Consider the following 72,089-nt stretch of genomic DNA (forward strand, 5'->3'; position numbering starts at 1 on the left):
CACCTAATTAAAACTAACAAATTTTATGATTGATTTTTATGTCTTTCATTATTTAAAAGAAAGTAGAAAAAAAACTAAGTAAAAATTAAAATCTACCAATTTTATGTGAACCAGGGGGATTTAATCAGAATAGTGGTGCTGAGAGCAAAGGGGCGCATGGCTCAGCCAGGAGTGGCCCAAGGTTGTGTTTTTTATTCAGACTTATTCTAACAGCCAAAAATGGCGTCATGGGCCAAAGGGGGTGATGAATAGCAGCAATTTGGTGTATGAAGGCCCAAGGGATTTATCCAAATTTTATTATTGTGCAGAATTCATTTTCAAATAAAAGAAAACATCAATTGATAATTAATAATAAAAACAAGAAAAGGGGAATAAGGTTTCGTTTAGGGGTGACGCATCAGCTTCTCAGGCTTCGTCTTCTTCCCTCTCAAATGCACAAAACGGCGCCAAGAATCTCGATCTCCGGCTCCGATCAAAAAACCTTAACGGCGCCACCCTAAACCACAACCACACCTCCTTAATCTAACCACACTAAACCCCAAATATGAACTCCGATTCGCGTCATGAGTCGAGCTCAGATTACGACGAAGATAGAGCCAAGATACTTCAAGACAACAGAAAATAAGAGATATTCATGGATATATTGAGATTCGTGACTACTTACCTGAGTGAATACCAATCGCGAAATGAAGAGATTCGTGCAAGATGAACGCCCAAACAACGAGCAAGTTACACTCAGGTTACAATGCGAATCCTTCAACTCCTTGCAATTCTCCTTCTTCTATCTTCTTCTTCTTTTTGATTTCTGCGTTTCTGAGTCTTGCCTCGCATCGCTTTGTTGTTGCAGATGACGAACATATGGAAGCGATGAAATTTGTTGCTCGTGATTGAAGAGTGCGAGGATGATGAAGGAGCAGAGAGACAGTATGGAGAATGGAAGAGTGTGAAGATTGAAGGTGGTTGATGAAAGTGTGATGAAGATTAAGAGAAGGTGATTGAAGCGGAGAGAATGGAAGTGGATTCTGGAGTGGGTGGAGGATGGTGATGGATTGAAGAGAGTGGAGAAGATGATGAAGTTGCAGAGAGTGAGGATTGGAAGAAAGTGTCGAGAGAAGACGATGATGATGATGGTTATGAAGGTGTGTGTAGAGAGAATGGAGAGAAGGTTCTGAATGATGGTGATTCTGATTAATAGAAGCTGAAGGTTAGTTCAGTTCTGATTTTCTTTCTGTTATTTTCAGTTGTAGAATCGGTTAGAAACGGTTAGAAGGTTAGTTTTAATTCTGTTATGAAGCGGTTAGAGGTTGTTGGAATTCAGTTGGGGGCTGGTTATTACAATTCTGTTTAGTTAGTTACATGGTGAAAATGAGCTAGTTTTCAAGGGCTGAATTTCTGTTATTGACAGTTAGAGAGTGGCTAGGTTAGTTAGAAGGATAGTTAAAGGTTAAGGTGGTTAAGTGTTTAGGAAGTCTTTATTCTAATTTTCTGCCTTGAAAAAAGTGTAATTTCTGACTTGGTTTCATATTGCAGGGCCTGTTTTATGAAGTGAGTTAGGATGATCGGATTCAGAAGGAAAACTTGATGAATTACACCTGCCGCGATTATGAACCGAGTTGACTTGTGTTATGGATTTATCTCAACTGATTCCGTTTTGTCCCGGGTCTTGCAGCAGCTTTTCTCTGATCCTGACTCCACATTAATGAGTAAACCCGATATGTGTTCTCGAGAGCCGGGAGAGCATTATGCAGGTATATTCATGGCTATCTCTGAACTAGAATGCCTCAAATTCTTCACTCAGTGTTTATGCTCTACTTGTGCTCTGTTCTGGACTGTGTTGTATGACTTGTAGGTTGTAAGCTAAGGATTTTTCTATTAGGACTTGTTAACTTTGCATCAGTAGGTTAGTATTGGCATGGAATTGGTATAGTATAGCTGAATGTATATGAAAATATGATGCTGACTAGTGGATTTTGTGTGAAATGAATGAATACGAGTGAATGTTAGAAATTGGATATTACTATTGTCAACAGGTGGGTTTGATGCATATGGTTGTTTTGGTTTTACAGGATGATTGAAAGAAGTTTGGACTGATATTTGCTTGGCTTTATGCAGGTTGGCATCAAGTTTGGAGCAAGGTCTATCAAAGTGAAATGCACCATTGCTCGAACAATACGAAACGCCTATCAACATGGCACCAATGATACAGCTTTGAAGAAATGGAGAAAGAGAAGGATAGGTTTTAGAAAGTGTTGTATTTTTCGGCGTAATTTTTCTTTGTAATTGGATTTTTGTAATCTTATTTGAATGAATGTAATATGAATTGTGTGACAGGAATATGGATTTTTGAACGAATGTTTGGAAAGTGATGGGCATTGTATTTTGATAAATTGTAGAGTTCTTGAAAGGAAATTGTTTGAATGGAACACTTCGAACCTTTGAAGAGAATTCTCCTGCTAACTTGAATTTGAAGTCTTCATTTTCTTTGTAGATGTCTTGCATAGAATCTCAAGATCATGGTGTGAATGCACCAAGATAATTGTCAAAACAAAAGACTTTGGACACTTTTTATATGTAGACTTTGGTACAGCTTCTTGAATTCTAACCAACCAAATCAATTTCTCTTTGACACTCGAATAACAAACCCAACGCTGACAAAAATCCAAATAGGGAAATAAACCCTAGGTCAAGGAATGCATGGAAATACTCTGATTAAGTGCCAAGCACTTTGTTGTTTTAGATGAGGAATGAGTCCTTGATAACCACACTTCACACCCTATTTCCACACTTTATTATTCACAGAAGGAAGCAGATGAATCAAAAGAATTAGACTGCATTTGTTGTAGAAATCTGAAACCACTATGCAACTCTAATCTTTTCAAGATCTTTGATCCTGTGCCAAATTTATTGATTAAAAATGAATGCATGAGTGTTAGATGACCTAATGAAGTATGTACATGAATGCAAAACCTGAGCCAGTTAAAAATAAATATGTGGGCAAATTTTGGGGTGCAACAGCTGCCCCTATTTAATCGTCTTAAACCTGAAGGTGAGATTGGCGTTAGCCTTTCGAACATTCGAGGTAGAAGAAGATTAAATACCAAAGTACCAGAAAATTTGTGCTCCAGGTGGCGGATGTTTGTATCATTTCTTTTTTTCTTTTTGGATGCCTCCACTTAACAAGCTTCAGCAAGTAACTGTAATATTCCCGTGGGATTTCCTCGAAGGAAAGAAAAAACCTTGTGATGCCTATAATAGGCAGGTGCAAAAGATTAGTTTGCCAGAACACTTTTTGGGGAGTATACGACAAACGTCCACAACTCGAAGGTTAGGACACTCACGACTAAAAGTCGGAAACTCAGAATTCACAACTCAAAGATTGAAAGACTCACGACTCGAGGTCGGATACCCCAAAACTCACAACTCAACGGTTGGAATCTCAGAACTCTCAAATCAACGGTTGGACAACAAAGGACTCACAACTCGACGGTTGGAATCTTCACGACAAAAAGTCGGAAACTCACGACTCTAGGTCGGAAAACGAAGGACTCACAACTCGATGGCTGGAATCTTCATGACAAAAAGTCAGAAACTCACGACTCGAGGTCGGAAAACAAAGGACTCACAACTCGACGGTTGGAATCTTCACGACAAAAAGTCGGAAACTCACGACTCTAGGTCGGAAAACAAGGGACTCACAACTCGATGGTTGGAATCTCATTAGATCTGAAAGGGTATGCCGATAACCACCGGACTTGAACGGGGAGGACTAAACAATATTAGACCTGACCGAAGGATGCCCATAACCACGGGACTTGAAAGGGATGCCAATAATCATTGGACTTGACTGCAAGAAGACTAGTAATGACCAGACTCTTATTGGAGATGTTATCAAACACTGTATTTGCAAGGAAACATTGACGCTTGCGAGGCATAAGAATTACATGGATCCCTCAGGCCAAAGGCGGGTGTAATTCTACAAAAGTGACAATCACTTGAATTGCCACACACAAAGTATGGTTTATCCAAATGATTGATCTCTGCAAATGGGAAATAACCAATGAAACAATGATCTTGATGAAGAAAGACTTTGTATTCAATCCACACTGGAGAGAGAAGATGAGACTTCTTATGGGGATATATTATATTGTGCCCTTGGAGCGTACACAAACTGGCTTATGCATTGATGCATGTTTGAATTTTTCTTTAGCGTAATGCTCCATTTTCATGGAAATGCTACGCATTTTTGTAGATGCAATGTGAATGCAATGATTACTGTATGCAAGGCGCCAAATAAAGGCAATAGTGTGATAGAGAAGCAAAATCATTGGGGTCCCTTCGGGGAGTATTCCATTGAATTTCATCTTTGACCTCGGGAGAGGTAAACACCAGGGAGAATCCCCTTAGTGTTAAGAATTCTGTGGGGGTGCCAATAAACATTGGACTTTGACTTGCGGGATACACTTCTGATTGTTGACTTGAAGAAAATTTTGACTTCTCACCATGTGCCATAGCTCGAAGAATTTTTAGCTTGAGGAGATTCCCTCAATTCACCATGTTGGGGATGAGAAATATTGATGAGGAACCCTTGTTGGGAGGATTGGGACAACTCGAGGAGAAATAAACTCCTATGCTTGAAAAATGGAACAAAATCTCAGGAGAAATAAACTCCTATGCTTGGGGAGGAATAAAGTCTCAGGAGAAATAAACTCCTATGTTTGGGGGAGAGTAACTTGCTGGGGAATCATTATGATACTTCTTCATTATGTGATGGTCACATTACAAGTGAATGATGATTCCCAAAAGATTGTGCCCCAGGTTGACTGGATTTTGAGAGATTCCTCGATTGGATTGCCTCAGATTAAGTGGATTGGAGAGATCACACTTCGACTTGATTGCCCCTGATTGGTTGAATTTGAGAGGTTAAACCTCGAATTAATTGCCCCAGATAGGCTGAACTCACGAGAGAGATTCCTCGTCGTGATTGCCCCTGATTATATTCATCTTATCAGACTCCTTAAGTTTACTTCCCTTAAGATCCCATAAATCATGGAAGTAACTAACTTTACCATACTCAGAAGAGTATTCAAAACTTTTAGGGTAATCAAACAAATAGAGTATCCACTGCTCCTGCTCAACGGAGTATTCAAACAACTTGCTTTGATCTCTGAAGTGATAGCTTTTTACTTTACGGAATTCTCAAGTCTCTCTTACTTTGACATGATCAAACTCTTTATGGATTCTCATCATGGAAACTTCCTTGATGTTTAAGCAAATGTTTTGTATGCAAAAGAATGTTAATTCTAAGAATGACAATTCTAATACAAAGCCTATGATAGTCTTGAAGTTTAAAACTTTTTATGAAATGAGGTTACAACCTCTTGTGAATGGAATGCAAAGCGGGCATACAATACCAACATACATGTGTTACGCTTCATTGAGAGTCAGTAAACACTATCTCATTGGAGTGCGTTTTCGAAATAAACCCTACTTCAATTAGGACTTTTAAGGGTTGTAACTTGGCCGGGTTCATGGTTTTTTGAAACAAAGGATTTTTAGGCTCAAAATTATTTAGTGCCCACCCCCTTCGTGATGTTCTCCACTCCTAAGTTCAATTAACTCAACATGAGTGCTCATCCCTCACAAGGAATTTTAAGATGGTTGAGGAATCAATGAGGTTTTTTCGGACATGGCAGTCGCTCACCTTTTATTCTTTTGATTCATTATCACACGACTTTGTTCTCGCTTTATTTCATCATCATTTTTTCTTTTTATTGCTATATTCTTTTCTTTCATCATTTTTCTTTTCATTCATTTTTTTTTTTTGAACAAGTCGTGTGACCTCACATTGTCTTTGATTCATTGGAAGTGATTTCGACTGCCTCGTTCCATGGTTGATGAAGGATTACCATTGTGGTATCGTCATCTTTTGTCATCTTGATAGATGAAGGATAACCATCACGATTTTTGATTTTCCTCAACCTTTGGAAGGATAACCATTGTTGTATCCTTGAATGTATATCATTTGGTGAGTTTTGAACACTCGATCAAGTTAAATGAACACTACCCTGCCCCAGGGTTAAAAAAAAGGGTTTTTTCTGATCAGAAAAGAAACACCTACTTCAAGGCTCAAAGGGGTTGACGAGGGTCTATCTCCCTTATATCTCCGGTGTTTGGGGATTTGAAACAATGCCTGTACATCATCAGTAGGGTTTTATTCAAAAACACACAATTAGGGATTTTGCATTTTTTTTCTTTCATCATTCTCCCTCCGCTCGTTGCCTAAGCAAGATATAAGTAAAGTTGGTATCGTAATGCCAAAAACTTTTTTTTTGAGTGAAAACGAATGGATTACTTCAAGAAGAACATAGACAATGTATTATGATTTTCATTCAAAAATTAACAAATTTTTACATGCTAGCAATGCTTAAACAAACAAAGAAAGATTACAAATGAAAATGCAGTAGAGAACCAAATGAATGGCCATTGTTGAGGAGACTTGACTCCGTATGGACTTATTGCTTCAGAAGATCCACTGAGTCAACGGAGAACTTCAATCTTGGCCCTCGGGTATGAAAGTGATAGCCTTGGAATCAATCAGGTCTTGAACCTTGTCTTTGAATGGCTGACAGTCTTCAATCGAATGACCAGGTGCCCCAGCATGGTAGTCGCAACTAACATTAGGGTCAAATCCCACATGATACGGGAAATGAACAGGCTTTGGTTGCTTGGGTTGCTTTGGTTCTACCAAGGAAAGATTGATCAAGTGAGAAAGCAGCTTATCACGAGTCATAGGAATGGGATCGTACACTCTTTTTGGCCTTCTATGCCTCTGTCTACCTTGTGGGTGACGATTGTGTTGATAATTCCGCCTTTGTGGCACATACTGACCTGATTGATCCTTTGGGATAAGCTTCTGTTGAACAAACTGAGTGGGAGGCTGATTGAGAGTTGCAACACAAATTTGTGGGTCATCCTGAACAAGAGTTACTGCTACTGCTTCATGACAAGAGATATGATCAGGAGAATAATCAGGAGATTCCTCTTCATAATCAGAAACTGCATTGGTCTCTTCATTCATTTGCTTATGGAATTCAGAAGGAGTACCAAAAACTTGGACATTACCATTCCTAATACCATGCTCCATTCGTTCTCCGACGAGAACTAATTCTGCAAAATCAGAGGCTTTACATGCAGCCAAACATTGGTAGTACGGACTTTCCATCACATCCTTGAACATATCCATGAGCTCTTTTTCTAAGAGTGGAGGTTGAACTTTAGCAGCTAATTCTCTCCATCTTCGGGCATATTCTCTGAACGATTCGTCAGTTTTCTGAGTCAAAGCTTGGAGTTGCATTCTGGTCGGAGCCATGTTACTGTTGTGCTTGTAACGCTTGACAAAGGCTTCTGCTAGTTCTTTCCAAGTTCGGACATCGGTTCTTTCGAGTTGGTTATACCACTCAAGAGATGTACCACTGAGGCTATCTTGAAAGAAATGCATTAACAACTTGTCATTCTCAGCATAAGGAGCCATTTTGTTGCAAAATGCCTTGACATGAGCTATCGGACACGTGATACCCTTGTACTTCTCGAAGTTGGGAGCTTTGAACTTAGCAGGAATCTTAATACCAGGCACTAGGCACAAACCAACAGCGTCTAAATCAATAGAGCCACGACCTTCCATGGCTTTCAACCTTTCATCCAAGAGGTGGAACCTTTTGTCAAACTCGTCAATCGGGAACCTGAAGGCTTCAAGTTCAGAATTATTCTCATGATGCGAAGTCTCCTTAGCAGGAATTGGAATCTCAACAGTATTTCTAACATTCTGATTTACAAGACCTTCTCCTGGGTTGAGATTAACATTTGCATTTGGCCTCGGAAGAATCTGTCTCAACTCTTCATGTCTAAAAGCAAGGGCTTGAATGGCCTCCATACACTGATTCAGGTTAATCCCCATTTCTGTCCTCATCTGAGTTAAGTCCTCACGAAGTTGTTCCATCATTAGTCTTTGAGCACGTAGCGGTGAGAAGTCAATTTGTTGTTGAAATCAAAATTTCTGAATACAAAGGGCCCCCATAAGCTTCTGATAGAACCATGAAATGCATGATATTATGAATGCATGTTTCATTTATGGAGAATCCTAAAGTCTTTTCACACTTTTTCTCTTTTATTCTCTTTTTTTGCATATAGTATCTTTTCTCTTTTTCTTTTCTGTTTTTTCTACTTTTTTGTTTTTTTTTTCTACTTTTTTCGTTTCCTCTTTTTTTGGAAATAGACTTTAGAATCCCCCATAAATGAAGTGGATAAAGTAATGATGCTATGCAATGCAAAAGCATGGGATCAAGGTCCATATAATCCGAGTAACCACTGTACAATCCTCTGAATAACTGATGTAAAGCCTCGGTAGGTCAAATGTCATGAGATCAAAGGTCCGACACCTTTTTGAATACCAGGAGAACCAATAGTCACCAACAGAATAGAATAGTCACCAACGGTACCTGTCATGTATATCCCGCCCCACTCACAGGTGAATCTAGGTCAAGGTAGGTCAAAAGGTCTCCAGCGTTAGCAACTCTCCTGAAACACCATCATTGTTGCAAATACATGCCAACAACGGTATCCCATTCGAGTCTCAGCTGGTCGTGGGTCTCATGATCGCAATCAACAGAACCTGAAATTCTGTTGGCGTCATGACTATCCACTCTATCCTAGGTATCCTATGTGTTAACTCTGGCCTGGGTATTGGGCCTTTTACCTCATAGAACAACCCACCCAACCTGCAAAACAGAACAGAAGACCCCAAGGAACACAGAATATAATCCATATGCATGATGTGCAAACAGAAATAAACATGATATGCAAGCAGAAAAGTAAACATGTAAACATATATACAAGGTATAGACATAAAAACAAATAAACACCCAGTAAATAAACAAACAAACGCAGGCTAGGATCGACTCACTAAGGATGGACCAGCAACAGGTCTAGCAACGTCCCCAGCAGAGTCGCCAGCTGTCGCTACCGCGAAAAAATGGAATCAGAGTCGCCACTAATATATTCATCCCATAAGGGAAAGGAATACCAGAAAACCTAACTCAGAACAAGAACAAGGTCTTTCGACCAGAGAACAGGGCACGGGAGTCGGTTACGCAAGGGGAAGGTGCTAGCACCCCTCACGCCCATCGTACTCGATGGTATCCACCTATGTTTGTTTCTATCTAAAGGGTGTATACTATGTCTAAACCTAAATGCGAATGCATGCAAAAGAAATACGGGGAAAAGAAGGAATTATTTACAAGTGTGTTCGCTTAGGCCCCGCGACCCAATGCCTACGTATCCTTTTCAGGAATCAGAACGACCGTAGTTCGGCTCCATAGTTTCCATTTGTTTTGTGTTTTTTAGTTGAACAGAGGTTAAGGTCACAATCCACGATGCTCGACCTTTGGAGACTTATACGCCTAATTTTGGAACGGACTTAACTTGTTCTTAAGCGCCTAACAAGGCAAAAGAATGAACTTGGGTTTGTGTTTTTTTTATGTAACTACATGATGAACAAAACCCAATACAAGGTTTCGCACCACTTCGTCACTTTGTTTTAATTCGAGCCTTTATTAAGTGTTTTAAATGTTTTTGGTTGGGTATTTTTTAAGGGAAATTACTTTGCGATTCGAATCACATAAAATGTATAATGATCGAGAAGCAGATTAGGGAATGAATCCCACTCACTTCTATCCCATTATATAATGTTCAAGAAACAGATTAGGGAATGAATCCCACTCATTTCTATCCCATTAACTAATGTTTGAGAAACAGATTAGGGAATGAATCCCACTCATTTCTCTCCCATTAAGTAGTGACCGAGAAACAGATTAGGGAATGAATCCCACTCATTTCTATGCCACTAAGTGATTAAGAAACAGATTAGGGAATGAATCCCACTCATTTCTCTATCACTTTCTAATGTGATTCGCCTCTTTATTTATTAATGTTTTAAAGTTGAAAAGAAAAAAAAAGAATGAACAAGGGGGGACTAACCTATTTTCTAGCCTAATTGTTATTCTAAATCTTATTCTAAAGTCTAATTCTAAAGTTAACATTAAAATGGTATTAACAAAGTAGGCCAAAAATATGGCCAAAAGCTAAGCAACAAAATCACACAACAATTATACAAAAAATAGCATGGAAATGGTACAAAAACAATTCAAGCATTAGTACAAAGTTAACCTAAAAAATACTACTATTTTTATGAGTTTTTGTCAACAAAGATACACTAAAAATCTATTAATCCTAAAACTAGTATTTTTATGCATTTTTTATGGAGAACTCTAAAGTAAAATATTCCTAAAATCACCTAATTAAAACTAACAAATTTTATGATTGATTTTTATGTCTTTCATTATTTAAAAGAAAGTAGAAAAAAAACTAAGTAAAAATTAAAATCTACCAATTTTATGTGAACCAGGGGGATTTAATCAGAATAGTGGTGCTGAGAGCAAAGGGGCGCATGGCTCAGCCAGGAGTGGCCCAAGGTTGTGTTTTTTATTCAGACTTATTCTAACAGCCAAAAATGGCGTCATGGGCCAAAGGGGGTGATGAATAGCAGCAATTTGGTGTATGAAGGCCCAAGGGATTTATCCAAATTTTATTATTGTGCAGAATTCATTTTCAAATAAAAGAAAACATCAATTGATAATTAATAATAAAAACAAGAAAAGGGGAATAGGGTTTCGTTTAGGGGTGACGCATCAGCTTCTCAGGCTTCGTCTTCTTCCCTCTCAAATGCACAAAACGGCGCCGAGAATCTCGATCTCCGGCTCCGATCAAAAAACCTTAACGGCGCCACCCTAAACCACAACCACACCTCCTTAATCTAACCACACTAAACCCCAAATATGAACTCCGATTCGCGTCATGAGTCGAGCTCAGATTACGACGAAGATAGAGCCAAGATACTTCAAGACAACAGAAAATAAGAGATATTCATGGATATATTGAGATTCGTGACTACTTACCTGAGTGAATACCAATCGCGAAATGAAGAGATTCGTGCAAGATGAACGCCCAAACAACGAGCAAGTTACACTCAGGTTACAATGCGAATCCTTCAACTCCTTGCAATTCTCCTTCTTCTATCTTCTTCTTCTTTTTGATTTCTGCGTTTCTGAGTCTTGCCTCGCATCGCTTTGTTGTTGCAGATGACGAACATATGGAAGCGATGAAATTTGTTGCTCGTGATTGAAGAGTGCGAGGATGATGAAGGAGTAGAGAGACAGTATGGAGAATGGAAGAGTGTGAAGATTGAAGGTGGTTGATGAAAGTGTGATGAAGATTAAGAGAAGGTGATTGAAGCGGAGAGAATGGAAGTGGATTCTGGAGTGGGTGGAGGATGGTGATGGATTGAAGAGAGTGGAGAAGATGATGAAGTTGCAGAGAGTGAGGATTGGAAGAAAGTGTCGAGAGAAGACGATGATGATGATGGTTATGAAGGTGTGTGTAGAGAGAATGGAGAGAAGGTTCTGAATGATGGTGATTCTGATTAATAGAAGCTGAAGGTTAGTTCAGTTCTGATTTTCTTTCTGTTATTTTCAGTTGTAGAATCGGTTAGAAACGGTTAGAAGGTTAGTTTTAATTCTGTTATGAAGCGGTTAGAGGTTGTTGGAATTCAGTTGGGGGCTGGTTATTACAATTCTGTTTAGTTAGTTACATGGTGAAAATGAGCTAGTTTTCAAGGGCTGAATTTCTGTTATTGACAGTTAGAGAGTGGCTAGGTTAGTTAGAAGGATAGTTAAAGGTTAAGGTGGTTAAGTGTTTAGGAAGTCTTTATTCTAATTTTCTGCCTTGAAAAAAGTGTAATTTCTGACTTGGTTTCATATTGCAGGGCCTGTTTTATGAAGTGAGTTAGGATGATCGGATTCAGAAGGAAAACTTGATGAATTACACCTGCCGCGATTATGAACCGAGTTGACTTGTGTTATGGATTTATCTCAACTGATTCCGTTTTGTCCCGGGTCTTGCAGCAGCTTTTCTCTGATCCTGACTCCACATTAATGAGTAAACCCGATATGTGTTCTCGAGAGCCGGGAGAGCATTATGCAGGTATATTCATGGCTATCTCTGAACTAGAATGCCTCAAATTCTTCACTCAGTGTTTATGCTCTACTTGTGCTCTGTTCTGGACTGTGTTGTATGACTTGTAGGTTGTAAGCTAAGGATTTTTCTATTAGGACTTGTTAACTTTGCATCAGTAGGTTAGTATTGGCATGGAATTGGTATAGTATAGCTGAATGTATATGAAAATATGATGCTGACTAGTGGATTTTGTGTGAAATGAATGAATACGAGTGAATGTTAGAAATTGGATATTACTATTGTCAACAGGTGGGTTTGATGCATATGGTTGTTTTGGTTTTACAGGATGATTGAAAGAAGTTTGGACTGATATTTGCTTGGCTTTATGCAGGTTGGCATCAAGTTTGGAGCAAGGTCTATCAAAGTGAAATGCACCATTGCTCGAACAATACGAAACGCCTATCAACATGGCACCAATGATACAGCTTTGAAGAAATGGAGAAAGAGAAGGATAGGTTTTAGAAAGTGTTGTATTTTTCGGCGTAATTTTTCTTTGTAATTGGATTTTTGTAATCTTATTTGAATGAATGTAATATGAATTGTGTGACAGGAATATGGATTTTTGAACGAATGTTTGGAAAGTGATGGGCATTGTATTTTGATAAATTGTAGAGTTCTTGAAAGGAAATTGTTTGAATGGAACACTTCGAACCTTTGAAGAGAATTCTCCTGCTAACTTGAATTTGAAGTCTTCATTTTCTTTGTAGATGTCTTGCATAGAATCTCAAGATCATGGTGTGAATGCACCAAGATAATTGTCAAAACAAAAGACTTTGGACACTTTTTATATGTAGACTTTGGTACAGCTTCTTGAATTCTAACCAACCAAATCAATTTCTCTTTGACACTCGAATAACAAACCCAACGCTGACAAAAATCCAAATAGGGAAATAAACCCTAGGTCAAGGAATGCATGGAAATACTCTGATTAAGTGCCAAGCACTTTGTTGTTTTAGATGAGGAATGAGTCCTTGATAACCACACTTCACACCCTATTTCCACACTTTATTATTCACAGAAGGAAGCAGATGAATCAAAAGAATTAGACTGCATTTGTTGTAGAAATCTGAAACCACTATGCAACTCTAATCTTTTCAAGATCTTTGATCCTGTGCCAAATTTATTGATTAAAAATGAATGCATGAGTGTTAGATGACCTAATGAAGTATGTACATGAATGCAAAACCTGAGCCAGTTAAAAATAAATATGTGGGCAAATTTTGGGGTGCAACAGTTACAAGTTAAGCTTTGGACATAAATTGCAAACCCTTTTAATTCTGGAGTCATATCTGCATAGAAATCTCATACTAGAGACTAAGAGAAAGAGAGAGAGAGAGAGAGAGAGAGAGAGAGAGAGAGAGAGAGAGAGAGAGAGAGAGAGAGAGAGAGAGAGACTTTCTAATTCTTGTATAACCAAAACAAAATAAGGATTTTTTTTTAAAAATAAAAATAAAATCTTTTGGGGAATTTGGACCTTTATTGGTTTAAAAAACAAAATTAAAAAAAACTTAAAGACCCGTAAACTCATGATTCTATACGATTTTGTGCGAGTCTACCCAAGTCTACTCGAGTCTATCAAAAAATGATTCTATGTGCGAGCCTACTCGTTTATGCTTCCTAGACTCGTAAACTCGTACGAGTTTACGAGTCTACCCGCGAGTTTGACAACTATGGTTAGGACGACCATGGATCTATGAAGCAGGGGCAGTAACTTCTACACTCCATCAAAAGTTAAAATTTGTAACAAATGGAAAATTGGTAACAATAAGTGGGGAACAAGCCTTGATGGTGAGCCATTTATCCAATTTCTCTTTTATCAGTGCTGATGATGTGGAAGGAACTCAGTTCCAAGGTCTCTCTTTAGAAGACGAATCTTCCAAAAAGAAAGCATCAATCTCTTCTTACAAAGAGGCAGTGAAAGTGGTGAAAGATGGAACTACCACTGGCTGGGGGCAAGTTGTGATCCCTACCAAAAATGAAACCAGAGCAGGACTCGGAAGTTAACCAACATTCTCAAACTGCACCAAGAAGGATGAAACCCTTCGTCCAATCAAAGAAACATTCATTAGTGGAGGATTCCTTAACCCAATTCCTCAAGAGGTTAATGTCCTTATCGAAGAATGCATCGAAGAAGGTCTACCCGATCGTGGAGAAGAATGGAAATGTTATCTCAATGATTCGGGATATATATCTCAGGAAGAACAGTATGCACCGTTCTATCCTCCTTCAGAGAAATCCAAAGGCAAAGAAACTGAGTCTGTTCCTGCAGAAATCTGGGACACCTTGGGACAACCAAGTGGCAAATATGATTACATGGTGAAATATAATGCACCTGAAAGTTCAAAGATTGCGATTGAAGATATCCAACCAACTGGATGGGGAGATTCCTTTGAATATAATAGTCAACCAGAAGAGGCTTATCAGCCCTGTCAATTTTCTCAGCAACCTGAAATTACTGAAGATTTCGGCTTCAATGCATCTGCCAAAGTTTATAATCCTGAAGATGGTTATTATCACATAATTGCCATTTTTGAAGATGAAGGGGAAGATGGCCCCTCAGTTGACTCAGAAAGTGTCTCTGACAATGAGTCTCTTCATCCTGAAGACTGGGAAATACATCCTGAAAATTCTGAAGATTGTGACTCGTCTTATGCTCTTCAAGAAGTAGAAGAAGACCGTTTCAACTCTACAAAGAACAAGGTTGACAAACCAGGACCTTTAAATCCTGCTCGACCAGCGGTCAATGTCAATACTGAAGATAATTCTGAGGGGAATTTTCCTGAATACATAATACACAGAGGAGTTCGTTGCTACTGAAAAGCTGTCGACGTTCCGAATGTTGTTCGCCGCTCAAAGTAATCACCTCGCTGTTATTTTGACCTCCTGCCTTGCCCAAAGCAGAGAGATGTTTTATAGGGCTTTGCTTTTAAATGTTCCGCACAAATAAATTTGTGTATAGGGATTTGTTTTAAAAGTTTCCCTCTTTGTCCTGCCCAAGACAAATGAGTTTGTGTTTAGGGCTTTGTTTCAAAAATGAATCATAAATAAAGTGTCATTTTGAATTCCCTACATTATATGTTTTATTTTTGTTTTTTTCTGGAAATGGTAATCCTAAAAAACCAAAATAAAAAAAAAAACTTTTTCAAAAAAAATCTGCATACACTCTTGCATTCATAAATTTTCTGAAATAAATATAAATCACATGTGCAGATTTACTATTGATAAACCCATTGAATGCAATAACCCTATGCCCTCTCCCAACTTTGAGTTTCCTGTGTTCGAAGCCGAAGAAGAGGAAGAAGAGGAGATCCCGGACGAGATCTGTCGATTACTTAAGCACGAGGAAAGAGCCATTCTGCCTCACAAAGAGCCTTTAGAAAAGATCAACTTGGATTCTGAAGAAGACAAAAAAGAAGTGACCATTGGATCGCTGCTTGATGCTGATATCAAGAGTAAGTTGACAGACCTTCTCAAAGAATATGTTGATGTGTTTGCCTGGTCCTACCAAGACATGCCTGGGTTGGATACCAATATTGTTCAGCATTACTTGCCATTGAAGCCAGAATGTCCGCCAGTTAAGCAGAAATTGCGAAGGACTCACCCTGATATGGCTAACAAGATCAAAGTGGAAGTTCAAAAACAACTCGACGCAGGTTTTCTTGTCACCTCCGAGTATCCTCAATGGTTGGCCAACATAGTGCCAATTCCGAAGAAAGATGGCAAAGTCAGAATGTGTGTTGATGAATTGCTCAAAATCACGCGTTTGAAGTTGTGTCTTCGATACTTTATTTGTTGGATAAATTAAATTCGGTCTTGGAAAGCCAAAAGACAAATTCTCCTAGGGTAGCCAAAAAGGTTTATTCTCATAGGAAATAGTTAACTATTAAATGCTATGTTTTTTTATGTCTATTTATGTTTTCCTTGTCTCTATATAAAGACCTTCTTTGTAACTGAAACTTTACTTTTGCAACAAACCTTTGCAAGTCAATATAAAGAGAGTAGTTTGATCTGTTACCTTCAAATTGGTATCAGAACTCATGGCAAATATGATGAATCAGATGCCATTTCCGCAACTATCGAAATCAAACTATGAGAACTGAAGCATCCAGATGAAGGTGCTGCTTGGATCGTTAGATGTGTGGGAGGTTGTAGAAGAAGGGTTTGAAGAACCAAAAACCACGACGGGAAACGCAGCAGCCCAGAACAAGGCGTTGAAAGAGACACGGTCGAAAGACAAAACGACATTATACATGTTGTTTAGAGCAGTAGACGAATATGGTTTTGAGAAGATTGCTGATTCAACTACTTCGAAGCAAGCGTGGGATACACTAGAAACAACGTTCAGAGGAGCGAATAGAGTCAAGCAAGTTCGTTTGCAAAATCTTCGAGGAGAATTAGAAAGGATGAAGACGAAGGAGATGGAGTCCGTGTCGGACTACATCACACATGTGCAAACAGTTGTAAATCAACTAAAACGAAATGGAGAAGCAATGACCGATGCTCGAGTTTTCGAAAATATTTTAAGATCTTTGACTGAAAAATTAGAAAATATAATATGCGCAATAGAGGAGTCGAAGGATCTTGCGACAATCACTGTCGAAGAATTCGCTGGTTCACTTGAGGCACATGAACAGCGCAAAATACAGAAGAAGGAGGAGACACGTGATAATGCAGAACAAACAAAGGAATCCACTAGAGATGAAAGGGCACTCTTATCTCAAAACTGGCGCGGTCAAGGACATGGCCGTGGAGGTCGAGATGGTGGTCAAAGCTATCAGAACAATAATTTCGAAAGAGGACAGGCAAGTCAACAAAAATGGCGTGGTCGAGGACGTGGTCACAGAGGTGGCATGTCGAACTACTCCAACATCGAATGCTACAAATGCAATAAACATGGACACTTTGCGAAGGACTGCAACTCATATAGTTGCTACAATTGTGGAAAAGGGTGACACCTTGCAAAAGACTGTCGATTCAGGAGGAAAGTCGAAGAGACTACAAACTTCGCTCTAGAAACAGAATCAAACGAAGGATTCCTGTTAATGACCCAAAAGGAGACAAACACAGAAAATGACACTATATGGTATCTTGACTCAAGAGCAAGTAATCATATGTGTGGTCACAAATATCTATTTAAGGAAATAAATAAAATTGAAGATGGTCATGTATCCTTTGGAGATGCGTCAAAAGTAAAGGTTGAAGGCAAAGGAACAATTTGTTATTTGCAGAAAGACAACATACTTGGGAAAATACAAGATGTTTATTATGTACCAGATCTAAAAGCAAATATTTTAAGTCTAGGGAAACTCACGGAGAAGGGATATTCGATATTTATGAAGGATCGAATACTGCATTTGAAGGATAAATCAGGACATCAAATTGCTCAAGTCGAGATGGGAGGAAATCAAATGTACAAGCTGAATCTGAGAAGCGTTCGAGGAAAATGTTTGAAAATTGATACTGAAGACCAAGTAACTCTATGGCATCTACGTTTTGGTCACTTACATCATGCTGGGTTAAAAAGATTAGCGGGAAGAAACATGGTACATGGATTTGCCTAACATGGAGTTTGAAGAAATTTTTTGTGAAGATTGTGTTCTTGGCAAGCAGATGAGAACTTCTTTTCAAAAGAAGGCAGAATATCAAGCTAAGCACATCCTTGAATTAATTCACACCGACATCTGTGGACCAATCACTCCATAATCTTTCAGTGGTAAGAAGTATTTCACTTCCTTCATCGGTGATTTTTCAAGAAAGACATAGGTCTACTTCCTGAAAGAAAAATCTGAAGCATTCGAAACATTCAAAAAGTTTAAGGTAATGGTTGAAAAGTCAACTGATCGACACATCAAAGCTCTTCGTTCTGACAGAGGAGGAGAATATACTTCGACAACTTTCATGAAGTACTTCGAGGAGCAGGGTATAAGGAGATTTTTAACTGCAGCATATTCACCTCAACAAAATGGGGTTGCTGAAAGGAAAAACCGAACAGTCCTTGACATGGTACGATCAATGCTCAAAAGTAAGAACATGTCGAAGGATTTTTGGGCAGAAGCCGTGCAATGTTCAATCTATGTTTAAAATAGATGTCCACATTCAAAGTTGGGAGATCGAACACCGCAAGAAGCATGGAGTGGACAAAAGCCGACTGTATCTCATTTTAAAGTATTTGGTAGTGTTGCTTATGCACGTGTGCTAGATCAACAAAGAACGAAGCTTGAAGACAAGAGTCAGAAGTATATACTAATTGGGTATGATGAGAAAACAAAAGGATACTGGTTATTCGACCCCATAAACAAAAAGGTGATAGTAAGTAGAGATGTTCGAGTGAATGAAGCAAGTAGGTGGGACTGGAACAATTCGACAGAAGATATAGTCAAAACTAGAGAACCCTTAGTCGGTATACCAATAACCCAGAATCAATCGCCAAGGTTTGAAGACTCTGAAAATGAAGATGAATCCTCACAACCCAGAATGAGAAGTTTGCAAGAGTTGTATGATAATACAGAAGAAGTACATCTTGTGTGTCGGCTAACAGATTCCAAAAACATTAGTTTCGAAGAAGCATGGAGAGATGAGAAATGGAAGAATGCCATGAACGAAGAGATTAAAGCTATCGAACATAACAAAACTTGGGAACTAGCAGAGTTACCAAAAGGAAGTCGAACCATTAGTGTGAAGTGGGTGTTCAAGAAAAAGATGAATGCACAAGGTAAAGTTGAAAGGTACAAGGCGCGACTTGTGGAAAAAGGATACAAGCAGAAGGAAGGAATTGATTATGACGAAGTATTTGCACCAGCTGCAAGAATGGAGACAATTCGACTACTATTTTCTCAAGCTGCTCAGTTCAAATGGCCAATATTTCAAATGGATGTCAAATCAGCATTCTTGAATGGTGTGCTCGAAGAAGAAGTCTATGTCGAACAACCACCGGGATACATGAAAGACGAAAGCAAAGGAAAAGTGCTAAGACTCAAGAAAACACTTTATGGATTAAAGCAGGCACCTCGGGCATGGAATACACGCATTGATACTTACTTCAAGAAGAATGGTTTCCAGCAATGTCCCTATGAGCATGCCCTATATGTAAAGAAGAATAAAGGAAATATACTGCTCGTTGCTCTCTATGTTGACGACCTGATTTTCCTGGGAAACAGTGATCAAATGATCGAAGAATTCAAAGGTCAAATGATACGAGAATTTGAGATGACGGACTTAGGTCGGATGAGTTTCTTTCTTGGTCTGGAAGTTCGACAAGAAAAAATTGGAATTTTTGTCTCACAAGAAAAATATGCAAAGGACATTCTGAAGTGGTTCAAAATGGAAGGTTGCAATCCAATCTCGACACCAATGGAGCCAGGAGTCAAGCTTTCAAAATTTGATGGGTGGGAACGTGTCGAAGCAAACAAATTTTGAAGCTTGGTCGGAAGTCTTCGATATCTCACATGCACTAGAACAAATCTTTCTCTAAGTGTTGGAATCTTGAGTCGATTTATGGAAGAACCGGTTCACACACATTGGAAAGATTTGAAGAGAATTCTTCGTTACATCCAAGGAACTATGTCACTTGGAATGTTTTACTAAAAAACAGAAGATTACAAGCTAACAGGTTACTCCAACAGCGATTGGTGTGGAGATATAGATGATCGAAAGAGTACATCAGGATATGTATTTTTTATGGGAAATACTACCTTCACCTGGCTCTCAAGGAAGTAACCAATTGTGACATTGTCGACATGCGAAGCAAAATACGTGGCTGCATCTTGGTGTGTATGCCATGCTATATGGCTTAGAAGACTGTTGTGTGAATTAGAGAAGAAGCAGGAAAATGCAACGATAGTGCAAGTCGACAACAAATCGGCAATCGAACTGGCGAAGAATCCAATGAATCATGAAAGAAGTAAACACATCGACGTATATTTCCATTTCATTTGAGAACATGTGAAAAATGGAAGCGTCGAACTGAAGCATGTGGCAAGCAAGGATCAAGCTGCGGATATTCTTACAAAACCATTGTCGAAGGAGCTATTTGACAGAGGCAAGATGATGCTGGGATTAGTGGATCGAAGGAGCATTTAATTTATGGGGGAGTTTTGTTGGATAAATTAAATGCGGTCTTGAAAAGCCAAAAGACAAATTCTCCTAGGGTAGCCAAAAAGGTTTATTCTCATAGGAAATAGTTAACTATTAAATGCTATGTTTTTTTATGTCTATTTATGTTTTCCTGGTCTCTATATAAAGACCTTCTTTGTAACTGAAACTTTACTTTTGCAACAAACCTTTGCAAGTCAATATAAAGAGAGTAGTTTGATCTGTTACCTTCATTATTGCTCATGCTCCAAATACGCATCAATACCTACAAAATGAATAGAAAACTATCAAACGGTACACAAATACACTGAAACTCGATTATACACTAAATATACACATTTATACAAAAAGTGGAGGATTTATTCGAAGAGTATAATGCAAATAAACGATAAGTGCCACGAAACTACTACTAAAAACACGACTTTTTGGCACTCATCAACAAACGCGCATTTACAAATTTGAAATTGACATCACTTCCGCCCTTATTCCTGTAGCAAATGAATAAGCTTTCTAGATGCATACCAAAACATAATTTTTGAGATAATTTTCATTTTCAATTATGTATGACCAATTTTTGTGTGCAACCATTTTCTGCGACATAACAATACACTCACTCAAGTAAGTATGATTAATCACCTAATATTATACTTTATTTTAAATTCAATTTCTTATTTCATTCTTCTCTGCATTTATTATACATTGTAATAGTTCTTTTACATCTATTTACTCCTTTGAACTGACATATTTAACGTGTTTCCTTTAAATTGCATTTTTTCTTCCTATGTATGCCATTCTTCCAAACATTTAATGGATATGAGTGATGATAACTCTATAGCTACCCATGCTTCTATTACCCGCAAAAGAAGAAGATTAATAATGTTGACCAAAAAGTATAATGCAACTAACTTTAATAAGGAAAATACTCAACCTCATTGCATTCCTCCAATAAACTTTACTACATCTTCATGTACACCACTTTCATCATTAAGATCAGACCTGTATCACACTCCTTATTCTCAAAGACACCGGAGAGACAATAACCCTAAATGACCAATATTGACTTATCCAGAAGGTAATAATCTGTTCAACAAGTTTAATACTACAACCATACAAACGAAGAATAATTTCTTTGTCTCCCTTGTTAGGAATAACATCACTCATAATGATATACTTGAACGCCTACTTCTAATTGTGAAAGTAGTATCAGTCATCACTCTAATTCTAATAGCGTGTCAGTGTCTGTGTCGATGACGGACACCTGCACCGACACTTGCAATTACATTTGATTTATTTATTTTTTCAAATTATTAATAGTGTCGTCGTATCAGTGTCGAAGTCGTTATAAGGGTGTCCGTGCTTCATAGATTCTAAGATCTTACCTGACTCACTCAACATGGTATATTTTATATCCCTCAATTATGATGTATAAACTTCAATTTTTATGCCGACTTATTGTTACTTTTCAATTTTATGCATAACATAATTCTTAGACATAGGCGATGCTATATGGGAATGCCAACATTGTCAAGCACAAATGTGGTATCAAGTGCGCAACAACAAGTCAAGGCACTTAATATTCTAAAGTTTTAGTTACGTTGCAAAGGTGGGAAAGTTGTCATCCCTTTTCTAAAACCGTCACCACATCCACTGTAGGCACTATTTTTTTATAGTACAAATTTTGAATACAAAATTTTTCAAGAAAACATTAGAACTTACAATGCAAAGTTTTCATCCACTTCTTTCAGTATTGAAGCTTATCTCAGATCAGTCTGGAGATAACCGTGTCTACAACGTACCAACGATCTCTAAAATTTCTGCTCTTATTGTTGGTGATATAGATCCAGCTTCATAAAGAGACATCATTATTGAAGCATGTGATGGTCATTGGCAAAGAATTAATGAGTTTCATACAAGTTATCTAGGTTACCAATATCCTTTGATATTTTCATATAATGAGCATGGTTACATGTCAAATATACTACACAATTATGGACATGAAATTGTGGTTACAAAACAAAATCGTCAAACTATAAGAGTGTGTTTGGATGAAGCATTTTAATGAGAAAAAGTAATTTTTGGAGGGAATTGAAAATGATTTGACCAAAATTTATTGTTTGGATGAAAAATATGGAGAATGGTTAAAATGATATAAATTTATGAAGTGTTTTATTCAAGTTAAATTTCAAGAATTTCAAGTGACATCAAAAAAAGTAAAGAATTTGAAATTGCTCTATAACTTGAGTGTTAAGTTGTTTATTATTAATTTTTCTAAATTTGCAAAATGATCCTTATATTTTGTTAAAATTATAAATTTATCCAAAAAAAATTCATAAAATTTCAAATAAGTCCCTAATAATTTTCCAAATTTACAAAATGGTCCCTTAAATTTTCCAAAAATTGCAAATTAGTCCCTATTTTTCATATTTTAAATTTGGCCAAAATGTTTTAAAATGGATGAAAATGACCAAAAAATTTAACAATGAATCATTTTAATATTTCTCCAAACAAAAGGATTTAAAATTGATTGAATTTCAATTGAATCATTTGAATTGCTTAGAATTTTAAATTCCTTGAAAATTCTTAATTGTCTCATCCAAACATAGTGTGTAGGATTCACTACTAAAAATATTACATTTGGTTATAAGATTTTACATCAGGTATAAATAAAACTGATGGGAAAAAGATATGTCAAAGAATTTTACATCAGGTTTTAAAACAAATTGATGTGAAAAAATATTAATTTTGGGATTTTACATCAGACATTTAATGGAGCTGATGGGAAAAATAACTTAAAAAATAAAAAACAACTACACGGTGGCATTGTTGTAAATAAGGGGAAATATTTTATAAAGTCTCTGACATCGGTCCAATTCATAACCGATGGGAAAAGTCTTTTTAATTGGACTTTTCCATCGGCCCAATTCATACCCGATGGGAAAAGTATTTCTGAAAGGGCTTTTCCATCGGCCCATGTGAAAACCGATGGGAAAAGTACCCCACTTTTTCCTAAACCCTAGCCTCCTTTCTCACAAAACATTATTTCTTTTCTGCGTAACTTTCTTCACTCCTCACAGCCTGCGTAACATTTCTTCACCTCCACTGCTGCCACCTCCGCGCGACCTCCCTCAACACCTCCGCGCGCGACCTTCGCCTCCGCCGCGCCGCTACGACCTTCGCCTTGGTTACCCAACTTCAAATATTTCTCACTCGTCCTTGGATTGAAAACAACCCACTGCAGCAGCGGCAAACACCACTCGCACACTTACTCTCCCTATCCTCATCTGCAACTCATTCATTATTCCCTTCCAGTGAGTTATCTCTCTTAAACTTTCCAATTCACATCATAATTCTATGATATTCACGCTTTCATTTTCCTGTATTTGCTCATTTTGTTACGGTTATATGAATTTCGTATTCACCCTATCGTTTCAAAAACACCGAATTTCGTATTTGCTCAGTTTGAGAAATGCAACCTAAAACTTTTTCCGAATTTCGTGTTAACAAGGGTTTAAATTGTTGTTGTGGTTGAGAACATGGTTACAGTTATATTACTATCAATATCGTTGAAAATTCTAGACAAATGTGTCTGAAACCCCCAATACCTTGCATTGGGGTATGAAACGGTGAAATGTTCAATGCTAGAGTGAACGAGAAAGTAAACTTGTGTTAATTTGATTGGGTTAGTGTGAAGATGATGATTTTTTTTTTGTGGTGGTGTTGTTTAATTGTGTATACTGCTGGAAATTCCATGTGTGTTGTTGATTTGTTTCAAGTGTCAGTTAGATGAGTTGTTCACAGTCCAAGTTTACCTACATGACAGTATGGTTTGTGATTGGAAAAAGTGTGATTAAAATAGACTCAATGCTGAAAATTGGTTTGAATATTTGTCTTGATGTTAATTAAGCAACTAATGGGGGTACTGTGTTGAGCTTAATTGGGAAATATTAGCATTGGTGTTTGTTTTGGGAGTCTATTTTAGATTGTGTATAAGCTGAATGTTTTCTCTATTGATGAGCTTGTCATAAGTTGTTATTCTTGCATTAGAAAGTTGATAAAAAAGGCTTGGACAAAATGGTGAAGTTACTTATGGTTGTTGTGATGCTTCTATTCTTGAATTAGAAGTTCTTATGCATAATTGTTGATCCATGAATGTTGAAGTTGTATGACATAAACATGTTTGGTGGATATATTTGAACTCGTTGGAGTGTGGTTAATTTTTGGTTGATTCATGAGAGATTAAAGTATGCTAGTGCTTGAGTTTTACTTCACAAAAATGTTTGAGAAAATATATAAACAAAGTGTGTTTGAGTTCTAATTTTTGTGTGATGTTTAAGTGTGATTTCAAGATGTTTTGGGACTGTTTTAAAACACTAATAAACCAGAATTTTGATTGTTAATTGTTGTGTTCATAGATAAATAAGAATTGCTCGAGGTGTGGTTGATGGATAATTGTTGTAAATTTTCAGTGTTGATTGTTGTTGAATTTTGTTCAAGAAAACTAGTAAAAAATGTGTTGATATGAACTAAGATAGTGCTGGAAGTTTATGGTGTTTTTGTCTATGTTTTGGCACTTTAAAATGCATAGAAATCATGGTTGCATAAGCATATAAATGCTGGTTTTTTCGGTGATGTTTTAGTGTTGATTTGTTGACTTTTTAGTGCTATTTCATTGGTTTAATATTGCTGGAAAATTAGTTCATGTCATGTTTAGGTGAATTGTGCAATGGTGGGTTTGATTTTGTTGGTGGAAATCACTTGGCAATACTTGATGTTTAATTGTTAATGATTCTAATTGTTAAGATGTTGCATAAAAGAGGTGTTGGCCGATGCTTAAGTTACGTATTTGGTTTTGATGTTTGTTAAAAATGTGATAAAACTAATGTGGTTGGGTTTTGTTTCATGATTGTATAATGTTTGTTTTGTGCTAATGCTTGAGCTTATCATATGAAAATGCTTTAAAAAAATATGTGGATTAATGGTGTTAATACTTGTTGTTTTGCTAAAAAATCCTGTTTCAATGCAATTCTTTCACTTGCCAATTGTGTGTTCTTTTGTTTCAATCACCATGAATCATTGTCTTGTGTTTATGTGTGTTTTTATGACTTGTTGGGACTGTTGTAGAGGTGTTAAAGTGCATTATTTTTGTGGCTAGATTGTGTTGTATTTTCACTACTTTTAACTCATAAAAAACTTAGTTTTGTTGAAAGAAATTTGGTCTAGCGTTTGGTGTATTTGTTTAGTGTTGATCCAAGGTGATAGTAGAGTTTGTTTATAGGTTAATTGTTGCTCTTACTTGCTGAAAATTTGCTGCTATATGCTAGTTTGTTTTCTTCTTTCCCAATTTTACAAAACGCACGCGGTACGCCGGTTTCAATTCAAAAATGTCATAACTCTTGAATCGTGTTGAATTTTTGCAAGTGTGAATAATGTTTCTTGAGTGGAATAATATTTTCAGAGCTGATGGTGCATTTTATTTTCGGTTTCGGCCAACTTTTTTTAAACGTATGTTACATTATTTAAAATATATACTAGTATATGTTACTAGTACTCCCTCCCATATACTAGTATTTGAAATCCTGTGTAAAATTACTTTGCTCTCTTTGTTATTTTTTATATAAAAACTATACTTAGAATTGATTCTAAGTATTAATTAAAAGAATAGTTTAGTGAGCCTAAAGTTTTGTCCCTCATAACATATGCTATAACCATTATTTGATATTATATAAAAACTATACTTAGAATTTATTCTAAGTATTAATTAAAAGAATACTTTAGTGAGCCTAAAGTGTTGTCCCTCATAACATATGTTATAACAATTATATATATATATATATATATATATATATATATATATATATATATATATATATTACAAAATGAGTTCATACGAATTTCACCAATGTTTGAGTTGTTCTTAAGTTTACGTTGTAGGTATGGATCGTAGTTGGATGAGAGCTAATCGATTAAGTGATGAGTACGAACATGGGGTGATGGAATTTCTAGAGTTTGCTGAAAGTAATGCTAAAAAAGATATTCCTCCTCCTAAAAGTAATGCTGAAGATAGTCACCCTACGCTATTTTTCTGTCCATGTGTTCGTTGTGCAAATAAAGAACCAAAACTTAGTAAGAAAAAAATCATGGATCATCTAATTTGTGAAGGGATTTGTCAAAACTATACAAAATGGATATGGCACGGGGAAGTGGTAGAAAATTCAAATGTGTCCCAAAGAGATAATGTTAGTGTAGAAATGGATGATCGTCTGGAAGACATGATGTGTGATATTGGACAAGATTCGTTTAAGAGGGCACATGCGTATGATAGTTTATGCAATGACAAGGATACACCTTTGTACCCGGGATGCACAAATTTTACACGTTTGTCAGCCGTGTTAAAATTGTTTAATCTGAAGGCAATTAACGGGTGGACCGACAAAAGTTTTACCGAATTGCTTGAACTATTGACGCAAATGCTTCCAGAAGGTAACGTACTGCCAAGTCGTTATTACGAGGCGAAGAAAATACTGTGTCCGATGGGTTTGGAGTATGAAAAGATACATGCATGTCCTAATGATTGCATATTATACAGAAAAGAGTATGTAAACTATAACCATTGTCCGAAGTGCAAGGCGTCACGCTACAAAAAGAGACATGGTGAATCTAGTGATGATGATGAGGTCAAAAAGGGTCCTCCCGCGAAAGTGGTATGGTACCTACCAATAATTTCAAGGTTCAAGAGATTATTCGCTAATGCAAACGATGCAAAGAATCTTAGATGGCATGCAGAAGAAAGAAAATGTGATGGACAAATCCGCCATGTAGCTGATTCTTTGCAATGGAAGAAAATAGATTCTTTGTTTCCAAATTTTGGCAAAGAGTCGAGAAACCTTAGACTTAGACTTTCTACTGATGGAATGAATCCGTTTGGTAATCTAAATACTAACCATACTTCTTGGCCAGTTCTTCTGATGATTTACAACCTATCTCCTAGGTTGTGCATGAAGCGTAAATATGTGATGTTATCCATGATGATTTCGGGCCCAAAACAACCAGGAAACGACATAGATGTTTATCTAAGTCCACTGATCGATGATTTAAAAGTGTTGTGGGAGGAAGGGGTGGATGTTTTCGATGCGCATTCTGGTGAACAGTTCAATATGCGTGCCATGTTGTTTTGCACCATCAACGATTTTCCGGCATATGGCAATTTGTCTGGGTATAAAGTTAAAGGGCATAAAGCGTGTCCTATATGTGAAAAAGACACATGTTACCATCAGCTTGAAAAAGGAAAGAAGACTGTTTATCTCGGGCATCGAAAATTTCTAAATCGTTATCATCCATATCGTAGATTGCGGAAAGCTTTCAATGGGGAACAAGAGTATGGTGTTGCTCCAAAGCCCTTAACTGGAGAGGAAGTTTATCAACGACAATAGGGCATTACTGCTGTTTTTGGAAAGTACCAAAAGCGGCCTATTGCGAAAAATATATGGAAAAAGAGGTCGGTTTTCTTCGATCTTCCATATTGGTCTAGTCTTGAGGTAAGACATTGTATTGATGTGATGCACGTGGAGAAAAATGTATGTGATAGTGTAATCGGAACACTTCTCAACATTCAAGGCAAGACAAAGGATGGTATTAATGCTCGTCTAGATTTGGGCGTGATGGGTATACGAGAAGAGCTAACTCCACAATATATAGGTACCTACTATGTGTTCAAATTAAGCTATCATTACCTTTTGATGTTAAAATAGCATTTTCATAACTTTAATTGTTGAAATTCTTGATGATAACATTATGTAGGTAACAAGACGTATTTGCCTCCTGCCTGCTACACTTTGTCGAAAAAAGAGAAAACAAGTTTTTGTGAGTGTTTAGAAAGTATCAAAGTGCCGCATGGTTACTCATCAAATGTCAAGAGGCTTGTATCGGTTAAAGATCTCAAATTAGTTGGCTTAAAATCTCATGACTGTCATGTCTTAATGCAACAACTACTACCAGTGGCTATTCGTGGGATATTGCCTAACAATGTTAGGAAGACTATAACTAGGTTGTGAATGAACAACTTGAACAACTTTCATCAAAATTGGAAGCAAAACTTAGAGCTGATTTTGATCAAAAGTGCAAGGCGTTGGAACAATCTTTTATGGAGACACTTAAGTCTATGGGTTTGTCGCAAAGTACTAATAATGCTAAATGCGTTGAAAAAATGGAATTAGTCGAAGCAAGCGGAAAAGGAAGTTGTTCAGCTGCAAAAGGAAGCACCAAAGAGGTTGAAGTTGACGATGTTCAGAGATTGTTACTCATGGTTCTGAAAATGGCTGACAACCACTTGGAAATGGATTTAAGTCATTGTAACTCTGCCATTCATTTTTATATGTCAGCTAAGTGTATCAGAGAGTTGTTGATGGGTTTTCATTGCCTTGACGTGTCTACTCTACAAGTTTGGAGCACGTGAGTACATTTTCTTCTTTTATTACTTTCAATAGGTTATATCTCCATCACTTTGAATCTAATGTTTATTTTAAAATTATTCAGGTATATTCATCGTCTATGTATTGATAATTCCACATCAGAAGTGTATGGAATTATGGATCCTGCTATGTGTATATATAATGATGATGTGCCGAAATCTTTAGTAGATGTTAGGAAATACGTACAAGAAAAGTTGATGTCGCAAAACAAAGTTTGCTACTTACTACCACTTGTTCATGCGTAAGTTTTTATGAAATTCTGTTTTCTATTTTTTAATTTTGATAACATAGATATTTTATTTGACTTTTTGTATTTCCATACACATGTACAGAGAACATTGGCAATTATTTGTCTTGTGTCCAAGAGAGAATACTGTGGTCTTCTTTTGTTCACTTAATTGGGATGTTGATAAAAACACGAAGAAAATTATTTCAACGTAAGTTTATCTTTTATGTGAATTTTGTTATAATATAGTATATATCATATATATATGTGGCTGAATATGTGGCTGAATATGGAGTTTTATTTGAATCAGTGCTTTTGAGGTTCATCAAATTTCAAATGGCAATAGAAAAAAGGCTATTACATGGCTTAAGCCCGATGTAAGTGTGATGTAAATTATAATTCTATATTTAATTTTATGATAATTATTCATTAATTATGTCTTTCATTTTGTAGTCAAGGAAACAACATAACAATACTGATTGTGGATACTATGTGATGAAAAATATGTTGGATATTGTCTCTGCCAATATAACTGAATCTTGGATGCAGGTAATAAAATAACTCTAATTTGTTATTTACTTTGCGTTTTGCAACTTAATAGGAATTTTCAAAGAATAACTCTATATTGTTATTTATGTATTGTAGGTATTTAATGATCCTACAGAATTGACACAAGAAGATTTGTATGATTTGCGACTCCGTTGGGCAAAATGTTTCTTTGAGTTATATAAAGGATAACTTTATGTTTCTCGTGGATGCGTGTTGGTTTCCCAAGTGCGCGAAAGTACTTTATGTTTCTTTGAGATAATTATCTTGTAGTAGAAAATCGTGTGTAAACCTTTCTTATCATTTTGAACACTTGTTTATTCTAGATTAATATTTTTGTATATTTTGACGAACATATATATGCATCTTAGCTATTTGGTCTGTGTGTTGTGAGTAAAAAATATATAGCGACCTCTTTGGTCTGTGTGGTATATGAATCTTATATTGAAAATTAGGTACAGAAAAAATTACAGGTTAAAACAGGAAAATAGGAAAAACAGCCATTATGTGGTAAAAAACATAAGACATTTTACATCGGGCTTTACTAAAACCGATGTAAAAAGCAGTCTATTACATCGGTGTAAAATTATATCCGACGTAAAATGTGGCTTATGTTTTTCAAATAAAAAATTTCAATATTTTTCACATCAGACATTTTCCCTAAACCGATGTGAAAAGCAGTCTATTACATCGGCCACGTTTAGAAACCGATGTAAAAGGTTGCGTATTTTTTTTTTAATAAATTTTTTTATTGTTTTTCACATCAGACCTATGAAATCAACCGATGTGGTATGGTGACTTTCACATCGGGCTCTGACCCGATGTAAAATGTCTCAGACTTTTTACATCGCCTGTGTTTACATCGGGCCTAGAACCGATGTAAAAAGTCTTTTTCGCCCGATGTAAAAACTATTTTCTGTACTAGTGATTGGCAATGCTTCCAATTACACGAGCGGTGCAACAAAGCTAAAACTCTACTATATTCTAGAAGATTATTCCAACTATTATTGGTTGGTGGTACACAATGATGAAATCAGAACATCTTAGTTGGTTGAGAAAGAATCAATTTAAGTTGAGAGTTGGGAAATATCACAAATTAAGCGAACAATCTGGTAGCGGACAAAACAACAATGATGTCAAAATAGGGAAGCAATATGTTTTTCCATCATCTTTCTTTGGCAACAAATGTTATATGGATCAACGTTATTTTGATGGTATGTCAATATCCAGCGCAATTGGTTTTTAAGATATGTTTATAATGTTCACGTGCAACACTAATTGGTCGAAGCAAAACTTAAAGTCGCATGATCGCTCTGATATTGTCTTAAAAGTTTTCAAGATTAAGTTTGATAAACTACTGACTGATTTGACAAAGTGACACGTCCTAGAAAAGGTTTAGGCATGTATGTTGTTGTTCTTCAACAATTTTGTATCAATCAATTACTCTATTTGCAGTCGCATTTTTATCCGCCAGAACATGGTTAACCGAATATTTGTATTTGCATTTTTGAACATTTTCAGATATTTTTATTAAACTTCGTCGCACATAAATCATTTTAATATATTCATTTTATTTTTCTAATCAAACGTGCACCTGACTTTCACTCGTTCCGATCTCTTTATATCTTGTTTTTATTTAAACTAGTGTGTATACACGTGCGAGGCACGAGTTTAAATTTAATATGATTGATTCCGATCAGTATGACTATAAGGAATTTCAAAATAACTATATAATGATTAAGGATATATACTCACGGCCTTGGCACGTCTCCGTGCGAGGCACGTGATAAAAGGATTCAATAGAATTTTAAACATAATAAAAATATTTTCTCTCATTTCAAAGGATTCAATTAAAAATATTTGATAGTTTATTCGTTTTCCAAAAATATTGACTTTTGAGATAGAATTTTCCAAATATTAAAAATAACTTTTATTTATTGACTCAAGTTTTAAAATTAAGAATTGTTTTTTACAAAGATACATAAGACTCATATATTATGAATTTACATTAACAAAAATATCATATGAATATAAAATTCATATATTATACATTTACATTTATTCATATTTCTTATAAATATTTAATACATCATAAAATAAATTAAATATATAATTATCTATTTTTTTTCAGTTGTGATTTCTATACATCATAATTATCTTACATTTTTTGTTAAAACAAATATTATATCAATTTTTAGTATAAATGTTACCATTTTAGAGGACCTATGTACCATTGAATCTCCATATTATTTTTTAAATATTTTCCTTTTTAACTATATTTTATTATAAATAATAATATGTAATAATAATAATAATAATATTAATATGTAATAATGATATGTAATAATAGTTGATTTATGGATAAAAATATATTATTTCATTCACTAAAAGAAAACAAAAAAGAAAAGTGGGTGGATACATTAGGTGGAAAATTGGTGCTTTGCAACTAGGGATGAGAATAGGCCAGGCCGGCCTACAGGGGCCAATAGCCTAGCCTACTTAAGGTCAGGTCAGGCCATACCTATTTGATAAAAAGGCCAGACTTGAGCTTTTTTAAAAGCCTATTTAATAAAATAGGTCGGACCTAGGCTATTAAAAAAGTCTATAAAGTCTTGTAGGCCGACCTATATTTTCATATATATTAAAATTAGTCTAAATAGGTTTGCCTATATATGCATACATATTAGAAAAAGCGTTAAATAGATTGGTCTATATATGCATATATATTAAAAAAAATGCTAAATAGGTTGGTCTAAATGGTCATATATATGCGAGCTATAAGGTTTCTTAAGTAATGTGAATTAATTAAAAACATTAATAAGAAAGAGACTTTTAAATAGGCTTTCAAAATAACTCACCTTACATTATTCCATTAAATAGAATAACAAAATCAAATTAAATGAATAACAGATAAATAAAATAAAATAAAAACAAAACTATCTTACCTACCCGAAAAAGAGTGCCACATTACATTCCTTCAATTAAATACTATATTTGAAATAAAAATGAAAATTAATAGAAAAGCCTAAGTCTCTCATTTTCCATTCTTACTTATTTTTTATAAAACTTTTAATTCTTATTAAATAAAAATCAAATGCAATAAAAAATTCTTATTAAATAAAAATCAAATGCAATAAAAAAGAAGAAAAAAAAACTTCTCTCTTGGAACCAAACATACATTTTTTCCCTATCTCTACAATTAAACTCCATAAAAATCAATTAAATGTAATTATTGTCCATTTATTAAATGTGATTAAAAAATAAAATCTGGAAAATGTAACAAAGATATACATTTCTCACTCCAAAAAAGTGAGTCCCATTTTTTTTTTATCAAAGAAGAATTTTATTCCAAAAAATAACGTAAAATTACAAGCCGATCAGACGATCCAGGCATCTAAGAGACAAAAAGGCCAAAAAGACAAAAAGACACACCAGCTAAACTCTAGTACAATATCTTTTCAGCTTACTATTATTACTAGCTCTCATATGGATTATGACAATCACATCGCTGCTATGTAGAGAGCCCACCTTCTTGTTTTGAAATATGATCTTTGTTCTCAGGATGCTTTTCTTGCTTCCCTTTCCACAAGCCATTTGGATTAACCAATTCAATTATGTGCTCCAACCCCCGGTGTATGTACCACGTTAATCCAATTAAGGATATCAGACCATACTTTTTTTGTGATAGCACACTCAAAAAATAAATGGTTAAAATTCTCAATAAAGCCACAAAAAATACATTTATCATCATTAGCGACACAAAAATGGAGAAGACGATCTTTAGTGGGAAGTCTTTCCAAACAACTCAACCAAAGAATGAATTTAGCTCTTGGTCTGGCAATGTTACTATAGAAGAGTTTCCTCCAGTGCACCTTAGGTCTTTTTTCTCTCAACATATGATAAATTTTCCTCGTAACATATTACCTGTATTTTGGAATCCCTTCCAGACCTCTGACTGCATGAGGATGTCCCGGTGTTTAAACATAGCTCTGAGGATCCAAGAGCAATGGTAACCAGGACAATATAATTCAGGACCAACCTTTTTTAAATAATGGGAATGTATCCAATTTATCCATAACCTATCTTTTTTCTCACACACATTCCATAGAAGTTTCCCAATAATTGCTTTATTCCACTCCAGAAGAGAAATTAAATTCAGACCACCTGTTGAGATAGGATCACTAATATGATCCCAAGCTACCGAAGCTTTTCTAGATTTATTCTTTTTACCAGTCCACAAAAAATTCCTGCAAACACTGTTGATGTGAGTAATAACTTTTTTCGGCAGAGGGAAAATTTGCATCCAATAATTAGCAATAGAGAAAATAACACTTTTCAGAAGTTGTAATTTGCCCGCATAAGATGATAATCTAGTACTCCAATGATTTAACCGAGTAAGCATTTTCTCAATTAAAGGTTGACATTGTGAGACAGTCAGTTTCTTACTAGCAAGAGGGACTCCAAGGTATTTGAAAGGCAAAGATCCTATAGCAAAACCTGTTATCTGCTAGATATGTTGATTAGTGTCCTCGTTCACACCCCCAAAATAAATTTTACTTTTTGGGATGCTCATTCTCAGGCCCGTAGAGTCCGAGAAAACTCTAACTTTATCCATGGTTAGCTTGATAGATTTAACGTCTCCTCTAACAAACATCAAAATGTCATCAGCAAAACATAAATTAACAATCTTGAGTCGTTTAGATTTTGGATGAAAATTAAAGTCTAGGATAAGATGAAGACTTTGCAGAACTCGATGAAAATATTCTATTATAAGAACAAACAAAAGGGGTGAGATGGGATCACCCTGTCTAAGCGTTTAGCTTTAAGGATCTTCGATGGAATACCATTAATAGAGAATCTGTATGATACCGTAGTCACACACGCCCTAATCCACTTGATAAAAATCTGTGGGAAGCCAAGCTCAGTCATAATGTGACGGAGGGTTGTCCACTCAAATGTGTCATACACTTTCTGAACATCCATTTGCACCATACAACTAGGGGATATATTCTTTCTATTATATCCCCTAATTAGTTCCTGCGCCATCACGATGTTATCGTGAATAATTCTACCCGAAACAAACTCCGATTGATTTTCATGGACCATAGTGTCAATTACCTCACCCAATCGAGCAGTGAGAATTTTAGAGATAATCTTATAAATCGTCGTGCAGCAGGCGATAGGCCGCATGTCCTTGATAGTAGATGCTTTCGGAGTTTTTGGAATTAGAGTGACGAGGGAGCAGTTTACTGCCAGGTACATGTTACAAGTATCAAAAAATTTCTAAGATTGCTTCCTTTACATCTTCCTTCACAATTTGCCATGAAGCTTTGAAGAAGAAAGCATTAAAGCCATCGATCCCGGGGGCTTTGTTATCACTAATAATAGTAAGTGCTTCCCAAATTTCCTTATCTTCAATTGGTCAAATGATGCGCTTCGTTGAGTCGGTGCTTAAATTTTTTCCTTTGCGAATGGCTGGCAGGTCGATGCCTGTCATGACCGCTTCTTTTGTACCAACTAGATCAGTATAGAATTCAATTTATTTCTTTTTCAATTATATCTTGAGTATTCAATATTTCTCCAGTCAAGGAAGTTAATGTATGGATCCCTTTGTGATTGTTCTTCTCCTTTACAGATGCATGGAAAAACGAATTATTTCCGCCACCTAATGTAAGCCAAGTTACCTTTGATTTCTGTAATAGGATAGATTCCTCAAGCTGATTTAAACGTGTGACCTGATCAGTACAATGCTTTACATGTTCAATGGCTTGTGCATCAAATAAATTGGAATTAAGATCATTTTGTGCCTGTTCCAAAACCCTTCTTGTCTACTGAGTTTGTTGCTGGATATTTGTGTACTTTTTGTTTAACTTATGTAGAATAGGCTGCAGATTTTTCAACATTGCCCAAAGCTTAAACATTGTTGTTCCTTCCATCTTTTGGTGCCAAATTCTAGTGATCACCTGGACATATGATTCATCTTTTGTAGTGCAATTGATGAATTTAAACATAGTTTTTCTACTGACTTGTTGTTTTACCATAGTCACTTTCAATGGAGCATGGTCTGAAATATTTGGCAATAGCACCTCCACTGTAACATCTAGGAATTGTTGAAACCATTGCATGTTTCCAATCAATCTATCAATTCATGAATATATTGCATTTTTCGTCTGTTTATTAGACCACGTAAAATGCGAACCTGCAGTCCTTGCTTCAAACAGGCCAGTAATTTGCATCATGTTCGCAAGATCTTTATATCCGGCCTCAGTGACATTGTTTCCCCCAATTCTATCTTGACTTGTGAGAACGTTGTTGAAATCTCCAATTACAATCCACGGACTATTTACATTCATGATTAAGGCTCCAATTCTCTTCCATAACAGTTTCCTTTTCTCTAATTGATTAAAAGTATAAATAATAGTAGCAGCATATTGAATAATGTGGTCTAATGTACAAACCTCTACATGAATATATTGACCAGCAATGTTCACCACTCTAATATGCACAGTATCCGGTTTCCATAATAACCACACCTTTCCATTATCGTGATGCATGTAGTTGTCTTCATAATTCCAACATGAGCCAAACTTCCTTCTTATTTTTTTTTTGCATTTATCTTCTTATTTTCCTGTATCACCATTTTTTCCATCTGCTACTGCCTGTGTAACTAAACTTGTTTCACCACTGGGAGCTTCACTTTCAGGTTTTTTAATGGTTTCCACACCTTAGCTTTACATTGCATGGGACCATTTTTCTGGGTAGAACAGTCATGTCCAATCCTTAAGCATGTATGACAATATTTCGGCCGCCATTCGTATTCAATTTTTTGTGACAGTGTCTTTCCATTATGGTTCTTAATAAAAATAGTTTCTCATGGTTTTTGTGTTAAATCAACTTCGATTAGGACTCTTGCGTACGAGATTCTTAACTTTTTGGCTGTGCATTCATCCGTGGCAATAGGTTTTCCAATGGTGCTAGCAATCTTGGACAAATTTTTTTCTCCCCATAAGTGTAACGGTAGATTCGGTAGTGTTACCCATAAAGGGAGAGTTCTAAGCAAATCTTCCTTAATCTCGAAGTCAGGTGTCCAAATATGAAGTAAGGTCCTGAGGTCATGATCTTTTCCTTATCTTCATTGCTATTGAACTTTACTATGAAATATCCCTCGTCGTTGTAATATAATTCCGGTAACGAGGCGAAATTCCATGTGTTTTCCATGAACTTCTTTACAGCATGCATAGATAGATTTTCCCCTAGGGAAAACAAGATAATGAAATTCTCCCAATATGCTAATTCCCCTACAACATCCTCTTCATAGATGATTACTTCCATCTCTCCATTCACGAGAGCCGGCTCTATAAACTCCACCATCATTCCTCGTTCTTCATTCCCGTTCCCCTTAATAATATCCACCCATGGTTTTCGCTCCAATGTAAGGGAAGGTGATCGTTGTCGTTCCTCAACCTCAATTGTTTTCTGTTTTGGTGAATCATCCTTTCTTAACATGGACGGTTTAACATGACTCTCTGGTTTATCAGAATTCATATTGTCCTCAGTTGTTTCCGGCCCATCCATGACGTTGGTAGTATTCTTGCTGTCAGTTTTCTTCTAGCGTGCTGCCACCGGTTTTTTCGGCCGGCCAGCCGCCCGTTTACCTAAGTTCATCGTAACCCTAGCAGAGAAAACCACCCATTTTCTCTCATTAATCCAGTTAATCTACTTTTTTAATTCCAATAAAAGCAATTAAAAGCTAAATCAAATCAATTAAAAAATCATATAAATAAAAATAAATCCTCTATCTATTTGTAACGTGTAAAACAAATATTCTCTTTTATATCCACGGCATACCCATTTCTTCTGTTTATCTGTCTTTTTCTCTTTTCTACAACTCAACAATCAAAACATTAAGTAAAATACCCTCAACGCACATAAACCCTAATCCCAATCTATTATATAATTTCACTGTTACAATTACATAGCTTGATAGATCTGGACTCTCCTTGGTTGAGGATGATGGAGGATTTTGGGAAATGTTTGTCATGAGAATTATAGATGACTTGAAAAAAGGGAATGTATGGTTTTATAGCGCGAGGAATGAGTGAATTTGGGGCAGCTTTGTATTGATTGAAGAAAACCTAAGATAAGATTGAGAAGTTGCCAATAAGATTATTGCAATAATCTCTCAATGGTGCAATCGCTCCTTATTTCACGTGAAAAATAAAAACAAAGTATCATTCATAAAAATTGTTCAGATTCCCTATAGTGAAACCAATAACTAATTCATGTTATATTATATTATATAAATAATTAAGTAAATATACCAAATAATTAAATAAATTAAATAAAAAACAAATAAAGAAATAATAAAAGTTACTATAAATAGAATGGAAAGAAATTGTTATAATGCATACGGGAGTGACACTTGGCAAACTCTAAACAATGTTTCGGTTAGTTCATTTTCATTTAATCCTTTTTTGTTTCGGTTAGTTCATTTCATTTTTATTTAATCAAGTGGGTACTTCATTTCATTTTCATTTAATCAAGTGGGGAGGGCATATTGGACCTTGTTGGAATACATGCTAGCCCTAAAATTTACTATATATAGTTATGAGTAATGCTATCTATCATATAAGAAAATTATATGTTCTAGAAAAGACCAAAATGTGCTGCTTGCTCATAAACTTGCCACGGGGATAACTTAATCATCTCCCAGCTGCTTTTTGTTTCTTCCTTTCACATCAATGTTGCTTTCCTTTTCTTCACTCCTTCTTTCTCCTATCACCTGGTTTTTCTACTTTTTCTTTCTTCTTCATAAACCACACATTCTGTTTGAATTTTCTAAAACTAATTTTATTTATAGCTTTTTTCTAATAAAATGTATTTAAGATTAATTATAATTTGTAATTTGATTCTCAAAATCAAAACTAATTATTATAGTGATTTTATTCTCTCAAATAAATTATTTTAAACTTAATTATTTAATAAAATATTATAAAATATATATATATATATATATATATACATATATATATATATATGTATTATATATATATATATATATATATATATATATATATATATATATATATATATATATATATATATATATATATATATATATATATATATATATATATATATATATGTATTATATTTTGCAAAAAATAAAAAGTTTCAGTTTATTACTCCATTAAAAACCTATTTTTAAATTTGATTAAAAATTTATTATTAACTAAAAATATAATGTGTGATAAATATTAAACGTTTTATGGTTATTTATTTTAGTGATTATAAAATAATGTATTGAAATTTCAAATTAATATTACTAATTTATTAAAATATATTAATTATAGGGATTTAATTTTCTATCGAAAGAGAAAAATGTATAACTACTTTTAGATATGTGTTAATTTAAAACTTTTTTTAGATTTGAATCACTCAGGCCTGAATTATTTATGAATTCTCATTCTATTTTATTTTTCAGATTGTCAATCAATTGAAGAATAAAATGTGTTGCAGATTATTTTTTATTGTTTATTAAACTTTAAAAAAAAATATTTGCAACTTTGTTGCTAATGTTTTAATAATAATTGTTTATTTTGTTTCTACACAATTGATGTAACAATTTGAAAAAGGGTTAAAATATGTGCAAAATATTTTAATTAATTAAATTCAAATATTTTTATTACTTTACCTTCTCCAATTTATGAGGGAAATAATCAAAAGATTTGTTTTAATACAAACAGTTTACTTTATCTACTACAATTAATGATTGTTTTTAAATTTTTTAAGTGATTTTAAGGCCCATAATTTTTGTGACAAAATAAACTTAGCAACTTTCTGTAAATGATTTTATAACCGATCATTTTTAATAAATGTTTTATAAAATTTTAGATTTTAAAAAGAAAATAATAAATATAATCAAATTTACACCCACTTGATTAAATGAAGATTTCAAATTTTGGATTTTATAACCGATCTTTTTTAGTAAACATTTTTCTATAATCAAATTTGAAGATACAGAAGGAAAAGGAAAGTGGTTCTGCATCTTCAAATTTCTACAACGCTCACTCCCTCCTTAAATTGTTCATTGGACACAAAAAGAAGTAATGGATCTACAATAAAGTCAATCCAATTTGAAAAAAAAAAAAACATTTAAATTTTAAGCCTATAATTTTTAAAGTACTTCGCATGGAACTTTCTACCAATCCCGTAAACTTTTTGACATCGCGGTCGTCTTTAACCATTTCATCCGTCATTATACCCTTTTTCGTACGCATCGGTCTCCATCCATCAGTCAAATAGTAACCGGATGAATTTCCCTTTCCAGTTATACGTTTAAAGGTCCACCATTTTTTAGCAACGTCAATTGCCAATCAGCGTCAATGACTTTGTTCTACAGTGAATGGGGAAATTCACAATAGCTATTGATTTACATGCTGTTAAATTCAGTTTTTACTTTTATTTTGTTTTTTTTGTTAAATTCAAATGAGTTGTTTAGTGAGAATAAGAAGAAAACGTGGTGATCATGTACATGCTGAATTTTGATGATGAATGAAAGTTCTAATTTGCTTCTTCAATTCTTTTTACTTGTTCAATTTAATTCTAATTTACCCGATGATGATGATACAAAGTTTTTTTTTTGATTGGATGATACAAAGCTTAATGTCAGCTATTTTAAACTAAATTCAAATTGCTTTGGCTTTTTGGTTTAAATGTCAATTTAACTTGAACTTGTCATGAAAGCAAAAATAAGTTCTATGTTCCTTGTATGAGGATGTTCAAAAATGAAAAGGAAGATGATGATGCCAATCTTGGTAAAATAAGAATGAGCTTCAAACACTAGTACAAAAAACACATTTTAAATCGGTTAAAAATAACTTTTTAAATCAGCTGATGTTTCGATTTAATACTGACCGATTTAGAAAGTTTTTTATTTTAACTCAAGTGTGAATTTTGTAATGATAATGGCATATGCGATGAAAAAAATGGTTGGTAATGGCAGCTGCTAAAAAGCCAATGATTGTTGTTAACTACAAGAGAGAAGGAAATGAACTTTCCGTATAATAGATATCTCCAATGGTTCTAATGAAGATGCTTTAGAATGCTGAACTTCTTGGAACTGAGGTGAGTCTACAAACCTGGTCTGTTCTATTCTTGGATTCCATCTAACCATTCTTATTTATTGGTTTACTTTGTTTTTTGTTTTTTTAATTATGTTGATTTCTCTTGATTATTAGGTTAAGATTGCTGATGATAGTATTGACGAGGAGGTTAAGAAGTTGGTTGCACAAGTTCCAGAAGGTGGTGTTTTGTTTCTAGAGAATGTGATGTTCCACAAGAAAGAAAAGAAGAATGATCATGAATTCATTGAGAAGTTGGCTTCCCTTGCTGATATTTATGTAAATGATGCATTTGGCACTGCCCATCGTGCTCATGCTTCTATAGAAGGTGTTTCTAAATACTTGAAGCCGCCCTCTCTTGCAGGATTCCCTTGTCTGTTATATTTGATAATGTTGTTAAATAGCAACTATATATTTAGCCGTGCTATAGCACTATATTGAAAGTAACTATTGTTTCATGATATGTATTCACTATTGAAGGGTATATCACAACTGAATTTTAAATTGAAAATTTGTATCTGTTTTTGCTTTGATACTATAATACATAAGTTGCTATTAACTATGAGGGAGTCTGGTGTAAAAGAGTCTAACTTTGATAGTATAATACATGCTGCTTGATATTATAATGCAATACACACATATACATCTACATAGTTAGACTGAATGGAAAAATTTAATATCATGGTCTTGCTTGCAACTTGAATTTGAGGTGAAGTAGTCGTTTTTGTTTTGTCTGAAGGGGTTTATAGATTTATGCGCACACCTGTTCCAAACAAACGATTAGTTTAGTCTAAAACAAAATAAAACAGTGAAGTACTATGTAACAATGAAGTAACGAAAAAGAAGTGAAACAATGTTTAAGATAGCTAGTGAAACAAAAATACATTTTCATAGCTCATGAAACGAAGTTTACAACTCAGTTGATTAAAGTTTAGTCAATATATTTTATTTGAATAAGAAGTCAATCATGCTTTTGAAATGCCTATGATACATACTTTTATTATGGTTCTGAAATGCATAACTTGCATTTGATGAAAATTATGACAGTCTGAGGCTACCAAAATTCATTTGCAAATAAATTGTTTATTTCTCCTCTTAAAATTATATTTGAATATTTTATGAATTATAAGTTTATGATATTGTCAAAATGTTTGTATTAAAAATTGACATGGATGATGAGAATATCAATTAACAGTTATCCATGTCTGATACTGCAGTGCAGGTGCTGAAACATGATCAAGCTTCCTTTGTATCCGCAATCTGCTCTATCGAGCACACGTGATCAAGCTTCTGAAACATATATATATATATATATATATATATATATATATATATATATATATATATATATATATATATGTTATGTAACCCTTCTCAGAATATTATGAACTCAACAACTGTAGGCAAAGTTACTGCTACTGCATGAGAGTCCTGTTTGAAAGAGTTTCAGAGTTAGCATTAGGTAAGTTTCCTATATCAAAACTCCAAGGTCTTATCTAATGTATGCTATATATAAACTCTGCAGTAATGTTTCTAATATTTGTAACTCATACATGTAGATTATTTTGATGATGTGATGGTGATGATGTCTCAGTTCTGGAGTGGAATTAAGACCTAACGATTCTGTTTGAGTACTTGGTTATCTTTGAATATTTGGTGCCGTTTGGAAACTTATTGTTGTTGTATCTGTTTGAATATTTGGTTATGTAGTATAATGATATTTGTCTAATCTATTGTGGATATGGTTATTGTTAATTGTTTATTGTTTCTTTCATTTTTTGTTTATATATGATATGTTTTAGCCTAAAGTTTTTAAGGCAATTAGGATATTCAATATTTTTGCATTGGAAAAAGAGGACAGTATTCTTTTAACATTCTTTTTCAAGTCACACACTTACAACATAAAAGCATTAAACAGTCAGAATACAACATACAATGATTGAACAGCCGCGTGGGAGATATTGTTGAATTTCCTTTTTGGCAGTATAGAGATCAAAGGTGAACAATGAGAATTCTTTGAGTTCTATTTCTTTTTGAGGTTTACAAGTCTTATTTATCCCAGACTCATCGTTGTGTGGTAATCAAATTTTCAATTTTTTGGTTATGCAGATTCTTGCGAGGCAATTAATGATGAAGGCATGCCAATGTATCAACAGTTTAGTTGAATATTGGTTATTAAGGTATAAATGAACACACAGGAATGAACTTTAAGATATGAATGAACTTTTCTTGTGATTCTCTCTTTGGTTTCCAGCTTGAACCATCTTGAACTGGGAAAGCAGATTCATGGTGTTGCTATGAACTCTGTTGCAAATATTGGAATTAATATGTATGTTAACTCTACTATATGTTTGGCTCCACTGTACATAATATGTATGCTTTTGATATATAGTTGGGATGGCGGAGTACGAATTTGTTGAACAACAAAAGAGGTATTAGGCGGAGTACGAATTTTGTTTCAACTCAACCCACCGCCAATTCGGTTATTTCTCAATCTGCATTTCCTAGAGTTGAAAATTACTTATTTCCTTTTAACTGTTTTTCTCTTGCAATGATTCAATTTTTGCTCTTCAACGTGTTTTTACTATATGCTTCTCTGTTTGATCGTTTAAGATTTATATCTTCCAAGTTATTTATCCAATTGATTGAGTTTATTATTCTCTCAAGTGATTTCTAATTTGTTCCCTTTTTTTTGTGTGTTTATGGATCTTTTGGTGATGACCTCCACGACCCTTATATGCCCATGTAAGAATGAAATAATTGTATTTCTTTCTTTTTCTGAGATCTATTTTGTGCTTTGCTTATTAGTAATCTTTTGTTAATATATTATTTCAGATGAACGAAATCAGGCCAGCCACTTTCTAGGAAACTACCATTCCCTTCTAGCAAGATAAATCCATACAGGATTATTATTGTGCACTGTCGTGTAATCCTTAGGTTTTATCCATTATAGAATTCTCAATCTAGTTAATGATGCATAGAACTTGTGGAAAACTTATGCCATCTATGAAATATGGTTTGATGTATCTTAGATAATGGATTAGTTTCCAAAATGGTTTTCAATAATGCTAGAAACATACCTTGATTGTCTATCATTGAGGTAATTTAGCCTACCTATCATATCTATAGATTTTAGTTACAATTCTATCTTTCATTCATGATCCTTTTATGACACTAAATATTGGAATTTTACTTGCCTGCAGATATGAAAAAGAAGGGAAACCATCTGAACCGTATGAAGCACACCCTGCTCTAGGATTCATGTGTTGATCTTGCAGGGTATGAGCTGTCGTAGGAGGCAGGTTGTCCTTTTCCTATAGGAACAACAAGGCATTTGGCAAGAAAATGAACAAAGTCACTAAATTTTGAGAGAAACATTTTGTAGGGGAACTAGAATAAGAAAATGCTGGTAAGCTGTTTGATCAAGTCATTCAGATTTTTTTTTAAGTTTATATTTTCCCTTTGATTTTACCATTAGAATGAGTTTTATTATGCCCTCTCATATACTATGATTTACATATAATTTTTCACTGTCACAGATCTGAACATGTTGCACTGCAAGGTCAATTTCACAACACCGTGTTATTTATAGTTGTGTGTATCACACTTATTTCATGCTTGAAATATTTTGTTGTTTGAAGTTTGATTTGTATCTCTTTTGCAGTTCTCAAACCTTTGCAAAATTAGCCATAAGTTTAGACTACTTGCCAAAAATCGTCGTCATCAGTGGGTTGGACGATTTGCATGTTGATATTTCTGCATATCTTCATGAATCAGGCACTAGCATGCTTTGAAAAGGGTCAAAGGATCCAGTGGGTGATTTCTCAACACCATACAACTTTCGCATGCTAACACAGAATTTCAATGATTCACATTCTGGCACTGGCTCTATAAACAAATATCAGAAGGAAGATCTTTCAAAGATGGAAAATCATCATTCCTCTAAAATTAGTAATAATAAGAGTCTTCATTCTGAACCTGCTTCGACCGCACATGTTTTTCCAGTAACAGTTTCAATTTTAGGCAGATGCATTTCGTTAGAATGGAAAACCTTCATCAGCAGATGATGGCACTGTACCTCTAACTGCTTCGCTTGAAATAGATCTAGATTTAGTCTTATGGACGACTATATCTAACAATACTAAGGATATGAACTTATCTGCTTTTAAGCCTAACTTTGTTTGCCACCACCTATTGTATTAAGAACGTATTCTATTTTTTTCTTCAAAAATTTGTAGTTTCTTTTATTCGATGAACTAAGCTTTTCTTTTGGAGTGGCTTATTCCATTGTTACTCTTGTGTTTTGATATTGTTATTTTTTTTCTTTTTTTGTTTGATTTTATCTCAGCCTTAATAATCAAGCTTTGTGCTTCCATATTCTATTGCAGATATTCATTTATTCATGACCGCAAGAATATCGATAGAAAGCCAAACAATATGTATCCCTGAACACTGGTATACCCTGATGAGGAATGCCAGCAACTGTATTACAGTTATCATTTTGATTTTTGATTGAAGTGATAGATCAAATTTGGTTTGATTCTATAATGGTATATGGGTATTAGTTAGGGTTTTCACAAACAAACAACTTGCTATGTGTTAAAACTTTATAATAGTTGAAGTTTCTTCATTGTAATAGCATACATGGTTCTTATTTGATTGATATTTTAGAGTCATTAATACTTTTGTAATGGTATTTTGAGATTTGGTTTTATGTTTGGACCTACTACTTTCCTTTAAAGATATTGAAGTTCTGTGATTTTGTTTACTCTTTTTGAGTTTGAGATATATACATATTTTGATAATTTGTCTATAATTATGCAACTTCACTAACTTTCAGATTTTAGTTATTGGAATTGTATCATGTAAATAATATACAATTATCATGCATTATTATGATTAGTTGACCATAATAAATATACAATCATCGAGAATTATTTGTCATGTTTATATGGGAGATATAATCCTAAAGAATTATATGTCATGATTAAATGGAAGATTTTTATAAAATAGTGGATCAATTCTATTTAGAATATTTTCGAAAGAAATTAAAAATGATAACAAACATTTTACGAAAAGCATAAATTCTTTTTATTTTTTAAATTTAACTTAATCAATAGATTAAAGGAATAAAATTAAAAATATTTTGTTTTCATTTAAAATTGAATTACTATAGCACCATTTGTTTTTGTTTGTTTGTGAATGTTGCGAGAACATTCATAAGTAACATTACTGAACCTTTCACACATTTTGATTACTATAGCCGTTAGGTCAAGAGTGCATTTAGTATCCTCATATATATACAATCTTTATTGAGTAGTACTAACATAACCGTGCGTCCGCACGGATAATTTTATTTGATACGATATAAAATATATTTAGATTGTATATAAATTTAAAATAAATTAATTAGTTAAAAAATAAATAATAATCACATAAATTTATTCTATCAATCAAGTTCCCATAATCTTATAAAGGCCACTAAGCTGGAAGAGCAGGTTCTAAGGCAACGTGTCAAAGTAGACCGGTTGCTTTTTGGAGATGGCAATAATAGGTACTTTCATGCCACTTTGAAGAGTAAAAACAAAGTTGTAGGTATATATGCTTTAGAAGATCTCAATGGTATGGAAGTAACAGGTCATGACAATATTGAGAGAGAGGTGTTAAGATTCTATAAGGATTTGATAGGAAAGTCTAGCACTCAGTTGAGACATATTGATGTGGAGGTTTTGAGAAATGGTGCTCAACTCAGTCAGACACACCAAACTGAGTTGACCACTACGCCAAATTTAAGCTGTAGCAGCGCAGCTACTAAAGCGCTTTTAGCAAAAGCGCTCTCGTATGGTTCGCTAAAAACAAAATTAATAAACAAGGGAAAATGATGCAAAAAAAGCGCTCTGGTAGGGGGGTTATGAGAGCGCTTTCAAAAAACGCTCTGGTAGGGGGGGTATGAGAGCGCTTTTAAAAAGCGCTCTGGTAGGGGGTGTTATTAAAGCGCTTTTGAAAAGCGCTCTAGTAGCCCATTTAAAAAATTATATTTTACAAACACACGCGTTTTGTTTCAGATTCAAAACACACGAACCTTCTTCTTCCTTTCGTTGCTCCATCTTCAAACTCCCTCCCTCCAGCAACCGTCTCCTCTCCGTCGTGACTCCCTCACTGCCGCCGTCCTCATTCCCTCTCCAGCCTTCAACCGACTCCGCCGCCGCCTTCCTCACTCCATCTCCAGCCTTCAACCGTCTCTTCTCTGTTCAGGTTAGGGTTTAACCAGTAAGCGCTTCTCTCTCTCACTCTCTCTATATTTTCTTTCTCTCTCCGAAACTTGATCCAATTTTCCTCCATATTCGTCTTCTCTCATATCTGTATTGAACCGCAACAATGAAACTGCAATATTCATTACAGTTTTTCAGGATCTATGTTTTTCATGTTTATACTTTTGATTTTCGTGCTTTTTGGTTTTGGTGATGACATTGAAGTTCGGATTCGTTTGATATGTGTTTTTCTGGTTCGTTAGGGTTTATTTGAATGGGGAGAGGAAACATCGTGATAAGGATGATTGATAATTCTATGAGTAGGCAAGTTACGTTTTCGAAGCGGAGAAACAGTTTGTTGAAGAAGGCGAAGCAGCTTGGAATTTTGTGTGATGTTGATGTAGGAGTTATAATCTTCTCCAGCACTGTACAACTCTATGATTTTTCAGGAATCCAGTTGGTCCAAAGATGCAAGTTAATGGTAGAGGGCATGCGAGAATGATAGACCTACAAGGGCTCCATGTAAGTGAAGCAATTCACGTGCTGAAACATGAACTGGGTGTGCTAAGAGGCACAACCAGAGCTACAGAGCAGCGTTTGCAGGTTTAATTTTCTTTTCTGCTATATCTGTTTCATCAACTTTTACATGATTCAAGATTTTCTATATGTAGTTAGTAATAATCATGTTTTTCTATTGTAGGTTGAGCTTCAAACAGTGGATGGACTGGTAAAGGATAGAACACAATGTGCCCCTGCCGATTATGTTCCACAGAATATGAATCAAGTAATTGTACCCCGAAGTCTTCTGTGGCAAGATCCTTCGGGGTACAGTTACTTGATTCATATTCTGTGACACAATACAACATAGCTCAGGTGACTACTGGTTCTCCACTAAAGCATCAATACAACATAGCTCCAGATAATACAGGAAGCGTACATTGGTTGCATAAGAACTCGGAAGTTGTTTCCCATTTAGTTGTTTTGGTTTAGAAATATGTGAATTGGTTTAGTTGTTTAGGTTTAGAAATATGTATATATGTATTTTGATTTACATTAATGGTATATAATATAATACTTTTTTTGTATATAATCGATATCGATTATAATGGTATATATCGATTAGAAATGATAAATTATAGGTTCATGAAAAAATACTGCCAAAAAATAGTAAATTACAGGTTCTGAAATATTGCTGCCAAAAGTGCAGGTTTAGAAATAATAAAAAAATTATAAAAATAATAGACACCTACAAAAGCGCTTTTCCAGAAAAAGCGCTCTCATAGGCCACCCTACGAGAGCACTTTTTCCAGGAAAGCGCTCTTATAGGGGGGTCTACCAGAGCGCTTTTCCAGAAAAGCGCTCTTATAGGGGGGGTCTACCAGAGCGCTTTCAAAAGCGCTTTTGTTACCTACGCCAGCGCTGGCTTTCACAGCGCTTTTAAAGCCCAAAAAAAGCGCTTTAAAGCCCACTCGTGTTGTAGTGGACTCAGCCTGTTGTTGACAAGGAAATTATGGATGCCCTAAAGAGCACTGGACGGGAGGAAACAGCTTATCCGTAGTGTGCACTTTGCAGTAACATTGTACTGGATGCAAATCTTCCCGCTGCCAAAGAATGCGTTGAAGCAGATTGAAGTTATTTGCCGGAGGTTTCTTTGGAGTAACACGGAGGAGATTACTCGGAGAGCTCCCGTTGTGTGGGACAATGTGTGCAATCCTCTGAGGGCAAGAGGTCTGAGCATTACTTCATTACGAGAATGGAACATGGTCAGTATTCGATCCCCGGGGATATCATTCTCGAGAAGATCACCGACCATCTTTACCTGAAAAACAGAGGAAACAGTGAATTCGATTGTAATCAAATCCACCCTTCCACCGCAGGTCAAGTGAAAGGGCGAAGAGAAGAGACGGCGCATGTTCTTGTTAAAAATCGCCACTCACTCACAAAACAGCTGGCGCCCTATTTCGTCTCCTCGGGATGCTCATAACCTAGTTGGAGAATGCAAGGAAAAGTTATTCCAACTTCCCCGCCACCTTCATATTCTCCCTGACTCGGCCAAGGGGATCCTCGCCGTGCTCATCAAAATTCAAGAAGATAACCCCAAAAGATTCCTCGGATCATTCATGGTGTGCTTGATAAACTCATAGGCTCACACGAGCGATTCACCCCTAAACGGTCTAAACTCCTAAATAATGTTTAAACCCAGACTCCCGATGTTCTACGCAGACACTCAGAATTACAACGAAATACAAAGAAAAGGATGAAGATCACTCACTTGTTGGAGGAGAAGTAGAAGAAAGAGTTGAGAGTGAGTGGAGAACTTTATACCTTAGAGTTGGAAATTCGCAGAGCAGGGGGAAAAGACTTAGAGGAAATGCAAATGATTGTTTCCTCTTCCTTTTATAGTGAAGCTATACGGGGAAGGGTGAAAAAATGCCATTATTTTCTAGACTAATAAGCTACTCTAGGTCACAATGGCGCGTTGGACAACCGTCATGCGTCATAAATCACCATCCCCAAGGGCCACACGCCAACCCATTGTATTCCAAAACCAAACAAAACGTTTCCTAAAACTTAATGTTTCCCCATCTGCTCGGCTGAAATGACTATTTGATCATAACGAGCACGACCTTTCCTCGTCCGCGATACGGAAAACCTCAAAAGCCCGCATGTCGGGCCAAGTGACGAGGACATCCCTCGAGCCTTTATAGGAACATAAGACATCTCCCATCGAGCATGTTCTCGGCCACACGCATGGTAAAAGTCATTGCCCTTAACAGGAACAACGACTTAGGGGCTCCTGTTATGCTCTGGGCCGAGCAGGCCCGATACTTGAGGATCAGCCGAGCAGGCCCACTCCAGGCCCAATAACGCACACGCTAGCCGTTGGAGCGCTAGTCCCACGTGCCTCATGAAGAGCACATGGTCAAACCCATTAGCGTAGAATTCAGGCATCTACCTTCAAACCCTACGCTCAACTCACCCAGGATACGAATCACTTGCTGACTCAGCCCTACTCTACAGGATCCTGGCATTTTCCTAACACGTGGGCCTCAAGTAAATCCAGCCCAAATAAAAAGTCTTGGCCCAGCGCTGGAGGCTATAAATACCCTCTTTCATTAGAGGGTCAGGTATTCAAGATCATCCATTCACTCTCTCCTAACCCCAGTACTTGCTCTCCCAGCTATTATACTTATTTTAGCATCAGAGTACCTTGCAGGTACACCCCCCAATTTACAGAAGTTCAACACGATGCAGATTTTGACGATCTTTCTGATCAGATAAAAACATTTTCAATATTAGACCTTGGAGTTATTTTGCTATGAAAAGAAGGGTACCACCATTTCTAAATTTTATTTTGTCTTGACTTGAAAACTGAACTTTCATTCTCTCAAATTTTGTTATTTACTACGGTAAATGTCAAACATGAACTTTTTTAAACAAATAGAGAGATGGGAAAGGAAGGAAGAAGAAATGACTTTGGATTTTTAACCATAACAATGAAACATCTATTGAGAGGGAAATGAGTGACATAGAATAAATGTGACAAAAACTACAATTCTATTAGCGTGTAGTGTTTGAATTTTTGAAATTCAATTTTTATTTTTATTTTTTAGTTTTTCGCTTTTTACGTTTTCTATTTTCATTTGATTCCAAAACAAAATGAACTATCAATCTTTTGGTAGTTTTTTTTTTATAAACTCTTTTTGGTAGTTTTATAGATCACTTGTTTGTTTCTCTTTTCTTCTTCTAAGTATTTTTCCATTAATGTTGGTTATTTTTTTATGAAGTGTCGATGTATAGAGATATGCGCATATCGAGATCAAATGTTAATATTTTAGTTTTATTGTTTTGGTATGATTTTTTTTTAGAATTTTTTTTACACACCTCCCTATGGGGGTCACCCCAACGAAATTCCCCCTTTGCCCCTGTTTCGGAGATGCATCTCCAGATAATTTTTTTTTCATATTTTTTTAGGTTTCAGAAATGTATTTCCGAATTCACCAAAAAATTGGTGTTTCCGGAGATGCATTTCCGAAATGCATGAAAATTAAAAAAAAAACGTTATTTTTTACAATCAGGTAATATTTCGGAAGTTTATTTCTGAAAATAATTATACATATACAATTTTCCCTCCTTCACTATTTCATCATTTTTCTCCCAAACTCCTCCAAACCCTCTCCAAAACTCAATCAATCTCAATCCATTTTTCGTCTCAAAATCAAGTTTCAAAGCGTTGATAACGTTAAAGGGAGCATAGTAAGCTACAATTTGAGGTAAACATCTCTCATTTCATCTCCTATTTCACTACATTGATTGAACAAATTTTTGCTGAAAACTGCGATGGTTTGGAAGTATATTTCCGAAATAAGTTACCTAACAAATTTCAGAAATGAACTTCCGAAATAAGCCCTGGGAGTAAAAAAAAACAGTTTTGGCCAATTTTGCCAATTTTGCTAATTTCGAAAATGCATATGTTAGGTATGGTGCATTCGGACAACATTAACGACGATGACGTAGTAGTTCCGGAAGTTGTCAACGTCAATAACGATCCGGTTATCGATGTTAAATCTATGATCTTGTATGTTGACAATCTTCTTTGACTTTAATAATTTGAGTAGTACAATCTATGATACATCCTTTCTTGATATTTATGAGTGCACACATGTTGTCTTCATCAAAACACATAACATTTGGAGAAGCTTGCAATCACACCAAAGCCCTTCAGGCGGGTTTTTGGTGGCCTACGTTGTTTAAAGACGCTTATCATCATGTGTCGAGTTGTGATAGTTGTCAACGGAGTGGTGGAATTGGTCGACGAAATGAAATGCCCCTACAAAGCTTCCTAGAGGTGGAAGTGTTTGATTTTTTAGGGGTTTGACTTTGTTGGGCCATTTCCATCATCTTTGTCAAACGAGTACATTTTGGTCGCGGTCGACTATGTGCCAAAGTGGGTGGAAGCAATTGCTTCACCTAAAGCCGACGGTAAAACCGTGATCAAGTTTTTGAAAAAGAATATTTTTGTGCGTTTCGGTACGCCTCGTGTGTTGATAAGTGACGATGGATCACATTTTTGCAATGCTCCACTTGAAAAAGTGTTGGAGCAATATGGAGTCAAGCACGAGGTTGCTACTCCATACCATCCGCAAACGAATGGTCAGGCCGAGATATCGAATCGTGAGATTAAGAGAATTCTCGAGAAAACAATTTCTAGCTCAAGAAAAGATTGGTCGCTTAAGCTAGATGAAGCATTGTGGGCCTATTAGACCACTTTTAAAGCTCCGATTGGTCACACCGTTTCAAATGGTGTACAACAAAAGTTGCCACCTACTGGTGGAATTGGAACATAAAGCTTTTTGGGCTTTGAAACTGTTAAACTTTGATCCTAAATCATGTGGTGAAAAGAGAAAAGTCCAACTCCATGAGTTGGATGAGTTGAGGTTACATGCCTATCATTCTAACACGATTTACAAAGAAAAGTGAAAATTCTACCACGATAGTAAGATTCAATTGAAAGACTTTAAGGTCGGGCAACTTGTGCTTCTTTTCAATTCCCGGTTGAAGCTTTTTCCATGAAAGTTGAAATCCAAGTGGTCCGGACCGCTTTTGGTCAAGGAGGTTAAGCATTTCGGTGCTATTGTGGTACAGGATCCAAAAACAAATAAAGAGTGGGCGGTGAACGGTCAGAGGTTGAAGGTATATCGAGGAAGTGAATTTAATTGAGAAACAAGTGTTTTATCTCTCGGTAGTCCTTGATTACCTTTGACCGTCGAGCTGACCGATGTTAAACAAAGCGTTTATTGGGAGGCACCCCAATTTGTAATTATTCAACTTGTTTTATGTGTTTTTTATCGTTTTTGTTTTTTGTGTTTATGTCGACCCAAAGTTGGCCTACCGGTAAAGTTACACGTGATGGTGGAAAGTGTTATTTTTGTTGTTCTAGTGTAGCTCGCGTCGCGCCTACTAGCGCTCGACGCGCGTTGTTCTCTATTTTGAAAATTCATTTTCCAGAGGTGAGCTCGCGGCGCGGCCTAAGAGCGCGCGACGTGCGCTGAACAAAAATTTGAAGAAAAAAAAAATTGGATTGGGCCCAGAATGGGACCCGAACCATCCCCCTTCTTAAATACGTTTTGATTAGGGTTTTGGAGGCATTAGCCTCTTTTTTCCCTAAATATCAAAACTTCTCTTCTTCTTTCTCTTATCCCCTCATCATCTCATCTTCATCTCATCATCATTATATCCAAAGGTAAGTCTCTCTTTTCTTCTTCCTTCTTTGTGTTTTCATAGATTTAGGTTTCCATAGATTTAGATTTAGGTAATTTCTAATTTGTTGCTTAAAGGTTGTAAATAGAGTAGAATAGAGACAAGATTATGATATATGTAGTATTTAGATGCTACTTATAGTGTTGTTGTTGCTGTTGTTGGGTGTTGTTGCAACCATGGTTGCAGTCTGTTTTTTATGTGTTTCGCAGAAGGCGCGTCGCGCCGGATAGCGCGCACCGCGCGCTGTTCTGAATTTTGTTTTTTCTTTTTTGCTTCTGTTCAGGCTTGCCAATAGCTTTGTTTTGTGACTCTAATCAATGTTAGCTTTTCTTGGACTGCTTAATTTTGTGCTGACAGTTTGGATCTTTTTTTCGTGTCGTTATTGTTGTGCAGATGGCTCCTCCGTCGAAAAAGAAGAGAGGTGCTACCAGTGAATCCTCTGGTTCCCGATCGCGCTATGATCACACACGGTTCCGTGGTCCTGAGCAAGAGGCTAGGTATAAGGACCTTAAAGGGCATACTGTTTGGTCCGAAAGGACGGTGGTACCTAGTGAAGGAGGAAATTTTGCAAGTGCTTGGAGCTATTTGAGTGACACTTGCTGGGACAAGTTATATGAGCGGGGCAAGTTCTATAAGGTAGAAATTCTTAGATAATTTTATGCTAACACATTGCCTTTAGGTAGCTGGATTCCTTCTGAGCCTTTCCCGTTTAGAACTTGGGTTAGAGGTAAGGAAATCAATTTTTCCAAGGAAGATATTTTTGATTATCTGGATGACCCTCTTGCCTTGACGGAAGAGTGTAATTATCACCCTCGGTTGAATCAAGGAAATTGGGATGCCGAGGCAATCAGAGAGAAGTTGTGCAAACTAGGGTTTACTTATGATTTGACGACCACCGACCATCCGAAGACCTTCACCTGTCGTAATCTCACTTATGGTGCTCAGCTGGTGACTTCCGCGGTCCTTTATAATTTAAGGCCACGAAGTCATACTACTACTATCACTATGGACACTGCTGGTCTGGTTTATTGTATTTCGATGGATGAGGAGGTAGACATAGCCAGGATAGTGGCGAATGAGTTGAAGAGGGTTGCTCTTAATGGAACTAGTTTTGGTGATAGGATCAAGTGTCGGTTGATTTTTCCTGGCCTGATTATGGGGTTGTGTAGGAAGGAAAGGGTGAGATTTCCATCTGGGGGATTGCTTCCCATGGATGGAGTTATTGATGATGTTTTGCTAACAAGTTTTGTTCTTCAGATCCTGGTCATGCAGGTGGTTCTCCTACTGCTGAGGCTGTTCCAGTTGCTATTGCTTCGCCTGTTATGCCACAGTTAGGGCAGGATGGTGACTGGATCTGGCAGATGCTTATGGCTCATCAGAGAGCTTTTATGTTCATTCAGGATTCTATTCAGCATTTGTCTCTGCAGCGGCCTGTTGGTTCTAGAGATGATTTGGCGGCGTATGCTCATTGGCCTGAGGGCACGCCAGATTCTCAAGAGGGGGTTGATCATGGTGATGATTTCGAGGAGGAGTGAGCAGTATTTGTAGTATTTTTATTTATATTTCAGTTTATTTTATTTTCGCATAGTTTTTATTGTTAGAAAATTTTTGTGCCATCCTTTTAAGGATGAGGTAGTTTGGATATGTTGAATATTTGGGTGATTTTAGGCTCGTTTAAGCCTTTTTTGATATTATACACCTTTTTGGGTGTTTTGGTTATTAAGTTTTAAGTTTTTAAATTTTCATTTTATTTAATTTTCTGGTTTATATATGATGAAAATAAGTTGTCCAAATGTTGAATTAGAAGGAACATGTTGAATTGCCTACTTGATGAAAGTGAGTTTTAACAACCAAATGAGGTGGTGATGATATAGTGTGAAAATAGTACGTGCAAGGTACATTTTTACCGTTTCTTTAAGATACCATGATTTTGATGCTTTTAGTTGTACAAATTAGATGTCACATTTTCTTTGGTAAAACTAGTTCAAATTTGAATCACTTTAGTGCTTATAATTAGTGTGAGGTGACTTTCCATTGTATATATATATATATATATAATTTTGCGGATACCAACAATGTGCGTTTAACTCGTTTTTATTATGTTTAATCTTGTGTTTTTATTTAATCGTGTAAAGCATGAAAATGATCAAGGCGTTTTGTTTCGCATTACGAGTATAACTTCTCTACCAAAAATAACTTACCCGGTGAGTGTGTGAGTATTTGCTAACCACTTAGAGCCGCTTTGCCAAGATTCAATCAATATCATTTCCTTGTTTTCAATTGCATATCATTGCCGACTTTTGATTTGAATCTTGATGACTTTCTTTTAACCTTGAATCGTTACCATGAAATATGGTTAGGATTGATTCCTTTTTGCCTTAGAATAGGGAGCATTCTTAATTATGTGATGGTGATATTCAAGTTGGGGAGAATAAAAAGTTGTATTGGTATGGAGAAGAAAATAATTGATTGCTCAAGAGTGAAAAAGAAAAAAAAAAGAGAATAAAAGCTAAGAGCTTTGTGAATATAAAATGCAAGTTGACCTCTTGAGCAAGAAAAGAATGAGATCGGTTAGTAAGGATGTGTGGATAGAATTGTGAAATTGAATGCTCTCTTAGGTATTGACACTTTCGTTTCAATGGCCTTGAGAAATGACACTTCCTTGTTAACCAAGCCAAGCTACAACCTTAAAGTCCTTTGTGATTCATGCTTTTACGCTTTTTGAGTATTCGTGCTTAGATGAATGCATAATTAATTCTGGATGTTGGCGTCATTATTGTGTTAGTGTTAGGATCCTCATTTTTGTTCTCTTACATGAGAAGTGTGTAGGTTGTGATTCATTCTTGAACTTATTTTGTTTTAGGAATTGTTGACATAGAATTTGTATATAGGACTAGCATCTTAATAATGGTGTTATTATGGTAAGGGTAAGATGTTACTTTTGTGTGCTTTTGGAATTTGAACCACCCATTTGTTCTTGGTTAAACTTGTGATTTTATGTTTGTTTTATGTTCCTTGTAATTTATCATGATTTTTGTTTGAGACAAAAAAGGTTTTAAGTTGGGGAGAGTTGTTAGGTGCCAAATTTTGTTAATATTTTCTCTTGTATTTGGTACCATTCGACTATTATTATCGCATATTCTTATGATCCCCGTTTATTTTGAAGTAAATAATAGTAGTTAAGTTAATTAAGCCTTCGTTTTCTGTTAATCTATTTTCTCGTTGATTTTTGTGCAGGTTTTCTTTTTTAGATGGAACTTGAGGCTAGGATTGATGAAGTTTCTAAGTTGGGCTCAAGGGCGCGTCGCGAGCAAGAGCTCGCGCTGAAAGGAAAATTGAAGATCAAAATCCAGGGGCTTCCGCGCGGCGCGAGCAAAAGGGCGCGCGACGCGCGCTTTAGGGCAGTTTGATCACTAATGAGGTGGGCGCAACGCGAGCTATAGCGCGCGACGCACGCTGGACAGAACTTGATTTTTGTATAAATACATCAGTTCTGTTTTTCTTGAGGGGTACACCATTTTGAGAGCTAAGAAACCCTAATATAACTGTAGTAACATAGAATCGAAGAATCAAAGCATTGATTGTCGAGAAATCACCGTTGATGCTTGCTATTCTTCCTTCCTTCCTTCTTGTGCAAGCTACCATGTCTATGGATAGCTAAACACTTTTGGTGTCAAGGCTTTGATGTAATCTTCCTTACCTTGTGTACGTTTTTCTTATGAATATTGTGTATGAACAAGTTATTAATCAATATAGATGATCTAGTTTGTTTACTCTTGAATTTCTATGGTTTAAATGTTTGTGAAATACAATATTTCAATCTTGATCTAACTCTATCATCTATCAAACATTAAGTCTAGACATAGAATTAATGGTTGATAATCACTTTGTATCGGTTTATAAATGTTATTTGTATTGTTCAATCGGTTGAGAAATTGTTGGTTGGTAAATAAGGTAAATCTTGCTATAACGTTGCGGAAACGAACGGTATAGACGAACGACACGTGAAGTATTGATTTATAAGTAATTCATACGCATGTTCGTAGGAAGACATACAATTTTAGGTGGATTAAATCAAGTCTTGATACTTTTCTTTAAACTTAGAACTTTCCTAATTTTAATCTTTGCTACTAAACTTGTGAATGATCTTTTACCAAACCAAACCCAAAGTAACTTTAACTTAAGACAATATAAACTATAGAACAGCGGTGATATCGCATCAATCCCTGTGGAAACGATAAACTAAAAGTACTCCAATTTACTTTCAACAACTATGTTGGAAAATTTTAATCCTATTCGCCATCATCATCTCACTTCTATTGTCGTCATTCTCAGGAGATGCTGCTTCTTTGATTCAATTCCATTATGTATAAAAAATTTTGAAGTGTTGTTCTTTGAATCCACTATGTAAGAAGAATTTTAACTCCAATCACTGTCATCGCCTCACTGCCTTCACTGTCATTCTCATGTGATGTTGCTCTTAGAATTGAGATTAAAAAGGCCTATTTTTTTCTACTTTTTTGTTCTTTTGCTATAATTTTCTAAACTTAAAGAAAATATTTTCACGAACATTTTTCAAATGCATTGTGTACTAATCACAGGATACATTATTATATATATATATTTTAAAAAAATATTTGTCACAATCTAGTAGAATAGAAAGAAATTGTTATAATGCATACGGGAGTGACACTTGGCAAACTCTAAACAATCTATTTTTGTTTCGGTTAGTTCATTTCATTTTCATTCCGTTTTTGTTTTAGTTAGTTCATTTCATTTTTATTTAATCAAGTGGGGAGTTTTTGTTTCGGTTAGTTCATTTCATTTTCATTTAAAGTGGGGAGGGTATATTGGACCTTGTTGGAATACATGCTTGCCCTAAAATTTACTATATATAGTTATGAGTAATGCTATCTATCATATAAGAAAAGAAAATTATGTTTCTGAAAAGGCCAAAATGTCATGATTGCTCACAAACTTGCCACGTGGATAGCTTTTGGTTCTTCCTTTTACATCTATGTTGCTTTCCTTTTCTTTACACGTTATTTCTCCTATCACATACTTTTTCTACTTTTTCTTTCTTTTTCCCAGACCACACATTCTATTTGCATTTTTTAAAACTAATTTTTATTTGTAACTTTTTTCTCATAAAATATATTTAAAATTAATTATAATTTGTAATTCGATTCTCATAAAATCAAAACTAATTATTATTTGTGATTTTATTCTCTCAAATAAATTATTTTAAACTTAATTATTTAATAATAAATTATAAAAAATATATATGTATTATATTTTGCAAAAAATAAAAAGTTTCAGTTTATTACTCCATTAAAAAAATATTTTTAAATTTGATTAAAAGTTTATTATTAAATAAAAATATAATGTGGGGATAAATATTAAAAGTTTTACTGTTATTTATTTTAATACTTATGAAAGGATGTATTAAAATTTCAAACTAATATTATTAATTTTTTAAAATATATTAATTATAGGGATTTTCTATGGGAAGAGCAAAATGAAGGTAACCAACTATGACTATTTTTAGATTTGTGTTAATTTAAAACTTTTTTTAGATTTGAATCATTCAGACCTGAATTACTTATGACTTCTCATTCTATTTTATTTTTCAGATTGTCGATCAATTAAAGAAGAAAATGTGTTGCAGATTATTTTTTTTTATTGTTTTATTAAACTTTTTAAAAAAAATATTGGCAACTTTGTGGCTAATGTTTTAATAATAATTGTTTATTTTGTTTCTACACAATTGATGTAACAATTTGAAAAAGGGTTAAAATATGTGTAAAATATTTTATTTAATTAAATTCATATATTTCTATTACTTTACCTTGTATAATTTATGAGGGAAATAATCAAAAGATCTGTTTTAATACAAACGGTTTATTTTACCTTCTACAATGATTGTTTTTAATTTTTTTATCATTCAATATCATATTAGTCATTTAATGAGTTTGATATTGAGTGATTTTGAGGCAAATAGTTTTGTCACAGAATAAACTCAGCAACATTCTCATTTAAGTAAATGATTTTATAACCGATCAGTTTTAATAAATATTTTTTGGAATTTTGGATTTAAAAAGAAAATAATATATAAACAATTAGTTTATATCAGACATACAATAATTATAAAAAAAAAGAAACCAGTGACTTCCAAAGGAATACTTTGGAATCATTGGGCAGGTATGATACCACCTTTCTCTTCTGCCTCTTTAAATTTCTCTTTTAAACCCTCGTGTCTTTTAAGTGGTTCATTAGACATGGTTCATTGTACACAGCCTTCTGCCTCCTCAAATTTCTATTTTGGAACCCTCACGCCCTCTTTAAGTTGTTCATTGAACACAAAAAAAAAGAAAAATGATGGATCCACCATAAAGTCAATCCAATATGGGAAAATAAATCACTTTACATTTCAAGCCGCTACATGCCTTATGTATAGTTTTTAAGATAATTCGCATTGAATTTTTTGCGAATTCCGTGAACCTTTCGGCATCGCGGTTGTTTTTAACAAGATATTTCATCCACCATTATACCTTTTTTTCATACACATCTGTCTCCATCCATTGGTCAAATAGTAACTGGATGAATTTCCTTTCCATTCATATGTTTAAAGGTCCACCGTTTCTGAGCAACGTCAATTAGGGTTAATGAATTTGTGCTACCATGATGTTTTCAGAATTTCCTATTCATGGTAGCACAAAGTCATTGACGCTGATTGACGTTGCTCAGAAACGGTGAACCTTTAAACATATGATTGTAAAGGGAAATTCATCTGATTACTATTTGACTGATGGATGGAGACAGATGTGTATGGAAAAATGTATAATGGCGGTTGATAATGTCTTGTTAAAAAGAAGACAACCGCGCTGTCGAAAGGTTAACGGCATTGACAGAAAGTTCAATGCGGCATTGACAAAAAGTTCAATGCGATGTATTTTAAAAGCTTTACAGAAGGCAGAAGTCATAGCGGCTTGAAATTTAAAGTGGTTTTTTTTTTCCAAATTGGATTGAATTTATAGTGAAACAATCCTTTCAAATTAACAACTTCCAGAAGGTGGTGTTTTGCTTCTAGAGAATGGGATGTTCCACAAGGAAGAAAAGAAGAATGATCATGAATTCGTAGAGAAGTTGGCTTCCCTTGATGATATTTATGTAAATGATGCATTTGGCACTGCCCATCGTGCTCATGCTTTTATAGAAGGTGTTTCTAAATACTTGAAGCCGCCCTCTGTTGCAGGATTCCTTATGCAGAAGGTATGTTTTCTGTTATATTTGATAATGTTGTTAAATAGCAACTATATATTTATAGTGAAAATAACTATTGTTTCATGATATGTATTCACTATTGAAGGGTATATCACAATTGAATTTTAAATTGAAATTTTGTAATTGTTTTTGCTTTGATACTATAATACATAAGTTGCTATTAACTATGAAGGAGTCTGGTGTAAAAGAGTCTAAGTTTGATATTATAATACATGTTGCTTGATATTATAATGCAATACATCTATATACATCTACATAGTTAGACTGAATGGAAAAACTGAATACCAAGGTCTTGCTTGCAACTTGAATTTGAGGTGAAGTAATCGGTTTTTTTGCCTGAAGGGGTTTATCACAATTGAAACTGAAATTGAAATTTTGTATCTGTTTTCTTTACATACCTCTTGTCGTTTTACCAATATATGTTCAAACTAGACGCAACTCAAGTATATACAGAGCAGTTGCAACATGTCAATTAAAACATTTCCAGCACAGACCTTCTAAGGTTTGTAGGTTTGATAGTCCAACTTTGATACAAATCCAATTTTCTTGAAAATCGTAGCGCATATTTTCTTGTATGAAAAGTCAACTTCAGGTTAGGTCTGCTCTCATATTTGCTAACTTCAACATCAAACTGACACTGAACTCGAAACTGGTAGGATCTGTTGATATTGTTTGTGGTTATGGAGGTTTGTATTCTTAGGATTGTTATTGTTTCTGTCTAAAGGTCAATAGTTTGTACATGGATGTCATTCAAAACTGTTCTTATGTATACGTTGGTGATATCAGCTTCTTGTACATAGAGGTTTGTATTCTTATTATTATATTTGAATATTTTATGAATTTTAAGTTTATGATATTGTCAAAATATTTGTATTAAAAACTGACGTGGATGAAGAGAATATCAATTAACAGTTATCCATGTCTGATACTGCAGTGCAGGTGCTGAAACATGATCAAGCTTCCTTTGTATCCGCAATCTGCTCTACCGAGCACACGTGATCAAGCTTCTGAAACATATATATGTTATGTAACCCTTCTCAGAATATTATGAACTCAACAACTGTAGGCAAAGTTACTGCTACTGCATGAGAGTCCTGTTTGAAAGAGTTTCAGAGTTAGCATTAGGTAAGTTTCCTGTATCAAAACTCCAAGGTCTTATCTAATGTATGCTATATATAAACTCTGCAGTGATGTTTCTAATATTTGTAACTCATACATGTAGATTATTTTGATGATGTGATGGTGATGATGTCTCAGTTCTGGAGTGAAATTAAGACCTAACGATTCTGTTTGAGTACTTGGTTATCTTTGAATATTTGGTGCAGTTTGGAAACTTATTGTTGTTGTATCTGTTTGAATATTTGGTTATGTAGTATAATGATATTTTTCTAATCTATTCTTGTTTGTGGATATGGTTATTGTAATATAATGTTAATTTATTGTTTCTTTCATATTTTGTTTATATATGATATGTTTTAGCCTAAAGTTTTTAAGACAATTAGGATATTCAATATTTTTGCCTTGGAAAAAGAGGACAGTATTCTTTCAACATTCTTTTTCAAATCACACACATACAACATAAAAGCATTAAATAGTCAGAATACAACATAAAATGATTGAACAGCCGCGAGGGAGAGATGTTGAGTTATTGTTATCAGGTAGATATTGTTGAATTTCCTTTTTGGCAGTATAGAGATCAAAGGTGAACAATGAGAATTCTAAGTTCTATTTCTTTTTGAGGTTTACAAGTCTTATTTATCCCAGACTCATGGTTGTGTGGTAATCAAATTTTCAATTTTTTGGTTATGCATATTCGAGGCAATTAATGATGAAGGCATGCCAATGTATCAACAAGTTAGTTGAATATTAGTTATTAAGGTATAAATGAATACACAGGAATGAACTTTAAGATATGAAATTATGAACGAACTTTTCTTGCGATTCTCTCTTTGGTTTCCAGCTTGAACCATCTTGAACTGGGAAAGCAGATTCATGGTGTTGTTATGAACTCTGTTGCAAATATTGCTATTAATATGTATGTTAAGTGTTAACTCTACTATATATTTGGCTCCACTGTACATAATATATATGCTTTTGATATATAGTTGGTATGACAGAGTACAAATTTGTTGAACAACAAAAGAGGTATTAGGCTGAGTACGGATTTTGTTTCATCTCAAACCACCACCAATTCAGTTATTTCTCAATTTGCATTTCCTAGAGTTGAAAATTACTTATTGCCTTTTAAATATTTTTCTTTTGCAATGATTCAATTTTTGCTCTTCAATAATGCTAGAAACATACCTTGATTGTCTATCATTGAGGTAATTTAGCCTACCTATCATATCTATAGATTTTAGTTACAATTCTATCTTTCATTCATGATCCTTTTATGACACTAAATATTGGAATTTTACTTGCCTGCAGATATGAAAAAGAAGGGAAACCATCTGAACCGTATGAAGCACACCCTGCTCTAGGATTCATGTGTTGATCTTGCTGGGATATGAGCTGTCGTAGGAGGCAGATTGTCCTTTTCCTATAGGAACAACAAGGCATTTGGCAAGAAAATGAACAAAGTCACTAAATTTTGAGAGAAACATTTTGTAGGGGAACTAGAATAGGAAAATGCTGGTAAGCTGTTTGATCAAGTCATTCAGATTTTTTTTTAAGTTTATATTTTCCCTTTGTTTTTACCATTAGAATGAGTTTTATTATGCCCTCTCATATACTATGATTTACATATAATTTTTCACTGTCACAGATCTGAACATGTTGCACTGCAAGGTCAATTTCACAACACCGTGTTATTTATAGTTTTGTGTATCACACTTATTTTATGCTTGAAATATTTTGTTGTTTGAAGTTTGATTTGTATCTCTTTTGCAGTTCTCAAACCTTTGCAAAATTAGCCATAAGTTTAGACTACATGCCAAAAATCGTCGTCATCAGTGGGTTGGGCGATTTGCATGTTGATATTTCTGCATATCTTCATGAATCATGCACTAGCATGCTTTGAAAAGGGTCAGAGGATCCAGTGGGCGATTTCTCAACACCATACAACTTTCGCATGCTAACACAGAATTTCAATGATTCACATTCTGGCACTGGCTCTATAAACAAATATTAGAAGGAAGATCATTCAAAGATGGAAAATCATCATTCCTCTAAAATTGGTAATAATAAGAGTCTTCATTCTGAACCTGCTTCGACCGCACATGTTTTTCCAGTAACAGTTTCAATTTTAGGCAGATGCATTTCGTTAGAATGGAAAACCTTCATCAGCAGATGACGGCGTTGTACCTCTAACTGTTGTCAAGATATGGTGATAATGTTTGGGATTATAATGTTGCAGCTACAGGTGTATAAAAGGCATTGCATGAAGTTATCAAGAAGCATGGTTTTAGTAAGATCCTCAAGAACAACAACAAAATAAACAACAAGAACATAATATCATTGGTTTGAAGTGCTGTCCAAAACGTATAGATAAGGTTTTTGTTGATGGTGATCATTTATGTATTGTAAGGTTGAGTTGATCAGCATGCATGTTTGGTAATGATAAGGCTTACACTATTCATTTTCGATAGTTTATTGTTATTTGATATCACTCACTAGTCAGAGACCCGTGCTTCCGCACGGGTGATTTTTTTTCCTGATGTAATATTTTTGTAATGATATGAATAATATAAATAAAAGGAATTATAAGCAATATGCATAATTAAAAGGAATTGTTTTACTTGAATAGAGTTAAAATTTTATTGATTGCTCTGTTATACTCCCAATTCTTTGAAAACCTAATATCCATAGGAATCGTTTTGAAATTTGAAAATAAATACTTTAGTTTTCAAATTAAAGTCATTATTGTTTAAAATAAAATAGGCATTGTATTGAAAGTGACCCTTAAGATTAAACATTATTATCTTATTCATGTGTTAGTTTTGTGTGTAATAAAGAACCATATAAAAAAGGACATGTGAGTTGGAGAAAAAAATAAAATTTTAACAAATGCAAATGTAAAATTTTAAAATAAATAAAAAATATGAAATAGTTTACTTAATTGTAAATTTAACAATAATTATATAGAAAACAATGATCCACAAAAAAAATGTTTAAGATAGGTTAAGAACACAATAGCAAAATTGGGTCAGGTAATTTAATAATTGACGGTCCAACAACAATTAAAAGAAAATGATATAGATCACTATGGTTTAATTATAAATGAAAAATAATCATATAAATTCAATTATATTAAATAATCATATAAAAAAATACTATAAGATGGAGATAATAAAAATGAAATATTAACATTTAAAAATAAAAATTATCTCTCAATTAATAGTAATTGTTGATTAAAATAAAATAGCTACTATGTTGATAATGACCCGTGAAATAAAAAAATAATTTGATGCGATATAAAATATATTTAAAAACAAATGTAAAATAAACAATAATCATGGAAATTTAATTGTATTAAATAATGATAAATACATATTTTGATAATTTGTCCATAATTATGCAACTTTACTAACTTTCAAATTTTAGTTATTGGAATTGTATCATGTAAATAATATACATTCGTCAATCATTATGCATTATTATGATTAGTTGACCATAATAAATATACAATCATCAAGAATTATTTGTCATGTTTATATGGGAGATACATTACAATTATAAAGAATTATATGTCATGTTTGTATGGAAGACGTGACATAACTCATAATGCAGGACTTGATGGTTCAATTCAAATAGATGTTAAGAAGTGGCTAAGGGGTGACATTAATACTCATCATGAATTAAGCATAATGTAGGACTTGATGGTTTAACTCTAAATACATGATAAGGAGTGACCAAGATGTCACACGAATTGATGTGTTACTATGAACTTCATAGATGAATTTATTGTTAGTTTCATCCCATGTATCATATATATGTATGTATGACTCGGTAAATTTAGGTGTTAGACCATGCAAGGCAAATATATTTTCTATTTTAAGATATAGAGTTCTCATGAAAGTGGTACTCTCAAATGGTGGTTCAAGCCATCTATTCTAGAGTCACCGGTACCTGTGAGTTTAATCTTAATGATATTTTTTTTATGTTGGTGTTTAAATATTTACAATTATTAATTATTTTAAATAAAAACTAAATATTAATAACAATTAAACTTTATTAAATAATCTAAGATAAGAATGAAATTACAGTGTAGAAGCACGGGTCATCTAGGCATCTTTAAAAATCTTCCCTATGTAGAAATTTTAGCTATAACTAATTCAAGAGAGCTGGAATTATTAGTGAGGGAGAGTCCAGAGTTTGTATACCTTAAACATCAAAATGATATAAACTTCATTCAATAATGTAATAATGACTTAAATGATGGGGTCATAGAGAAACAAAATTGTTCGTTGGTATAAAAAGTCATTTAATAAAAACATTTTTATAAAATAGTGGATCAATTCTATTTAGAATATTTTCGAAAGAAATTAAAAATGATAACAAACATTTTACGAAAAGCATAAATTCTTTTATTTTTTTAAATTTAACTTAATTAATAGATTAAATGAATAAAATTAAAAATATTTTGTTTTCATTTAAAATTGAATTACTATAGCACCATTTGTTTTTGTTTGTTTGTGAATGTTGCGAGAACATTCATAAGTGACATTACTGAATCTTTCACACATTTTGATTAGATTCACACATTTTGATTACTATAGCCGTTAGCCCGTTAGGTCAAGAGTGCATTTGGTATCCCCCATATATATTGACTACGCACGGATAATTTTATTTAATATGATAATTTTATTTGATACGATATAAAATATATTTAAATTGTATATAATTTTGAAATAAATTAATTAATTAAAAAATAATTAATAATTATATAAATTTATTCTATCAACCAAGTCCCCATTAATTTTATAAAGGCCACTGAGCTAGAAGAGCAGGTTCTAAGGCAACGTGTCAAGATAGATTGGCTGCTTCTTGGAGATGGCAATAATAGGTACTTTCATGCCACTTTGAAAAGTAAAAACAAAGCTGCAGGTATATATGCTTTAGAAGATCCCAATGGTGTGGAAGTAACAGGCCATGACAATATTGAGAGAGAGGTGCTAAGATTCTATGAGGATTTGATAGGGAAGTTTAGCACTCAGTTGAGACATATTGATGTGAAGGTTTTGAGGAATGGTGCTCAACTCAGCCAGACACACCAAACTGAGTTGACTCAGCCTGTTGTTGACAAGGAAATTATGGATGCCCTAAAGAGCATTGTAGACACAAAGGCCCTTGGCATTGAGGGTTATAATGCAAAAAAATTTAAGGCAGCTTGGGAGGTCATTGGAATGGATGTGAAGGCTACAGTGTATGACTTCTTTGAGCATGGAAGGCTATACAAGGCAGTCATTTGTGCCATTGTTACTTTGATTCCCAAGTTCCCAAATTCCAATAAGATGAAGGATATGAGACCTATTGCTTGCTATACCGTGTTATACAAGATCATATCCAAGATCCACACCAATAAACTGAGCAAAGTTATCAATATTGTGGTAGACTACAGTCAATCTGCTTTTGTTCCAGGAAAAGTTATTCAAGACAACATCATCATTGTTCATGAGCTGTTGAGAGGATATAATAGAAAACATATCTCCTCCAGATGTTCCATTCAGATGGATCTGCTGAAAGCATTCGATACTCTCGAATGGAGGGCTTTGGAGGACATATTGAAGGAGATGAGCTTCCATGTTAAGTTCATAAATTGGATAATGACCTGCATCACGAGTGTCTCTTACAAATACTCCATAAATGGGCAACACAGTACTGTTTTGGCTGCAAGGAGAGGGCTTAGGCAGGGTGACCCAATGTCACCTCTTCTTTTCATTCTTGTAATGGAGTATATGAAAAGATGCATGCAGAAACTTCGAACCATGTCTGATTTCAACTTCCACCCGAAGTGTGAAAAAATTGCCTAACCAATATTTGTTTTGCAGATGACTTAATCCATTTTGCTCGAAGGGATGATAGATCCGTGGCTATTATGATGGAAGCGTTTCACAATTTTTCTGACTCAACAAGGATGAGGGATAATCCGGCAAAGTGTAAGTTGTATACTTGTGGTATAGCTGATAGTGATACACAGACCTTGCAATGGATCACGGGTTACTAGTATGGAGAGTTGTCGTAAGTATCTTGAAGTCCCTCTTTCGTGCAGGAAGCTTAGCATACAACAGTGTCGCCCTTTTATTGACAGGATAGTTGCCAAAATCAAGCACTGGACTGCAAAAACTTTGAGTTATGCGGGGAGGAAACAACTTATCCGTAGTGTGCTCTTTGTAACATCGTACTGGATGCAAATTTTCCCGCTGCCAAAGAATGTGTTAAAGCAGATTAAAGCTATTTGTCGGAGCTTTCTTTGGAGTAACACGAAGGAGATTACTCGGAGAGCTCCCGTTGCATGGGATAATGTGTGCAATCCTTTGAGGGCAGGAGGTCTGAGCATTACTTTGTTACGAGAATGGAACATGGCCAGGATTCATTCCCCCGAGGATATCATTCTCGAGAAGATCGTCGACCATCTTTACCTGAAAAACAGAGGAAATAGTGAATTCGATTGTAATCAAATACACCTTTCCACCGCAGGTCAAGTGAAAGGGCGAGGAGAAGAGACGACGCACATCCTCGTTAAAAAATCGCCACTCACTCACAAAACAGTTGGCGCCCTATTTCGTCTCCTCAGGACGCTCAGAACCTAGTTGGAGAATGCAAGGAAAAGTTCTTCCAACTTCCCCGCCACCTTCATATTCTCCCAAACTCAACCAAGGGGATCCTCTCCGTGTTCATCAGAATTCAAGATAACCCCAAAAGTTTCCTCAAATCATTCATGGTGTGCTCGATAAACCCATAGGCTCACACGATCGATTCATCCTTAAACGTTCTAAACTCCTAAACAATGTTTAAACCCAGATTCCCGATGTTCTACGCAGGCACTCAGAATTACAACAAAAATACATAGAAAAGGATGAAGATCATTTACTTGTTGTAGGAGAAGTAGCGGAAAGAGTTGAAAATGATTGGAGAACTTTAGACCTTAGAGTTGGAAATTCACAGAGCAAGGGGAAAAGACTTAGAGGAAATGCAAATGATTGTTTCCTCTTCCTTTTATAGTGAAGCTATACGGGGAAGGGTGAAAAAACGCTATTATTACCTAGACTGATAAGCTATTCCAGGTCATAATGGTGTGTTGGATAACCGGCACACGTCATAAATCACCAGCCTCAAAGGCCACACGCCAACCCATTGTATTCCGAAACCAAACAAAACTTTTCCTGAAACTTATTGTTTCCCCATCTGCTAAGCTAAAACGACTATTTGATCATAACGAGCACGACCTTTCCTCGACCGTGATATGGAACACCTCAAAACCCGCATGCCCGACCAAGTGACGAGGGCATCCCTCGAGCCTTTCTCGGCCACACGCCTGGTAAAAGTCATTGTCCCTAACAGGAACAATGACTTGGGGGGCTCCTATTCTGGTCTGGACCGAGCAGGCCCAATACTTGAGGACCGGACGAGCAGGCCCACTCTAGGCCTAATAACACACACGCTATACGTTGGAGCGCTAGTCCCACGTGCCTCACGAAGAGCACGCGGTCAAACCTAATAGCGTAGAATTAATGCAACTACATCCAAACCCTACGCTCTCCTCACCAAGGATACAAATCACTTACTGACTCAGCCCTACTCTACAGGATCTTGGCAGTTTCCTAACACGTGGGCCTCAAGTAAATTCAGCCCAAATAGAAAATCTTGGCTCAACGCTGGGGGCTATAAATACCCTCTTTCATTAGAGGGTTAGGTATTCAAGATCATTCATTCACTCTCTCTTAACCTCAGTACTTGCTCTCCCAGCTATTATACTTACTTTAACATCAGATTACCTTGCAGGTACACCCCCGAGTTCACGGAAATTCAACATGTTGCAGACCCTCACAATCCTTCTGATCAGATAAAATCATTTTCAATATTAGGCCTTGAGTTATTTTTCTATGACAAGAAAGATACCACCATTTCTAAATTTTATTTTGTCTTGACTTGAAAACTGAACTTTCATTCTCTCGAATTTTGTTATTTGCTACAATAAATTGTCAAACATGAACTTTTTTAAACAAATAGTGAGATGGGAAAGGAAGGAAGAAGAAATGACTTTGGAATTTTAACCACAATAATGAAACATCTATTGAGAGGTGTTGTACCCCAAAATTTGCCCACACTTCTCAAAAATTCAAAACTATTTAAAAATTGATTTTATTAAAATCTTGGGTTCATTTACATTGACATCGTGATTTTTATAAATATTCGATTTAAAGTCTATTTTAAAATATGATAGTTTACTCCTAAATTATTTATATTTTAATAAATAGCAAAATGTTGGCCGATGCTTCATATACTTTCAATTGGCTTTTTATTTTGAACAAATAATATAGCACAATTGGTAAGGAAGTAAGGTTTGCAATTACAAGGTTCTAGGTTCAAATCGCACTTCAAACATTTTTTTCTTTTATTTGCTTTTAACTTTAGTTTAATTTTATATTCAAAAATCACAAAATTGTTTTTTTATTATTTAAATTGAATTTTCGTTTTCTATTTTTAGAATATTTTTTAAATTATAATTTTTTCATTAAATCTTGATTTTATGCACTTTTATCATTAGTTAATTAAATCACAAAATACTAAAAAAGGTTGTTTCTTTTTCTATTTTTTAAATTGATTACTTTTTATCCCATTAATTTTCTTACCATTAATATTAGAGAATTTCTTTATTGACCCCTGTAGCGGGGAAAATCTGATATCGAAGCCATGGGATTGACTCGAATCAATATTTCAGTGAAAGTCGCCACCGCGCTTTTATTATTTCCAAAGGAAAAAGGGAAAAGAACGAAAAAAACCAAAGTTTGTTTTTAAAACAAAAAGAAGAGATCTTAGGTACGGGTGTTGTTTATACAAGGGGAAGGTTTTAAGCACCCCTCATATCTGTGGTACTCCACAGGAACCTTTTTGAAAATCTGTGTGTGTGTGCTAAAAAAGGGTTTGTTTTATTTTTAAAATAAGCTCGACAAAGCGTTAAGCTTTGGGCCTACATACCTCCTCGGTGCAATGGAGAAGTCAGAGCTAATGTAGTTCCGCTTTTGGGAAAAACGTTTTAAAAACGAATAAACACTTTGTTGTCGTTAGAGAGAAATACTCAGCCATTGACCTTGAGCATGAGAACAAACAAGTTCTTTGCATCGCAAATGAAAGAAGGGCGCCAACTCGGATAAAATCAACGAGTATGCCACTAGCTCTCTCACGCGGAAAAGATCTCGTTATTATCAATCAATTTCAAAATCGTGGGGTATAACCACTCGTTTCGACAATTAACGGTGTCTAAACTTTTGAAGAAAAGCCACTAAGGGCGAAAGATATTTTTAAGAAAAAAGGTTTTGAAAAGATTGCAAACATAAGAATATTTTGGAAAAAGGGAGAAGATTTTGAAAATTTAAGAATGGGAGGAGATGAAGAGGCTAACCTAGTACATAAAATAAAAGCTAAGGAAAGGAACGGTCTAACCAAATAAGAAGCCAACACTTGACATTAAGAGTCAATGTAGTTTTCCCATCCTTTGGATTTATCAATACCAACACATTAACACTTGGGGATCCATATGAACTTATTGTCTTAGCACCACTTTGCATTAAGCACATTAAGATTCTGACGAAAATTGGGCAGAGTAACGGCTGTTTTCGGGTAAAATCCTTATATCAATGCCTTGGAATTAACCATCAAGGGCTTTCAAGGAAATACCTGCACACATAAACATACAACAGAACAATGCCAGACAGACAGAACAATCACAGGATAGCAATAGAATGAGTCCAGAGGTACTAGGTCCATAAGTCCGAATCTCCAAAGCGCTAGGGATAGTAACCGATAGTCCAAAGAGAGCCTTATGTGTTTTTTAGATTTTGGTTATTTATTAGTGTTTTAGCGAAAGAGTAAAGTATGGTCCAAGTGGACAAAAGAAAAATAACGGAAACATAAACATATGTCCAAGTGGACAAAGAGAAAATAGCGGAATTATAAACGTCCAAATGGACAAAGAGAAAATGGCGGAAAGTAAATATGATGAAATGATAAAGTAAAGCGATAAGGCGAGAAATATAAAGAGCGGTAATATAAAGAGCGGTATAGTAAAGGTGCGGAAATTAAAGTTAGTTGTTAAATGTTAAAGATAACCATCTTGAAACTTGTCAAGTATGTTATCAAAGTTAGTAGGAAGATCTATGGTGAGTGAATGATGTACTCGGATTTAAAGTCAATGGGGCTTATCAGAAGCTTGATAAAATCATAGCGACTACACGATAAGAACCTCCACAAGTCTTAAATCAACCGCATACAATTCTCTTCCATGTTTGATCTTTTATCGAGTCGGGACAAATGTAGGAGAACTCTCCATGTATCAAGATCATCAATCAAAGAAATAAGAAGGAGAAGAAGAAATGATCTAGCCTTTATCAAGAATCCATAGAATTCTCAAGATATTAAGACTTTCATCGATCAAAAGCAAATATGATGAAAAGATAATAAGGAAAACAAATTGATCTAGTCTTCATCAAGAATCCATAGAATTCTCAAGATGTTAAGACTTTCATCGATCAAAGAAAACAAGATGAAAAAG

The 72,089-nt window shown here is 35.0% G+C and overlaps 2 protein-coding genes across 2 annotated transcripts; both read left to right on the plus strand.

The window, feature by feature from the left end:
- Positions 1-26,150: 26,150 nt before the first annotated feature.
- Positions 26,151-27,647, plus strand: LOC131619248 (uncharacterized). Its single transcript, XM_058890365.1, has one exon. The coding sequence runs from the start codon at positions 26,151-26,153 to the stop codon at positions 27,645-27,647; it is 1,497 nt and encodes a 498-aa protein (XP_058746348.1).
- A 728-nt stretch (positions 27,648-28,375) lies between these two features.
- On the plus strand, positions 28,376-29,673 carry LOC131619249 (uncharacterized). Its single transcript, XM_058890366.1, has 6 exons — positions 28,376-28,665; positions 28,750-28,926; positions 29,018-29,122; positions 29,222-29,288; positions 29,365-29,460; positions 29,557-29,673. The coding sequence occupies exons 1-6, from the start codon at positions 28,376-28,378 to the stop codon at positions 29,647-29,649; spliced, it is 828 nt and encodes a 275-aa protein (XP_058746349.1). The 3' UTR covers positions 29,650-29,673.
- The last annotated feature ends 42,416 nt before the right edge of the window (positions 29,674-72,089 follow it).

The sequence above is a fragment of the Vicia villosa genome, linkage group LG7 (genome assembly GCF_029867415.1).
Source record: "Vicia villosa cultivar HV-30 ecotype Madison, WI linkage group LG7, Vvil1.0, whole genome shotgun sequence".
Lineage (NCBI taxonomy): Eukaryota > Viridiplantae > Streptophyta > Magnoliopsida > Fabales > Fabaceae > Vicia > Vicia villosa.

Bases quoted from the DNA above. Each gene is read 5' to 3' on its own strand.
- LOC131619248 (XM_058890365.1), top strand. From the start codon at position 26,151: ATGGATCGTAGTTGGATGAGAGCTAATCGATTAAGTGATGAGTACGAA.
- LOC131619249 (XM_058890366.1), top strand. From the start codon at position 28,376: ATGGGTTTGTCGCAAAGTACTAATAATGCTAAATGCGTTGAAAAAATG. The intron at 29,123-29,221 runs GTAAGTTTATCT...TATTTGAATCAG, and splicing joins ACGAAGAAAATTATTTCAAC to TGCTTTTGAGGTTCATCAAA. The intron at 29,461-29,556 runs GTAATAAAATAA...TATGTATTGTAG, and splicing joins TAACTGAATCTTGGATGCAG to GTATTTAATGATCCTACAGA.